This window comes from Aulonocara stuartgranti (assembly GCF_965226115.1).
Source record: "Aulonocara stuartgranti genome assembly, chromosome: 6".
Classification (NCBI taxonomy): domain Eukaryota; kingdom Metazoa; phylum Chordata; class Actinopteri; order Cichliformes; family Cichlidae; genus Aulonocara; species Aulonocara stuartgranti.
Window position 1 is genome coordinate 24,519,638 of NC_138944.1, and position 72,089 is coordinate 24,591,726.

The following is a 72,089-nucleotide window of genomic DNA, read 5'->3' on the forward strand; positions in this document are numbered from 1 at the left end:
TTTAACTGAAGACTGTTAAATCCGATAACTGTGCAATTTTTACATCTGGAAACTTGTTACTCAACTGAAGTTTTTGTTCTTCTTTAAAGGCTCAGATACTCCAAGATTATATTTTCACAGCAGCACTGCTAGCACTACTACTTTAATATACAGTACTGTTCAAAAGTCTTGTGTCTCATTTCTTTATATTTAGCTTCCAAGAATCTTCTAGCTTGTTTGTTTGTTTGTTTTAAGTGCTCTTGAACAATAGTTCAGGCTTTCTGAAGGTCTTTCAAAGTTTTTCTTTGAACATTGGTTGCGTTTTCAGCCATTTTTGATCCAATCTTTGTACTTGGTCCAATCTTTGTTTGTTAATTGACTTAACACTGACTATTGAGTCATTCAACCATAAATGGCATCTTAAGTCAAGAGAGGTCCCTGTTATAGTTGGCAAATTACCAATTTAAAATACTATTTTTAGGGACTTAAAGCATCTTTTTGTGCTGTTATCAGCAGCTTGCTGGAAAAACACATAATTTGTTACCATTATTTTTAGTCAGATCTACACACACACACAAAAAAAAGGACAAAGTTTGACAAACAAGAAATTGAATTTTTGCACTAACAAGGTGATTTCTTAGCCAGAGAGCTGTTAGCCAAAAACCTGGCATATCACAGCATGGTGTGCAGTGTGTCCTTCAAGGATTTGAGGAAGAACAGAAGAAGTGGCAGGCAGGCAGGCAGGCATGCAGGCATGCGTGCATGCAGGCAGGCAGGCAGGCAGGCATGCATGCAGGCAGGCAGGCATGCATGCCTGCATGCATACATACATACATAAATAAAAAACTAGAGCAGATGAACGTCTACTTCCTTAAGAAACAGTTACTGTTACTGTTCACTGAACCCTCTTTAGAAATGGTCTCAGTGGAAGAGCAGCTATTAGGGGAAATGGGAATAAAAGGCTGAGGTGTGCCACATTATAAGGTCAGGAAAAAGGAACAGTTCAGCCAGTACTGAAGTATAAAGATGGCCATGCCACATATGGACTTTCAAGCTTGTTAGAACTGTACAAACTCTGTTTAATTTATGTACTACATTTCCATGTTTCTTTGCACAACTTTCAGTAAGTCTCTAGACCTCTTTCCCCATTTTCATATCACAATGCAAAGAAATTAAGGAGTTGTTCAAGACTTTTACACAGCACTGCAATTCTGCATAAATTTAGTCCCAATATTGTTGCTTGTCAGCTTCTTTAAGCCTTTTAATAAGTTTCCTCCAACGCAAAAGCAAAGCGATGTCATGTTTTATCCGTGTCACACCACCGAGTGTCACTGCTGCCTGCGAGTGCTAAAACTGCACGCTCCAATGACGACACACAGAATGTTACATCTGGCACATCTAGCTCTGGTCTTTCCACCACACAAGTGATCAAATGAGCCAATGGTGCCTTTTTATTGTTTTTCTTTAAAAAAACAAAACAAAAAAAAAACAAAACATGTTGAAACGGTTCAAATATGACCACTTGGGAAGCAAAGAAAAAAAATGCTATACCAAGATGACAGTGACCTAAAACATGAGACTTTAGAAAAAAAAAGGAATTAATCAAGTAATACTAAAAATAGAGCATTAAAATCAAGATGTTACAGAGATGTTTGCATGGAATAAACAACATGGCTAAAGACCACACTATTAGCTACCAGAGAGAAAAGACAAAAAGGTCCATTGCAATAAAAGACAGACTGTCAAGTGCTGGGGTAAATATATATTTCTGCTTCATATGTCATGTTTTAGAACAATAAAATATAGGCCTCTGAGCTGTCACTCTCGCCTTTGTCCTAATGTTGCCTGCAAAAATACCAAGAAAATTGACATAATCCTGACAGTTTAAAAAGTACACATACTGAGCATTATTTTACATCTGAGCAAGACTCGAGGTCACTATTTGTTACAAATAGTTATCAAAAGAAGCCTTAAGTTTCAATTTTCTGCAAGACGCTTCAACAAGAAAAATGGCTTTCCTGTGTCCAAAGCTTATTTTCATATATACCACTATATATATAAAAAACAAAAAACAAAAACCATATTAAACAAAGGGGAAAAATAATCACAGAAATATACACCAAGAAACTGAACAAGGGTTCAGGATACAAATAAAAGGCATTCAAAAATTATATTCAGTCTAAAATGAAAAGCAAATCCAAAATGTTGATCCTTTTTTTGCACCAACTGGTCGTCAGCAACGAACTAGAAATCTTGAGGGCGTTTCTTGGACAAGATGAGATCCCTCCATCTTCCTTAGTGCAGTCTAGAAAGAGGTGTTTGGTCAGTCAGGGATGGAGGGGTGGGGGGTGGTGGCAAACCCCCAAAATGGTCTCTCAAAAAAAAAAAAAAAAAAAAACAACAACAACAACAACAACAACAAAAAAAAAACCCAGTGAGAGAAACACAAGGGGCGGGGAAGTAAATTACAGCCTAATGAACTACACAAAGGGGAAAAAGAGGTGGCAAAATAACTTAGAATAACTTAGTAGCAGGTGTTTTGACTGTTACGGGCAGTGCAGAGTGGGGGAGGGGGGCATTTGTGCACACATCACAATTGCTGCTATTTTTCAGTGCAGTGCCACAGATTTGCAGTAAAGCCAACATTGAAAAGGAAAACTGACGAAACAAAAATAAAAAATATATATATTAAAATGAAAATAACCACACAGATGTTAACTCGATGCTTTCAGAGTGAGACGGCACGGTTACGTGAGGGTGCTCCTACTATAATCATGATTGTCTCGGTCAGTTCGGTTCAGTGTCTCTACAGCAGGCGCCTTTAGGGAGGAAGTAGAGTCAAACAGTGATTCTGGTGACGGCGGTGGCATGTGATGGTGGCAAAGGAAAGCGGGTAGGGTTAGGCAGGGTATCGACGGGGGGGTTGTGGGGTGCTGTGGGGGTTTCTCTGAGAACTGGAGGCTTCGGTTTTGGAGATTTAAGGGTCTTCATGGGATCTAACAGGCCTCCATCTCTAGCAGAGGGCCTGAAGCTGCTGCCTTTGCTTTGCATGTGGAGAAACTGTTGCGTTTTCCTCCTAGAAGAAAAGGGAATAAAAGAAATGACTCCATCTGTACACGAAAAAAAAAAAAAACCCAAAACTGCTGCATTGTGAACACCACATGCCAAAACATGAGTTATATTCACACTGTTCATCAAAAAGCAGACAAGACAAATAGAGATGACTCAGGGTGACTCCCATGTGTCTCACCATGCAAGCATGCTCCCCTTAGTTCAAGGGGGTGGGAACAAATTATCTGTCATCAGCATCTACATAATCAATCATTTGCTTTCAGTTCGTGGTGTCAAAGCTGGTTGAATGAAACTCTTTGCAGCAGTGTGGAGCCTCTGAGCTACAGAGGCCTTATAGGTCAGTGGCAGGATGTGGGCTGGTCTAGCTTTGATCTCATGTAACGTGGGGGTTGCCTTGACCCAGCTGGCAGTGCTGCGCTCTTCTTTGCTCATTCCTCCTCTCATGCTCCCTCTCTTTCTCTCTCTCTCTCTCTCTCACGCTGGGGTTGAGCGCCCAATTGTGTTTCTTCTGGTTGACATTTATGCTGCCATTGCAGGTGGGCGACGGGAAAACAAGAAAAAGGAAATTCTGGGTCTGTCTGAACACCCACGCTTCTGGTCTTGGGACAACATAAGAGCGCATTCATGGTTCTATAGGTGGTAGACAACCGTATCCCACATTAGAAAAATGCCAGCAGGTACTATTATTTGATCCCACGCTTGCAGCATATTTGTAATAGCTTCAAAGTGGCATTTATAAGCAAGTGTAGCCTATGACTGACCCCGGTCTACTGTGCCACATCAATCTGTTTTTGACAATAGACGAGGAATCACAGGTTTATGCAGAATACAGTACTTAATACATTACAAGATATCTGTGACTGCAGAAGGATTAGTGTATTATATGGATCACTATTAACTTTTAATGTGTTGCTTCATCTAATTAGCTTCCACCACTGCAAGTCCTTTTGCTACAGTGTGTTTCTTCTACTTTACAGACAGTTAACAGACTCAGAAAGTAGTACCTCCAGTCGCTCAGCTTAAAGAGTGTACTGTGAAGCAAGATTACCAAGTTAGCCAGATACACTGAGCCTAAAGACAGAAGCGGCTCTCTTTAAACCTGGATAAATCACCAAGCTAACTTATGCTAAACACATTACCTGGTCATGAGCAGATCTGAAAATCAGTTGCATCATGTTATTACTGGTTCTTTTATTAACAGCATGTTTTAAGAGTGATGTAGATTCTCTGCTGAGAGAATGTGTTTCATTGTGCGTGCAATTTGTTTAGCCATAACTTACGTAGAAAACACCAAATGATGTCCCAGCTGTAAAGTTACTGGAATTTGCCCGCATAAATGTTAGTTAGTTTCAGATTTGGTTTTTAATTTGGTGCCAGCGCATAAAGTTGCAGAGCTCCAAAAACGAACAGCTGTGATAAAATACATTAACTCGAGTAAATTTGGTTATTTTGGTTGCTCTGTGTGCTATCATCATAATCATCTGATAACATCTCCAATCTGAGTAGGGGACACTCATAGGGATCATTTTGTGGGGGGGGAAAAAAAAAAGCATTGCATGGCATGTGGAACGCCCCCTTTTTTATGTGAGCGAGTATAGAGCCCGAAGCAAAGAACTGGGCTTAACAAAGAAAGCTGATAACCACTGCCCTAAAGCCCATCACCTCTTACTGTGGATTTAGGCTTTGTCAAGCCAGCTAATGCAAAGAAAGCCTGACTGTGTTGAATTTTCTTTCAGTATACCCCTCTGTTAGGACAACCTATTAAGAGCACTTGTGTACTTTTAAAGACTATACATATTTAGTGCCCGTGTATTGCTAAAGCTGATATTAATCGACCGACCAGATGACAGTGAAGCTGATGACAGCTTGAATATTTATATTTGTGTCCAATCAAAGTTATAGCAGAACTTTATCACATAATAACAGTAGTCTTATCTTCTCAATGTGAATAATCTTGAACATGTGACTTTGGGGAAAATGTGTTCCATCTTTAACTGGAGTGTTAGAGAAAAAGCTTTGCCAAAACATAATATCCCCCTCACATCTCCAGTGTGGTGTGTTATTTACTAGTACTAGTAAAAACCAGTCATGTACAATATTTATAATTTCAAAAGCGACAGGATGTACTTATCACCCCAGCTGTGTCCCTATGAGCTCGGGTAAACCTCCACAGGGTCTGCAGTCTTAAGAGGCACGTGAGAACTGTGTCTATCATGTAAACTATGTCGCACAACAGGCACCTGACTCACAGACGCACTATCCTGCACAGGAGACTGCCATAGTTCATGTAGCTATGTTGTTAATTACCCAAACCTGCGTGGTTCAGGCAGAGGTCGACACGAGGGTGTAAAAATGTTGCGCGACTCCACTTCACAAGACCTTCATGAAATCGGCCCCGGTTCCCTGACGAGGGAAAATTGTTTGTCAAGCTGCAAAAGTGTTCTTTTCCCCTCTCGTGATCCAAGCTTGGGCTAACATAACAAAGTTAGCTTCAGTTATTGACAAGCCAAGGAAAGTTATTTTAGACCCAAGCAGCATCAAATAGAATCAGTGATCAAAGTGGAGAGGCATAGACAGAGGTGGATGGATGTCTCCTGTGACTAAAAAGATGGATGTTTTGTGAAGACGGTAGAGAAACGAAAGAGAAACAGTATTAGTTTGCTTCTCCCTCGTGGCAAAGCCGAGAGTGAAGTCAGGCGAGTGCTACTGCTGTTCGCTACATCTTAACACTTAAAACTGTCTTAAGCACACACAAACACACAAACACACAAACACGCGTCACCACGCTGACTGCTTCACCACATGTGGATAAAAGAGAATGGGACAGAGGCCACCTTTCCCAAAGAGAGCTGACCCGCGAGCGGCACAGGACAGAAACTGAAAGGAACACATGCCTCAGAGAAAAAGAGAGAGCTCCTGTTGCTTTTATTTACCTCCGCCGCCCTCCCTCTTTTCATCCTAGGATCTCAAAGCGGACCCGCACGCCCGGCCCTGCACCCAGTTTCCTGGGGAGCATTTTTCCTTCCCCCCACCGCAGACATGAAAAGCGCTGGCCTTCCTGCCTGGGGAAGAGTCCTGAGGGGTGGCGGGTGAGAAGTGTGTGTCTGCGTGTGTGTGAGTTTTTCAAAAAGAGCTAGTGCTAACAGCAGGGGTGTGTGCTTGCGTGGTGGTGGTTGGTTATAGGGGGCACCAGGCCAGTGTTTCACAAGGTCCAGCCGACACAAACACTTGGATTCAGGAGCAACTTGACCCCTCCTCTCTTCTCGCTTCCCTCCGTCTCCTCCTCCGCCTCCGTCCACATTAGTGCTCAGGAATGTTGGCCGGTCTTTTTTGCAGGAAATGAAACGATCCTCTGTTCAGAGGGTGAGTGAAGGTTTAGTCTCCCCCCTTTCTCTCTCTCTCACTCTCCCCCAATTCCTTTGCCTCTATGTGAGGGAGGGAGGGAGGGAGGGAGGAAGGAGTGGGACGAGCCCTTGCCCGGCTTTTGAAGTGTGGGAGGTTAAGATAACTGGCACGGCCTCGCGCCTCAATCGCCGCTTTCACCTCTCAGGCCGAATCAAAGCACCCGCAGCTGGGACCCACACGCCTTATAGCCCCCTGACCTCCATCCCGTCACCCCACCCACCCCTATTCCCTTCAGCTCCCCTCAATCCCAGCACAAAAGCGCTGGGGTTTCTTTTCAGTACTATTAAGGAGGAAAACATTGCTGAATTGCTAAATTACTCTAAAAATAAGTCAAGTGGAGAGTGCAGACTCTACCATGAGAGGAAAGACCCTGTGGTTGGGAGATGTGTCCACTGATGCTACTGAGCAGGAATCACCTTTTTAGACTTTCCTTGTATTGCTCTCTGACAGGGCAAGAAACAAGTACAGTTGGATGATTTTAGGCTGTAAACAAGCCAGCAGTGCAGGCAGATTACCTAAGCTGCTTTGTTTCTCAGGCCCAGACTTGAGCCTGGTGTTCTGGAGTGTCTCGGCTATGACCTTGGCCTTGTATCGCACAACCAGCTTTGGTGGCAGCTTTTCAAAGAAGCCACAGCTCTATAAAAAGTGTTACAGTGATGCTCTTAACAGCAAAAAAAAATGTTGGAAGAAAGGGGAAAAACAGTAATAGACGGCCCATTAGAAGAAACACCTGGAAGAGATGGCAATGAAAGGAAATATTCATTAAAAAAAAGGGGGGGGTGAAAACATTGGTTTGTATTGGTTCCACAAGCATTATCAGAAACGAACAGCTTAAAAAGAAATATGAGAAGCGAAAAACGTGCCTGTATAAAATATTGGAGCGTGAGGAAGGGTGGGGTCTGGCTGTGGTCAAATGGGGGAATAGGAAGAGGGGGAGTCACCCAAAAGCCCAAACCTCAGGCATGTGTGGGTGAGACTAGGGGGGAGCACAGGAGGGTGTGGGGAGGAGTGGTGAGGTGTTGCCCACATCTGAGGAGGCATTGCTGGGGGTGAAGTCTGGCCGTGTGCCCCCGCACAGCTCAGTCTGAGCCATTGCAAACCGGGGGATGTCAGGGAGGAGGGTGGTGGTGCGGCACATTCAAAGGGCCTGCACAATGACTGTTCCCTCTGCTGTGGTCTCGCTTCAAAGGGCCTCCACCGCCACTTATATTCAGCATCAGGACAGAGGAGTGGAGCAGGAAGAGGTGGAGTAGGGCGAAACGAGGCAGCGAAAACGAGTGGAAGAAGAGCTGGGATAGTCGTTTAGCCTCCTTTAATAATAAACACGACTTCCTTTTGACGCTCCGTCCTTTGCCTGCCTGCGCCGTGTTACCTGGGGCGCTTTCATTCTGATAACTCACAGATAAGCATCTCACAAGGGGAGGGTTTTATGGAGGTCACATGTTTTTTGCCTCTTCCGAGAGGCTGCAATGCCTCGAGGAGCCCCCGGAGGGGGGATGATGGAGGGGGGGTGGAGGAGAGGAAGAGAGGAAGTAGAGAAGTCATCACAAAAAAGCCATGAGACTGGACCCTCATGCTGTTACCGCAGCTGGCCAAACCACGACACAATAGGCCCGTGACTCAATCAAAACAAATTCCAGGCCCCAGTCTAAACAACAGGAGAACTACAGCTTCATTTATTCCCATGTGGAGCCTTCTACTCCGTCCCCTATCCCACCCCACCCGACCCCCCCAAGAGAAAAGAAAAAGGTGTGAAATAAGGCTGCCAAGCCAGGATAAGACAACTATGTCAGTGTGAAAGATTTTTTACTTCTGAGCGAAAACCACACACTCAACTGAGGCTTCACATGCTAAGTGCTGAGAGAGTAGTTTTACTTCACAGTGTATGCTTTGTGGAGGGGGGGGGGGGACATTTCCTACCTAAAGTAACATTAGCTGGGGCGTCACTCTGATTTAAAATCTCTCCTCCACCTCCTACCCATAACTATCCCCCCACCATTTTTTTTTTTTTTTTGGTACAGTTTTAAAAACATCCTCTGATCTCCCGCGTGCTGCTCAGAGCGAGACCCACAGTCAGTTTCGCAATCCGGATTCCTTCCCCAATTATCCCAGGTCACTAATAAGGCTGGGTGTGGAGGCACTGGGCTGTGCCGCAGTAGCCTAGAGGCTCGCTGCCAAATTGAAATGACTCTGGAAATGGAGGCAGACGCTGAATCTTGCCTAATTGCAGCCTGAGTGTGTGGCTGGCTGCTCAGATTTTGTGCAATGTGTTGAGAGTGATGAGGGTCTGAGAGAGGGAGAAGATGAGAGGCAACAAATAAAGACAGAGGGGAGGGGGGGCAGAAAATGAGGAACGGAGACTGAAGGATGAGTGGCGGTTGACTGAGATTGGGTAAACTCCGAACTCTGGAGAATGGGGTCTGCTGGGGGATTTTCTTCTGGGCCTTTTCTAGCCCTCGCTCTCCCCTAACGCGCTCGCTCCCTCCTCGCTCATCAAAGTCTTTTGACAGCTGACTTCTGGCTGCAGACATCAGAGGGAGCAGAGCTGGGGCACGACCGAGACAGACAAGAGGAGATGAGCGAGAGTGGCCACCAAAGCTTCTGCTTGAACAACACTTTCTTTTATGCTTCTGGAGCAGGGCGTGTGGTTCCAAATGACCTTTGATACACTCTGCAGATGTTCATAATGCATATCCAGGACCACCTGATTTACAAAATAAAAATATACCACCTCGTGCCTAGTTTGTGGCAACTCCCAAACAAACAAAAACTGTGAACTTGTATGCAGCTTCACGGCAACTCTGGGGGCCCTTGTTAGCCAGATTAAAAAGCCACCTTTGTTAGGAGTGTCTCCCCCATGTGAAAAAAATGTGCAGTGGCTGAAACGGGAGAAAGCCTTGGGGGCATGTAGGGGTCTCAGCCAGATAACTATCTCAAAGGCTGTGAATCAGAGGGCTTAGTCAGACAAAAGGCTAACAGCACGAGAGGAAGCAAGATGGACAGAACCAAAATAAAGAGGTGCAGAAACAGCGAAGGGGAGTTTAAAAAAAGTGCAAAAAGAGTAATTTCCACTTAGTGTAAAGAAAGGGGTGTGAGGGAAGGAGCGGCGAGAGAGACAGGCAGAAACTCTAATTTCACAATGTCAGACTAATGACTTCTCTAAGAGCCGCTGTACTGTGGTGAGAGCCAGCTGTGTGGTGGACCCACTGTTTGACATGCTAAAGATAACAAAGGGAACCGACATCACGCCATAAAATGCTGCTCTGAGGCTCAACTCCTGGCTTGCCAGGCCTTTAAAAAAGGCCATTTAATATGAAAATGCATAAAGTCAGTGCAGCACGTCACCAGAATATTCTTCATCACAACCGTCCAAATGTTGAACCTCCGTACAATAGAGGTGTTCACAACAGAGTCCCCAAAATTAACTCGTTATCAGATTTCTTTGCAGATTCTGCATAACGGGGGAGAGACAGATGGGTTAGAGGCGCGGACAGATGAAAAGGAATAGACAAACGAGTTCATTTAAAGATGCTTTTTGGCGTCTACAGCAAGCTAACCTCAATCCAGCTCTTTGGGATCTGCATAAATTGAGGGCTTGGGGAGTTGTGGCAGTATCCTTGGTATTATGCATATTAGTTTAAGGCTGTCACTGAGAATCAGCAAGGGTGTCCATCCCGCTGCGGCTAGGCACTGCTAATTATTGGATCAGAGATAAAGTGCTTTTTAGCGCTTGCGCTCTCTGTTCCTTGAAAACTGGCTGTGGTCACCAAAAAAGGAAAGAGACAGAGAAAGAAAAGAAAAGCCCAATTTTGGGTTCGCAGAGCCACTGGGTCAGGAATCGATCAAGTGGAAAACCTTTGTGTGGTTAGGGGTGATTTTGACGTAAGACCAGATTTGTCACATCTGCCCGGCTTTTTCTGCTGCCAAAAGGAAGCGGAATAACAGGATGCTACCAGACTCTCAGGGAGGGAGAGAAGCGACTCAAGGAGAGTCAGGAAGATCGAGAGGGGGGAATAGAGTTGCCTTTACCACATACTGGGACTAGTAATCCTCCTCTTAAGAAAAAGAAAAAAAGAAGAAAAAAGGACAGGTGACAATTCAGTGAGGCCTTTCTTGACATTTGGTGTGGATCGATATCTCTCTACGTATTGATAACGTGTTGAAAAAGCAAGGGAGCGAGAGACTACATTGTGCCTTTGTTATGAGAGCATTATAGACACCCTGAAAGCCCAGATACCATGAAATCTTATTAAAGGTATAGCATCTCATTAAGTTCCTGCCAGACAAGCTGCTGGATCCTGCCCTGCTTCACAAAGACGCAGAGAAAGACAACACATGTAGCCCATATGGGGCTGAGCTGATATCCTAGCCTCCACCAGAGCAAAAAAAAAAAAAAGTTTCAGATGTATTATTTATGCCATGTTTAGAAAACACTGAGTTCATGAGCTGCATGATTTATTAAGCAATATTTTTAGTTTATTTGGACACTTTTACCCCCGAATAGCATACGAGTTCTCATCCAACCAGCTCACAAAGACACTGAACTGACCAGTACATGCATACGCTTGCATGCAGAAAATTTAATGTATATTGTGTTGAGGCCATTGAGCAAACCACACACACGCACACACAAACCACAATCCCTCTTCAGGCCTTAACACAGCTGACACAATGACTATGGCAAGGTTAGGGTGGACCTTTTTAGGATTAGTCTGTGAGCACATACTCTCTCAAAGTCAGTGTTTAGCAGTTTTTTTTAAAGAACAAAATGAAGGATAAAGAAAAAGCTTGACATATATCAAACTGGACCAGACAGGGAGGGCATAGAGGTGGGGGGGTTGTCTTACCATATTCTCAGATGTACGCCGTTTTCATTCTCTGGCCTGTACCTGCAGAAAATTGCATCTTTAAAAAAAAAAAAAAAAAGGGTATCCGGACGGCAAAAGATCATAACCGTCCATCTGGCCTATACAGTTGTACAGACCAAAAGGAAGTACTGACATTTTACTTAAGAAGTAATTCTCAGTGGATTACAGTTGCAGTGCTAAGGAAGAGGCTCAGAAGCGCAGCTAAACAAGGTCAGCAGAAAGACACACTGTAGAGCAGCAGGCAAACAAATAATGCAAAGCCCAGAAATCCGTAAGCAGTCGTATAGAATGGACAGACTAATCCCAAAGTAGGTGTAATATGAGAAGACAGGGATAGAGACATATAAATGAAGGGGTGTACACAAGTCAAGTTTGAGGCTAGACTGAGCATAGTGAGTGGGTTAGTTTGGTTAGTCTGATTCTACTAGCTGTCAGTCAATGAGAGGTTAGTGGTTTGTTTCACAGGGCGAACATTACTGCAAATGCGACAATTTGCTGTAAAACACGACCCCACAGAAAGATGGTGGAAGTGATTCCCAACTGCACAATGAAACCAACAAACAACGGCGTTTCCCAAATGAGCGAGGAGGCAGGAGTTGGAAGCGTCTCTTACCTGTGGCCGATTCCTGCATCTTTTCCCTCTTCCGCTTCTTCTTCTTTCCCTAAAAAATATACAGAGGAACGCATAAAGTGTGGCTCCAGCACTCACGCTCACTAGACCACTCTTGATATCCTGCTGCTGACTGCCATGTTCACTCATCCCCTGCTGGGCATCCAACCAGCATCAACCCAGACTCTGGACTCCACCACAAACTGCGACACTGAGGGACGGGCCGATGGAGAGCCGGATCTCGTATCAAGTGTGCTCTACCTCCTCTCGACCGCTTTTCCATAGTCTTCAGGCCTGTTGAAGTGTGGCCATTCCCGGCCGAGTGCAAGTTCTGCTGTTTTGACAGCTCTGTGTCTAGCTTTGAAGTCCCCCCCCCCCCCTTGTATTTTTTAAATGACAAACATTAACATGAAGTGCAATTAAAAACGCTCACTGCAATTAGGCTGTGAAGAGTAGCACTCGTTTTTCCAGTGAGGTGGTGGGAGTGCGTAAGGATTTTTTAGCTTATGCTAAATCCCCAGGGGGGAGACTATAGGTATAGATAGCAGTGTAGAGTCGTTTTAGTCAAATATGAGCAGCACTTTGGTTTCCTGCTGCAAAGTCTGCTAATCCACTTATTCATGAGCTAATCTGCCTTCTACTGCCGCGGCAGACAGGGAAGAAGAGAAGCTGAGTGAGTGTGGGTGAGAGAAAGGGTGGGGAGAGATAGGAGGGGGTGCACGGCAAAACTATGAATGATACGCGATTTTTCCACGCCAGTGTGTTGCCTATTTTGGGTGTTTCCAGGCACGATGCTCTGTCTGTAATACTGTGATTGTGGGAGCGGTCACAGAATAACTAATTCCAGAAGGATACACCATCTACTTTGCACTACCCATTATCGTTACCTTCGTCGTGTGCCACATAGAAAGCCATTCCTCTAACCCCCTTCTAAACATCGAAACTACTGAGAAAACAGGAAATTCAACAGGATCCGGCCCAAATGTCACCAATGCAGTGATGATGCGCATCTTTAACTCTGCTGTGCTTCACTGGGAGCAGAGCTATGAACAATCCCCCGCCCCACACACACACACCCCACCTCAGCGAGGCATTTTGGCAGTGGAGCCGTGGAGGCAGAAGGAGGAGGGATGCTGTCGGTGTCCGAGGGGAGGCAGATAAACACCACAAAGCACTTTGGTGGTGGAGTGAATGTGAGTGCTGGAGCCACACTTTTAAATAAAGGCTGGTGCTCTCTCTCTCTCCCAAACACACACACTCACAAAGATTCATACACGTCACACGTCACTCAATAACACATTTAGACTCTCATCCAGCAGCACGTAAGTACACATAAATGCTGTAACAATAAACACAGGCTTCATCCTAAAAATCCAGCTGAACCGCCCAGATTCACAAACAAAAAAACAAAAACAAAAAAACGGGCAGCTGGGGGAGCAGAGGTTGCTACTGCTGAACGCCGCATGTATAATCCAGCCTCCTCGACTCAGTCTAACAGTTGCTTTCTACATCCGAAGCCGATATGGAACATCAAAGAGCGCCGTAACCATTACCAGGCAATTTTCACTCACAATGGCAATATTAGTGTCCGTGGTACTGCAATCCATTTTAGTGTGGATGGCACTATAACAGTGAATCACAGTGTTATGAATTACACATTAGGCTGAAACAAAGGGTCTACAAATGGACCCCATTAGCATGGAGGAGGACTGGTGCAAATTAGTGTGTTGGTGTGTGTGTGTGTCATTCCTGTGTGGCATTTTAAGAGCAAGTCATGCAACGCTGACATAAAGAAACATGAATCAACACAAACACATTCGCACATGCACGCACACGCACCTCTGTCAGTCTGTTCTGTTGATACTCACATAGTTGTCTCGAGCGGACCAGCCTGGGTAGAGCTGCATGTGGAGCTGCCGTTCCTTGCGGGCTAACTCGTAATACTTAGCTTGCTCTTCTCGAGATAAAGCATGCCACTGTTTCAGTACAAAGGAGATTAAGGGGGAGGAAAAAAAAATAGCATACAGTCAATTACTGGCATGCACTTGCATGTTCTCTGCGTAGAGGCGTGCGCTGGTGTTTTGGTATAGAAGGGGGAAAAAACTTTTCAACTTCCACATGTGTATAAAAGGAAAAAAAGCGGGGGGGATGAAAGACACAAAGAAGAAGGGGGGGGGGGGGGGGACATGATGAAGAGATTAACATGCGCAAGAGTGAGAGAAAGAGAGAAAAAAGTAGGGGAGAGGGGGGTGGAGACAAGAAGGGGGGGGGACTTTGATTTCTTATGAAAACACTGCTTCCAATTTAGCAGTGCTTTTTATTCAAACTATGTCAGCAAGCAATTACCCTACGCAGGCCACAAACTAGGCTTTGCTGTGGCTGGCTGCCTCAACCGCCAGGCCTATTCGTTAAGGCTTTTAACATGGCTCTGTGGTTCCATTCTTTTCCCAATCCTCAAAAGGAACAAATTTTGTCATTTCCAACCGTGCCATTATACAGGCATATTTTATTAAAGCCAATCTGATTAAATGTTAGTTAGACAGGCAGCCCATGTCTGTGCTGTTGAAAGACAGAGAGAGGTGGGTGTGGGGCTTTAGGGGGAAAGTGGAAGTAATTGGCTTGAGTATCATCAGGGCAATAATCACAACCAGTTTATAAAGACTGCTAATAAAGGGGAGAAATCATTGCACTTTTTCAGCTAATCGAGCAGCCTCCTCAGAGAACATGACATAAACTATGATCTCACCGCGATTCAGCAAAGATAAACTCGGGGGAAAAAAAGAAAGAAAGCTAGAGATCGGCGTATAGGTATACTGCGCGACCCACCCTTCGTCCCAGGATCTGATTGATGGCGGCGCTCTCCTTCAGCGTGCACTCGGCAACCACGTTCGCACGCATCTCTTTCATGTAGAGCATGAAGGCGTTTAGCGGCTTTTTGATGTGCGGTCTTTTGGGCTCCTGCTCCTTTCTCTGTTCGTGCTGCGGCTTCCTGTAGAGAAACGGAATACGACAACAAAGTGGAGGAGGTGAGAAAGAGAAAACACTAAAAAAGTTAGAAAATAAGCAAAATAAATTCAAGTCCAAAGCAACGGGAGAAGGAAATTATGTTGCCGCCGTGGCGACAAAAGCAGCCAGGGTCTGGCTGCACTCAACCAATGGCGAGGCAGCGTGAGAGGGGCTGCCACGCCATGGGCCCCGGCCTCTTTAATCATGTGCAGTTGTATAGTTGCAGCCCTTCATGCAGAGAGATTACTTCACCAGTAATGGCAACCAAACTTTCTTGTCCGCAGCACACTGGTGAATACTTAAAACCAAATGCTCTCGCGCTAAAAGAAAACACTGCTCGACTTACTTTCTAACAACCTTTTTGATACCAGTACAGTCTTGGTAGGAGGATGTCCATGAATAATGGAAATATCAGTGATAACCACTTCAGGGCTCTTACAGCACTTCCCACTGCACACGCTGGGGATGTGAATTCTTAGCACTAATCTAGGACCTGTATCTGTTGTCAGCTAAGAGTGTTGTGATCCCAGAGGCCAAATGAAGCATAGGCCTGTTATCAGCAGAGCGTGGGCCCTCGCCATTTATCTGCTCACATCAAGAGAAAGAGAACAAGGCATTGGGAGAGGGTTTGCTGAGCATCGCCCTCCTGTAGCGAGTGGAGGAGAACACAAATACCTGGAAGTTTGTTGTGTCAAAAAATGCTGATAGAGGAGTGACAGCACAAGCTTTAAGGTAATATTTTTTGTGTTTGCAGGACTCACATGTGCATGATGTCACCGTCATGAGGCGGCTCCTGTTTGACCTGTGGGTTGACAATGGCCGGGTGAGGGATTCCTGTGGCGTGAGGACCTGGGGGACCTGGCACCATGTGGTGCGGGAACCTGCAATAACAGGACATTTTGATTATTAAAGACTAAGAAGAGGATCAGAGGAGTGGAAAATATCTTCCAAATGGCATTAAAGTGAGAAAAAAAGACTGGGAACTGTTTTATATGACTTTAGAAATTGTCACACACGCCATACGCATGACTGCATATGGCGTGTGTGACAATTGCATGACTATAGCCAATGATTGGTTACGCCTCAAGAACAAGCGTCTCTTTCACCGTGTTTTTACGCTTGTCACATTTCAGAATTTGTGGTTAGATCTCACTTTTTAACTTTTCTATCAATAGTTTATAATATTGTTAGATTTTAACAACATGGTTATAGCTTCTCTTTAATGAATGAATAAAAAAATTAAAGTGAAGTGTCAAACAACATGGTTCTAAAGTGCAAATGCACCACTCCCTCAGTCTAACAGCCTTGTTGCTAGGTATAGACTCTGCCTAGGAAACCAAAAATCAGTGGGTGTAGAAAAACAGGGATTTGTTTTTAAATAAAACAGCCGCCTGTCCTTAGCCTAACTCCTTAAATCAAAAGTGAGTTAGTCAGATTTACAAGGGCATGAGGAGGAAAGGTGGTGGAGACTTCTGGTCATGTGTGATCAAGTGTCCTGCTCGTGGACGTTACATCTGTCTTCACTCAGTGTTTGCCCTAAAGCCAGCAGAGTAAGAGATAGTGAGGAAAGTGAGAGAGATATGTTTGGGGGATAGGGAAAAAAAGCACAGGAAGTAACAAGGATGCAGTGGAACAGGACTAAAGAAAAGCACTTGAAGTAAGTCTCAGAAAGAAAGAAAGAGAGAGAAGCGCTTCCAGAAAGCTTTGATAATGGTTAAGCAGCCATATGGCTATGCAGGGGCACGAATGCGGTGATGTATTTGACATGTGCTGGGCACACAGTCGAGTGGTGTGGCTGTGGCCACAGCAGCGCAGCACAAACCACCGGAGGCGGACCTCCCAGAGGAAGCTGCTGTTCCAGGCCAGTACTTCTCTATTCAGTACACAAAGCCGGTACAGTGTCACTGTCCATAAGATGTAAAAACGCTGCATAGTTTCTGGTCCCTTTTTGCATGAATCAGTCGTGCAGGCTTTTGCTTTAATCTGCCTGTGACTCACCATCCCAGCTGTGATGTGAGCTGCCCCACTCCTCCAGGAGACAAGGAGTAGAAGTTGGGCATGTCTGGTCCGGGGTGATGCCTGGGCATTCCTGGTCAAAGAAAAGAAGAAAAAAAAAGCAACACACAACTATTAGATAGGCAGAATGCAGATAAGGAGGAAACAGCGCAAGCAGCAGGTTAGCAAAAAAAAAAAAAAAAAAAAAAATCCCTTACAGACATATTTTAGCGATTATTCAAGAAGTGTGTGTGTGTGTGTGTGTGTGTGTGTGTATAAAGTTGGGATTATCATCGGGTTTGCATATTCCTCAGTCATACATTCTGGTTAAAGTCATGAACTGCCAGTTTCGGAACAGGGCACACACCGGGGCATCAGCATGGCTTCTTGACCTCACATTATCAACCCGTGAAAGGGGCGGATAATATTTTCCCCGCTTAAGCTCGACTCCTTCCAGTGTGTTTCAGCATCTTTAAGCTGGATAATTGAGGCTTCATCTTTATGACAGAGGCTGTGGCTCTCCCTGTAGACACAGGATTGACACAGACTAGCTGTCTGTGGATCTCCAGGACTAAGCTCCTCTATCTCCAGCTCGCCTGCTCTTGTTGGGCTTCAAGGTCAAGGGGTATCTTTCTGTGAGAAGACTTAGTGAGAAATGGGCTGCGGGGCGACGAACGTTTAACATCTGTAAGGTCTCATGGTTTTTTGTCTTAACACACATTTTTCCCCCCTTCTTATTTCACAGTTGTGCAAGTAACAATAAAAGTCGGAAGATATCAGCAAATACTGTTTATACACAGGCAACTGGAATGTGCCTACATGTGTGCTCACGCAGACACACACACAAAGAAAAGAGGGCAAATGCCTCCAGATTAACACCATTTTCTAATCCCTGCTGGAGCCAGCCTTTTCTCCCTGCCTCTATCTTTTCTCTTCCTCCTTCTCTCTCTCTCCAGGCTGGGGTCTGAAGGGGGCCTCCCTCCTCAGAGAGGCTGGCCGAGTGGGAGGCTTATATCTCCAAAGCCAGTGTAGCAACGCTGGATTCATAGCACGGATAGCGCTACTCCCCTGCCTACTAATCCACCACCTAACACTCCTTTAGGGCTCTCCTGAGTGCAGAAGAGAAGCAGGCGATGGCTGAAGCAGCAGGGGAAGAAGAGAGCGCCCCGGCGTGTTAACCTTGTCACTCACACCCCTAAGGTGCCTAATTACTCACTCCCCCCTTTTCAGTTCCCGTTGACATCCCGACAAAGCTTCACGCTCCCGTTTCCACTCTGAACATGTGACACCGATGTGACTGTCACCATAAAAAACAAACAAACAAACAAACAAAAAAGAGGATTAAAAAAAAGTATTCACTAATCAAATTCATGCTATATGTCTTTACCCCCCCACCCCACCCCAGACAAACCTCCCACTACCCTCCCCTCCGCTCGACCTTCCATCCCTCATTGCAGGCCTTGTGCATATTAGGGCTCATAATGAGAAAATCCATGATTGTTTTTCATAATTAACGAGCAGATCAAAGTCTGAGCCCACTAAGGAGTTCAGAGCGGCAAATGGTCGATATGTGTGAGAGAGAGAGGAAGAGACAGAGAGAGAGAGGAAGAAAAAAAGAGAATAAGAGAGATTTCGTTTTAAGCATTTTGGCTTAGCTCTTCTGATATCCACACACATGAATATGCCTAGGGAAATCATTTGCTGCTAATTCTGCAACCAGATCGCTTGGACATGGATTTCTGTTGGGCTGCGGGTGCAAAAAGATCAAATAGCACGAAAAAAAAAAAAGAAGGAGAAGAAGGACCTCCAGGGCTCCTTTCAGCTCTTGATTGTCAGAGACCCAACGTGAACAGTGAAACGGGTGTGAAGCGTTTTTCCTCAGACTGTACAACGTGACAACACAACTGTTAAATCTTCCGTGCCTTCGTTATTTCCTTCTGCTACCTGTTTATCCTCTCCTGCCTCGACAAAACATGTCAGACGTGTGATTTTTCTGACATATGTGGAGCACTGTTTCGTTAAATGTCCCCGCTCCCTTCATCTCTGCTACTCTGTGTACTCCTGTGCTCATTTCCACATTGTTATTTATAGCTGGTCCCTCAGAACCTCCGAGCCTCAACATCATCATCGTCATCATCATCATCGCCCACATCTTGTCTGATCCCTCCTCCTCTTTTTTTTTCCAACTGCCAGCCGCAGGAGAAGAAAGCAGAGAAAAGAGACAAGGTGTGGGACAAAACTGCGGATGGGCCACGTCTTTTTTTGTTTCCTTTCTTCCTTGCGTTAGCGAGAAGCTGCCAAAGTCTCCAGCTGTGCAGGGCTGAGGAGCTCGCTCCCAAACGGCTCAGGAGCTCCTCCGCAGCTGTCAGAGCTGCAGCTTGATGTTATAACTGAGAGGCAAAGAGTGCAGAGGGAGAGGGCAGCAGAGCTCAGCGTGCCATCCCACAGGCTGCTTCAAATGAGCTCACACTTTGAGATGATAGGAAGGATGACTGTACTGCGACACTTTTTCCCCCCTCTCTCTCCTGATTCCCGTCTATCCAGACATTTATGCAAAAAAAACCTAAATGCAGTCAGGGTTCATCGATGCCTCCATATCAAGCTGCCATGTAAGCGAATACGGTGCAAAAATCCATTTCAATGTCACATTTTATTGCATTAAGAAGTACTGGTGACCTATAATGTGTCTGTGACGACTTTCTTTATTGTATCCTTCTACAGTTTTCACTCTTTCAGTCAGTAAAAACTTGCTGACAACAAAGTGTTCAGTGCCACAGCAAACCCCGTTTTTTGTGTTCCCCTTTACATAGATATATATAAAGAAACGACCCCTTTTAGTTCCACATAGTGTGATAAAAGGATTTCAAATGTGGGATAAGAACAGCAAATACTGCTGTGGCATTTCTTTAGTGTCTTACCTTGTTTGTTGTTGGCATCCTGGGGGTGATGGCCAGAATGGGACACTGGAGCGAAGTGTTCGTCACTGTACGTGATCAGGGGGGTGAGCGGGTGGACTGCATGAGACGGCTGCACCACGGGGACTTTGTTGGACTGTGGAGAAAAATGCAAGAAGATACTTTTTTATTTTTTAAATGCTGTGAAAAGCTGATGCCTTTTGTGTTATTCCATCTGAAAAAGGGGCCCTGATCCCTCACACATGATTCATAGAGTACAGGTGGTCTTGCTCTGCAGCAGCACAATGCCTTCTTGACTTTCATTGTATGGTCAAGAAGTTACTATACATATATATTTTTAAAAAACATTTCTTGAATTTCTTCTCTCTTTACTAGGCTGGGCACAGCAGTTCAAAACTTTGTTTAGCCTAGGTCAGCAGGTTTGAAAATCCCCACATCCCCCGAAGGAGGAAAAAAAAAGAAGAAGAAACAAGTCAAAAGAGGTGCGCGAGCATGTCTGAGACAGAAAAGGGGAGAAAGATGCAAACAGAGGTGGAGCGAATAGAAGCGGGCAAGCGATAGAGCAAAGGGAAGGGAGAGAAAAGAGAGACTTGCAGGGTAGAGTCAGAGCAGAGGTCTTAGGCGGGAGATCAAAGGCAGTCATTAGCTGGTGAATAAGGGGAGTTCATTACAGACCAAGAGCCGGGGGAAGAAGAGATGAGGGATGGAGGAGGAGGAGAAAGGTGGGTGGGGTGGGAGTTCTGGCTATGGGGAGAGAGCGTGAGTGAGACAGATGTCTGCAGCGGTACTTAATGCAGGGGTAATCACGTCAACAGTGGCCTGGCCACAGACCCCTCATCCCAGGCTGACTCAGAGAGACGGAGAGCGAGAGAAAGAGAGAGAGCTTCCTCTGGAAAACTAAAATAGATCGAACCAGGCCCGAAAACCCCCCAACCACCAGCCAACAGTGCTTACATGCTTCAGCTGCACTGAACACATGGTAATGCTTAGCCATGCTAAATCTACTATTTACAGTCTGAGCCCAGAGCTGAGCTGAAGTCAAAATATCACCTCCACAGGATATATGGCTAATCGGGAGAGACGGCGGTGCACCGATGGGTGAGACGCCACTTACATCGGGCGGCTGCCAATGAGCTCTCCCGAGTTTTTAGGAAACTCTAATCGATTTTATTCCCAGAAACAGTCACATGATTAGCAGCGTTGTTAAAGATACCCATCTAAATTTAGGATAAGAATCAAATTATGACAGGATGATAATAATAAATGGACTGTTCTTTATTAGCCCTCGCTTTGTTGTCTATGACATGTGTGCCAAGGTGACATTCCTGCAGTGCTAAGTGGTGACTGGTGCCCCGCCTCACCCACTTACGCACACACAGAAAAACTCCTCGGACACAGGGGTGGCTGGAATGTCTGAGTTTTTCTGAACCTCTCGCAGACTGGCACCAGCTTCAACTTAAGAACCCCCTCCGTCCTCCCCCCATCTCACCACCTTCTGGGAATGTCCTCAAAGAGCAGTACGTGTGGTATGTGTGTGCACGTGTCCAGCTGCATGAACCATCATTCTCATCAGGGTCCCAAATCATGCCGGGAATCTCATCTCCTCAGGCCAATTCAGTTCCCGGTTTGGAGACGGGGTGTTACGGCACCATAAAGCACAGGTTGCACTGCACATTTGGTAAAGTTTGTTCTCACACAAGAGAAGCCCTGCCTGAAAACTAAGCCAAGGATGTAGAGGTGTAATTTTCTCACACCAGCCCAGGTGTGTTGCATTCCCTGGTCAACAAAGAGCCAAAGGTTAGTGTCCAGCCTCATCTTTAAGAAGGTTAGGCTTATTAGCAAGGCTGCTAAGCCTAAAAAGAGGGGACTAACTAGGCCTACAGTGGCTGAGACATGCCTCCACCAGGGGCTAAATGACAGCATTCTCACACATATTATTTTACGCCTCTCCACTCCCATTTGTTACGGTGTGGGAATGAGATAAGAACCTGGAATGCTATCGTTAAAACCTGCTATGCTCCCCAATATTGAAAGAAAAGCCAGCTGGAAACAAAAAAAAAGTTCTCATGTTTGTGTGTACACATAGAACTACAATAAAAACAAACAAACATTTAAAACAATATTTTAAAGCAGGGCGACTAACTTCTTAGTACCTAAGAAAGCTTGAGTTTTACTGCCACAGTGGAGAAGCCCTCTTTTGTGCTCTTCCCAGTTACAGCTGTCAAATCCCATTTTTCTCAACTTCTTAATAAACTGCTTCCATTGTGGGGAAGAAAAAAAAGATCCACCAGGGAAAAACCTGCAGGCCTTTCTGACCAATAGCAAATTTATGCCCGTTTAGGGTGCACACTTACGCAAATTGCATGGCCTAACTGTAGCTTACTTTAGAAAAGGAAAGGAAATAAATTGTCCGTCAGGCTTCCAACAGCTTCATTATACTCTAGATATACATAAAATTTGATTGTGCAAACCGTATCAGGGTCAAGCCAAATCCTGGTTTAGATGGTTTTTTTATTTGATTACATGCAAAGAGGTATTGCTGGGGCAACATTTTACCACCATAAATTAAAAAAGAAAAAAGAAAAAACAACATTAAAAACTGACACCAGTAACAATTTACTGAAAAAAGGAGCTGGAGACACCCAACTCCTGACAACAGCCATGAGAGTCATGCCATGTCCTAATCTGATTCCTTCTCATACCCTACATACCCGGCCCTACTGGCTGCAGCAGTAGCGACACTGTTGCAATGGGGGCATCCATATTGGAGGTCCCTTTTATTGTACAGGAGAAATAATAGGCTTAAGATCTTTCTATTCATATTTTTCAGGCAGAGTGAAAGAAGAGAGGCGGCGAGGATTGAAAAGAAAAACGTTCCATTTGGAATTTCATATCCAGGCTTGGCCGGCCCTTTAAAAAAAAAAAAAAACCCTTCAGATGTGGTTTTAAGAGAAATTCATTGTGCGGAACTGGAGCTGGCAGGAAGCCCTCCATGGAGGAGACACTCCAGTGTGTTTCAGCAAGGGGAGCCAGTGACTTGGCGTGCCATCTGAAATTGGGGGTGGGGAAGAAAAAATGGGACGTTTCACTTTTGTTTTGTTTTTGTTGGGGTTGTTTTTTTTGTCCCCAACCCTCCTGCCTTGATTTTTCTGACGACACGCCGACGTCTGTGATCTTGTATTCTGTCATATTCCACCAACATCGTGTCACGGTCGGTAAAACAAGAATTTGCACATTTATACATGTGTCTACGTGGTGTACGGAACAGCCATCCCTGCAATATTGCCTTTTTAAAGCATCTCTCTCCCCTCACAGCACAGCTTTTGTACTCCACTCAATTATACCACTTCTGCAGAGTGGAGTGGAAAAAAGGGAAAGCGGGAATTTTATAATAATCACTTCCCACTTCTGTAATTTATATGCAATGAGGACTCTCTGCGCCTGCAGCTACAATCAAGTGTGTAGAAACCGTGTGAGGTGTTTCACAAACAGCTGGGGAGATGTCAGCTCAAACGGCGGCTATGGATTCTCATGCTGCTAAGTCTATTCGCTGAGAAGCCCTCCTCACCACAAAACCCAACCTCACCTCGCAGGATTTTCTGCACTCTGGAGGGAAAGGGTTTACAGGTGAGGGCCGAGGATGTGAATGAAACAAAGAGAGAAAATGCAACATGGACTGGCCTGTAATTATAAGACCCATCAACAAAGATTTGCAGGAAAATCTTCACTTAAAAAGTTTTTAAAAGAAGAACATATGATTCTCAGCATAAGTGAATCACAGGTCCTCCACACCCTCCTTTGACTGTTTAAGTACATCTTTAGCTACTGTTTCCATTGATAATGGGCTCAAAGAAGAAGACGAGATTACAGACACAAAGGCTCTGTAAATGTCAGTAGTTGGGAGTATGAAGCGAGGGTGTGTCCACTACTGAAATCCTACAGAGTCGCCCTCATAACCAGGTGTTCACTCTCAGGTGTGTTTGTGCGCAAGCTGTGCAACCTTTACCCAACAAAAGTGAGCAAACATTCTCCTGTAGTAGCTTTACAGCATGGGAATGAAAAGGCACTGTACCTCCCCCTTGTACCAAAAAAAGGAAAGAAAAAAAAAAAATCAGCAGAGACCAACCTGAGGAAGCTTAAGTAAATAACCAATTACCATTCGCAGAGCAGGTTGAACCCCACCAGCTTTGAGAGGAGCGCTAAAAATGGGATGTTTTATTGGCAGGATGGCCCCTTGGCCAAGGGGCTTAATGTAACGAAACCCAATTAATGGAGAAGAAAGCCGGGCCGGCGGCAAGTGAAGGAGCGCCACGTGCCGAGGGTAATGAGACGAACAAGCGAAGCTAACCACAGGGACAGCAGCAGAGGAGGCTACGAATAATAAGAAAAGCATACCCCAGAGAGAAGTATACATCTGCGATGCCCTCCCAAATGTCTCCTTGCCCTCTCCTCATTATTCCAATCAAAAAATTCAGGTATTCTCTCTTAGCGCTATTGAGGGTTCCTGTAGTTGAAGACATGCAGTGAGACTGAAGGCAGTAGCCAGTTACTAAAAATAAAGAGGAGGTATATAAAGAGCAACCCAAACTTGCAGCTGAGTGGAGTTTAGTGCAAAAATAGCCACGCTCCATATGTTCAATTTCATGGCTTTAGTGGCCAAGCTTCAGCGTAAATTATCAGGCAAGGAAACTTGTCATGCTGCCCTCTAAATACCGACACTGCACCCACAGACATGACAGCTATAGCTGATGTCAAACACTTTAAGTAACCCCACCTACACACACACACACACACACACACACACACACACACACACACACACACACGCGCCCGTGCGCACACATGCACCAACGACGTGCGTTAAAATATTTCAAGCTACATGAAGGTTGTGTTAACCACACATTTAATAACTTAAATACACAAACGCTGCACGTGAACACAAAACAGCTGTTAACAGCCAAGTGTCTCTTTCCTCACCGCGTCAGAATAGGACGAGATGGATTACCCATCATCCCTCAGCTGGCATGAAGAGCGTGCGCTCCGAGCAAACCAATCGCGGCTGGCTCTCGCGCTGACATTCTCAACGAGCAAAGATGATAATTTGTGTGAAATGTGCCTGCCTTACATGAAAAGACTTTATCCGCTTTTTAAAGTGTTCAACTCTTAATTTCTATATGTCGCGGTGCCATTTAAAAAACAAAAACAAAAAAAACCAAAACAGAGTGGAAAAGGAACAGAACATTAGAAACGATCCAGGTGCCATTTTCCTCCTTACACGTTAAGCCACAAAAGGTAGAAGGAGGGAAGTGATGTGACGACAGGGAATCTGTTTTTAAAGAGCTCTGGCTCTAAAAAGGTGCACACAGGAGGTGAAGAGGGTTTGAATAGGGCCATGTAATCTATTCCATGTTGTGAAACTATGTTTTACTAAATAAGTGTTACGGTACCTGTAGTCCAAATTCCTTCCTGTAACTGAAGCAAAATCAGGGTTTTGTTTTATAGGGTTTTAACAGATAAATAAAGAATGAGACTCTTTGTATTGCATTTTTTCTCTGAACAACAACAAGCAATGTGCTAAAACCTTTTCAGACATGACATATGTAACATCAATCATGTTCTTCACAGGTTCATTCAGACGTGACTGCGATGCAAGATATTCCAGAATAGGTATCAAGCCTTGGGTAAGTACATCACGCAGCTTGTAGTCGATGAGGTCAGAGCTGTATTGCTACAACAATGGCAGGCAAATGACGAAAGCGTTCTCTTATTTATGCTGTGTAGAGCAATCTTTTATTTAAAGAAGCTCACAAAGGCACAAAGCCACTACCCACTACTGTGACTTCTGTCATATTTAAAGCGATACATCAGGTGTGTGTAGATCTGATCTGGTCAGATTGCTGTGGTGAAAGAAGAATAAAAAAAGCACACTGAGACATGTCATGCTTGAGATGAGAGGTAAAGATGGCAACTCTGTTTAAGACTATCAGCCCGAATTCCCACTGGGAACAAATTTGAACTATGAAGGCCTCAGTTACACCTCTACCTCTTGGAACCCATTTAATGCAACAAGATAGCATTGGGTGTACTCGATAAAGTATAACGTCCATATTCGCTTGATTACCAACTGGTATGTGTTTTTAACAAATATTGGACAACAATGGAAAAATGAAGCGCAGAGGAACAGCTTATATAGACCATTGTTAGCAGCAGGCATCGACTGTCCAGGGACCACAATCAGCCAATGTGATATATGTCTGATTACGAACTGGCTCTCACCATGTATGCAGAACACACACACAGTGGTATCGGCACAGCTCACTCACAGGCACGTGCCATGCGCAGTCACATGTCGTAAGCGAGTGGATATGGTCATTTGAGAGTTTTTCAGTGTGAGTGAAAAGGACCGTGAAAACGTATGTAACAGCAAACTTAAACATTTAACTCACCCTCACTCATTTAAGATTGACATTTTCAAGAAGCTAACAGAGGGAAAGCAGCTAAAGCTAAAGCTATCCAGAGCTCAGAGCCTCGGTATGAGCAACAGATCAAAGCAAATAAAGGAGAAAAAAAACTGCAGACAGTAAAAAGTAAAAAAAAGAAAAAAAAGAAAAAAAGAAACGAAAACAAATGTAACTGTGTGGAAGCTGAGCAGAGATCGGCTTCTCCATTCTTCTGTGCCTCTGTGTGTGTGGTGGTGGTGCGGTGTGGTGGTGGTGGGGGGTTGGGCTGCTGCTCTGGCAGAGCCCTGGGCGAACTGCAGGATGTTCACCTTGCGGCGGGGCACAGGGCTCATTATCACAGCGGGACCTGGTCACATCAAAGGACTAAGGAAAGGGCAAACATTCTGCTGAAGTGCCACTGTCAGCAGGCCTGCAAGCGCACTTGCAAACACATACACAAAAAGACAGCCCGCACACACACTCGAGCACACACTAGGCATCTATCCCCTCACAAAGAACATGGCAGCTTTTCTAAAACCATCACTTGCTTCGAAACTCTAGAGATGCGCTACCTTAAAATCCAATCAGCTAGTATAGCAATGGATTTGTGTAATGAATGTGGAGAAAAAAAAGTGTTGATGATGCATCTACCTGATCAGCTGTGCACTTAAAAACCACACATGGTGAACGAAGATCTTGGAGCCCTGTGTTTGAATACAACAAAAATGTTTGGAGTCCTCCCCCCACACCCCTCTGAATCAATCAGCATCCCTCCCTCTGCAACTATTTATAGAAACCCCACTGCTGCATTAACACACTGCATGATTTATCATTAGAAACAGGCTCTGGTCTGCTGAGTAGCTACATTCATGCCAGGCAATGCGTTGGTGCCAACATCCACATTCAACAACAACACTCGAAGGCCCCAAGACATGTACACAAATAAAATCGCAGCACAAGCTAACTCTGTGCGGCTAGTGGGCTAAAACCTTAGCCTCCGTACAATACGACAGTAGGCGAGAAAGGGAGGAGAGAAAACGAGGTGCAGAATGGGAGGAAAAGTGCTGATGAGTTGCCTTATGCAGGAGGCTTCATAGATCCGTTGAACAAGAGCGGATTTGCCTGCTACACCTAGATAGTGTTTCCCCCCTCAGCTTTCGCCCAGGTATTCTGGGCATGAATGGCTGTCAGTTTGGATTTGGGAGCTCAGCGTTGAGGGGGGAAAATAGAGTCTGGTGGGGGTCTTTGTGTGTATCTACTTGTGGAGACGGGCGCGAGAGACAGTGCTCTTCTCGCTAAGCCCCAGCTAGCAGAGAAGAGCACAGGAAGGAGCGGCGATGCAGGATTTCACATTGCAGACAGGAGGAGGTTAACATTAGCCTTGCGAACTAGCCAAAGAGAGATGGGCGAAGTCAGGCGGTGGCCGGGCGTAGAGGCGCTGCTGTGTTTTTGCTGGGAAGGTTTTCAGTGGCACACACACCAGGAAAAATGTGGATGGGGAGGCGATTTGAATGTGAGCTGCTTCTGCCTGAGCTGAACAGAGTACTGACCTAGTTTTCCTTCTGTATTTCACTCAGACTGATGCACACCCACCCACATGGTGCGTAAGAAAAGAAAGAATAAAAATATTGATGGCTTAGTGAGTAACACTGATGACTTAATGGAACAAAGAAGAAAATTAACAGGAAAAAAGAGGTATGGATTCAGTTTCTAGTAAGAGGGTTCAGTGAGGTTATGTAATCTTTAAAGAGCAGACCACAAGAAACCCTTTTTGCCTCGGGTGCCACGACACCTGTGATCAGGCATCGATTTGAACTTCTGACCCCGCCACCACATCATCATCACTACCTTTTTCACCTTAGTGCACCTTTGCTCCTGAAGACGTGCGCGATCCAACTATTTCCCATCCTGTTTTTCATTATGTCACAACCTGTGCGACTCTTGTGGAACAGGGTATAAGGGGTTCGTGCCGCAGAGCTAGGGGGAGCATTCACGGCTGTGGATCCCATTGCAAACCTTTCCTCTCATTCGCATTATGGGCCGTGCAACAATACCAGCAGCCCACTGTTTGGGTGTGATTCCACGTTTTAAGGGATTAACTGGTAAAGACTACCAAAAACTGCCTTTCAGGGTGGAATTAGTCATTAATCAAAACCACACATTTTAGGGTTTTTTTTCCTCCTAGCTGGGTGCACACGCCCCTGCTAAGATCTGAATGGCAAGCACAAAGCTATTCAAATCTGATCCCCTCCGAACAAATGGCTTTTCTCCATCCCCACAGAAGCCGGGAACACTTAAAGAACCTCTCCAAGGATCTGAACGGTCACAAGAAAACTCCACCCCATCAATTAGCTTTGTGGCAGGGTTTAGTGGGCTTTAATACAAACAAAACAATGACCATGTACAACATGGCAATGGACAACATCTGCTTATCCCTTGATATGCCTAAAGAAATGGTAATAGGGAATTTCTGAGGCACAAAAGGGACTTCTTAGGCTCAGGGCATATGGTTACAGCGACATAGAGCATGCTCGTGCACCTGATGCCTCAAATCTGGATGATTAGTCATATAATGAGCACAACAAGGTTGTAATTCAGCTCTTAGCTGGATTTATTAATACTGGGCTTCTCACATGCTTAATATAATCTCATTTGTCTCATTAGAATGAGCTGCAACTTTGTTTTTATTTGATCAACAAACTATAAAAGATGAATAACTAGCAAGAGTGACTTCATGTTTTCATTTACTTAACAGACAACTTTTGCACTGTAATGGGTTTAAAGAAGAGTCTTTTTATTTGTTTTAGACTGACAAATAAATAAATGAAACTAACCAAAGTGTAGCAAGTGCTAAAAGGTTTCAAACACAGGTAAAAGTGAATTGATGCAATTTAAATAAGCTGTTCTCACTCATTGTTAACAAACAAAGCAATGCAAGGACAAATTTGGATAACTGCTGTTAAACTAACTCAAATAAAAGTCAAATGCCACTTTTCCACTGCACTGTTGCCTCTGCGTGGAAGTGCCACGGCTTACGAAAGGAGTGGAAATGCAGAATTGACGTGCGGGGGTGGGGTGTGCTCTTGTACCCCCACCGAACCCCCCATCCCCATCTTTCATCTTGAGACAGGGGTACAGTGGGGGTGGATTGATTTGATGTTTTGATGCATTGTTTGATGACGGGCAGCTCAAAGTGGAGGATGCCTCTGTGATGTCTGTCCATTGGAGGACATGAAAAGCGTCACCTGGCCCCTGAGCTGAGGGTTATGGCTGATAGTGGATTTAAGGGCTCCCGCCGAGCTGGACGGTGGCTCCGTTCTTGCCACATAATCCACTCAGCGTGACCTTTTATATTTTTAGAGTCAGTACCACTTCCCCGTCAGCCGGCCTGGTTGAAACGATCGCAGCCATTAGGGTCCTGAACAACTACATTGTGTAACTGTACGTGTAATTTATTTAATGCGCGCATCCCATGAGGAAAATAAGAGCTTTCCATCACTGCCGAGCTGCCGATGATCAAAAGAAACACGGAGCACAAGGCGAGCTCATCAGATGAACAAACACATTCTTGCTAGATATCTTTGTGGGTTTCATCATCCTGCATCAAGTGACTGCTGGGGAAAAAAACAAAGCCTTGTTCTCATCCCTGTGACATCAGCGCTTACAGACAGAGTGCAAAGGAGGATTCAAAGCAAGGGCGATCATATATTTCCAATTAACCGCCCCCACCTCCAAAAAAAGTGAATCTGCAATTTTTCCTTCTGCCCTCCACCCAGCATCTAATTAATGGTTTCTAAAACCTCACAGGTTATTAAGGGAAATAGGAACATCTTAATGCAGGTTAGGCAGTACTAGTCGCAAGGTTGGAACTCGGAGCCCGCCCTAGATTTGACTAAACTAGGAGCAAGCATAATTGGTAGAAATCTCCTCGCTGAGCCAAATGAAAAAGCAGAAAGGCGTAAATTGTTACACCGCTGTGTGTTAAGACACTGAAACTGTTGCAGAGATCAGACGAATTGCAGCAGCAGGAAAAGAACAGCATTCATTGCTTCGCTGTTTTCCTCTGTGACTTGGGGCCACTGAGTTTTTCTCCAGCCATAGTAAATTGGGCGCCTGGGGCAGGAGCCTTGGCCGAGCTTGCATTTCGGCGGAGCTCACTGTGGAGGGCATGAGGGATAGAGATATGGCACTGAAGCGGGGGGTGGTGTAGGGCGGGGGAGGACTCCAAAGCATAGCAGAGGTGACATCACGCACATGTTTTAACACAAAAAGGGACCTGGCTCGTTAGCGCACTAACTAGCGAGCTCCATGGCAATCAGCGCTCCTCATTCTCTCCGTTCCCCTGTGTCCACGTCGTCATAAATACGGCTACATCTGCAAGTGTAATCACTCCATTGTGCTCTGATTTTCTGCTCTGCTGGGCAGCAGCATGGCAGCCTGATTTTCAGCACCCACCCCCCCTACTCGGTCCCCTCCTCTCTCCCCTCAAGTGCCCTCGCCTGTTCCTGGCTACTCCTTTGCCGGTGAGGCCGGTGTGTCTCACAGATTACAGAGCTCTGGTCGCTCAGGTAACAAGAGTCACTAATCTGGCTGGGGTTGAATTACACATAATTGCCTCGGCACCGTGATTGATTTCAGCCCTGGAAAGGAAAAGACGACCCCCCCCCCTACCCCCCCGCATCCCCCATCCCCAGCCAAACACCCCCCACCTCCACCACCTCCCTGCCTGCCTGCCTGCCTCTCTCCAGTGCTCACGAGCGGCAGCCAAGACTCTCCATCTAGTAGGAGGCAGGAGGCTTTGAAGAGATCAAAGCCAAGGCCGGGAGCAGTTGCGCGCCCTGGGAATACGGGAGAGAGGCTTTCTGCTCCTCAGCCCTATTTTCTAGCGTCATGTTGGATTGCAGCTGTATTGCATTTCGCCAGTTTTCTTAATGCTCTTGGTTTTGACTTTGACATCAGTGATCCCCCCTCGGTTTCTTCAAAAACAAGGGGGGAGGAGAGAGGGAAAGAAAAAAATAAGAACCTGAACAAGAGACGGGGGGGGGGGGGGGGGGGGAGAGAGGAAAGAAAGGGGGGTAAAGAGATCTACAGACTGATTTTTATTTTCACAACTCCATAATTGGCTAGTTCAAAGGAGATGGGGGGAGACTGTAGCATTTGTTTTCAATTCCACTGCCGATATGAAAGGAGCGACAAACTTTTATGGGTTTCCCAAAAATTAAAGACAGGCTCTTTTTTTCCCCCCTCCTCTGTTTCACAGTCAAAGAGCAGGGTGTTTTTTATGACCAAGACCACACAAAATGAACTGATAGCAAAGCCCTCCTCTTTGTCCTCCCACAGAAAACTCAATAGTTCACGTGTGTGTGTGTGTGTGTGTGTGTGTGTGTGTGTGTGTGTGTGTGTGTGTGTGTGTGTGTGTGTGTGTGTGTGTGTCGTCTGACAGCACTTTAGTGTGCGTCAGAAACAGTTAAGACGAAATGAAAGTGGTTTGATGTCTAGCTCGGAAAACACAAAAGGAGGCACGAAGAAAAAGAGCGCAAGCTATATCCATCTATTCATTTAATAGCTCGGCTAATAAAGCCTGGTGGCAAGAAGGCACCCTTTGTACTGTAACTATGTCGGCCCTATACCAATCTCCTACACTGGGGACCATTAATATTTCAGCGCTGTCAGATACACATTGCATGTGTGAGCCTCTTTAGCACTCACACCCACAGCAGAAAGAAATAATGAGCTTCTGAAAAATATGAAACAGCAAAAAAAAAAAAAAAGGGAGGGGAGAGGAGGGCGAGAGCACGCCCGGGACTGACCAACTTCATACAACAGAGCAGCTATTGATCATAGCTCTGTTTCTTAGCTGGACAAAGTGAGGGCTGTTTGAGCTTCTCTGAAGTCTGGACGCAGCCGGCAGGATTTGTAGCCATGTTTCACTCCTGTGATCCTATTGTTCCCCTTCCTGCAGTTTACTAGTTGGAACACTGTTCGCCTACACCAACTAGACCCTACAAGCTGTCGGGATGAAGTCAATAAAGCTATTCATGTGTGTGTTTTTTAACTCATTTTTTATGGCTATATCAGGCAACAGTGAGGTACTGTGATCAGTTTTTTTAAAGGAACTTCTGCCAAGCTTCAATCAGTGCTTTAAAGACTCAACTTGTGCCGTAGGGTTTTATAAATCGCACTTTTTTATGTAACAAACAAGCAGCTCTAAAGTTGGTTTTGGTGACTGATTCGAAAATGTTATTTCATTTCAAGCTCATTCAGGCCGACACTGAGTTCCAAAAACCGTTCCCAGAGACTTCTCCCACTAACCCCTTTTAACTATGCAGTCATAACCAAAAGTGACAACAGTTGCAAAACAACTTGACGAGAAAAAGAAGAAAGAAAGAAAAAACCTCTTGCACACATGCACACACACTGCCCTCTAGTCTACATTTCTGATCCACCCTTACAGGAAATCCACACCCAGACCATTCAAACAGAACTGGGCATGAGGGACAACCTTGGCGAGGCCCTCCATTGACCCCAGGAGATCAGAGGCAGACTGCTAGTGAAGAGTGAAGCCCTCTGAGCAGGTGCTGAGGGCTTGAGCTGCAGTCTGGCTAAGGAAGCCTGGCTGGTTGGCTCCAGGCGGGACTGCCTGATTGGTTAAGCTTCATCCGATTCAGCGGGACGAACGGGAGCGAAGAAAGTGTCATCTTCTATGAGTGCTTTGCTTTGAGCAAGAACACGTGCCCAAAATAAACATAAACAGGGTGTGTCAAGAGCGTGCCTGCATGTGACGCTCACGACCTTGACGCTCCCAGATTGCCTCTCTTGACACAGACGCTTTTTCAGGGTTCTGAAGAGTTAACAATTTCACCTTTGTCATTGGTGGGCTTTTTCCAAATAGAAACAGAACGAAGTCACATGTTTGCTATTATATCTACTGATCGCTCAGCCCACTCTTTTTTTTTCTTCAAATTAAACAGATGCAGTGCTGATCTTTTCTAGACATTAACAAACGGGGGTTAATGTGAGAAGGCAAATGCCCAGCACAGCCACATGGGTCATTGTACGCTTTCGTAACCCGTCAGCTCCCCAGCACTAAATCTGTGTGATGTGTGTGATTGTGCGATTGATTGTGCCAGTGTGAGAGTAGTGCAGGTAAACACTGTGTAGTGGTGATCCTGTACCCTGCCTCCTGCGTGCTAGTCAGGCAGCATAAAACATGTTTATTTTGATTGTCAAGTCCTTAAAAAAAAGCAACCCACAGCTTTATTTGAGAATTTAAACAAACAGAAACAGGAGACTTAACAAATCAACCAGCAGGCTGCTGCGTTACCAAGAAATATAAATCATCCAGAAACTTCAACCTTGATTGTCTTCTTTTTGGTTTTCATCTTGAAAAAAAGAAGGCCATATCTCTTGGTACAACAGACGATTGCGCTGCTGCGCTTCATTTAACATGATGAAAACATAGATAAGGTGATTGCAACCACATGGCATCATTAGCGCCGTGCATATGGAACGAATGTGTCAACCACCATCGCCATATGAGCTGAGAACAGGAAGACACCTTGGCAATTAAATGGCACAGTTTATAAAAACACTATGACACTACGGAGAAAAAAAAAAGCGCTTTTTCTGTGTGAGGTCCCTGCTGTGGTTCTTGATGTGTTCACACATATTTCACTGCGTGATGGATCTGCACAGCAGATGACATCAATGTCAGCGTGGGTCTGATGCATGCGCTGCCAGATTGGTGCTAAAAAGAAATCTGTCTTCTGACAGTTGTTGTGTTTTCTATACTTTCACACTAAATATGCAACCATGCACAGCATCACACTAAAGCCAGTGTACTGAAAATTAGTTGAGCTGACAGTGAGATAATCATATGGAGGTCAGCTGCTTAAAAGGCAAAAATGCAACATTGAGCTCTAGTAAATTTCACAAAGCATGACCAGTCTGTTGTGAGACTTAAAGAAAACTACTCAAGGTGCCATAAGCTGCCAACTAGAACATTATTTGTGGACATGGAAGGCTGCTGGTAAATGTAGTGTTCTCTTTAACAGGGATCTTCCACGGTAGTGCTGAGGGCATGAGCTTAGGACACACATGGCACTGAGGGATACCAGAGCGGTCCTACCAAATCCCGTTAGGTAAGCCTGGGTTAGTGATTCCACGCTGCGAGACACTGGCTAGCAGATCCGTCACGTTCCCACTACATCAAAGGAAAGTGCAGCGCTGCACTCCCTTCGCCCCCTCTTTCTCGCCACGAGGATCTTGCAGTTGAGGGTCCAAAGGGAAAAAGGAGTGAACGGCAATAGAGAGGGAGATCTCTAAACCCCCCCCCCCCCCCCTTAACCGCAGCAACAAAACCCAGTGATTCTATCCAGTTCTCTCTTCAAACTGATGCCCAAGACTCACGAGACTGCTCTCACAGTTGGAGATCGCAAACACATCTTGAAACTAAAAGGTGGAAAAACCTGGTACTCTACGTCTGCACTATCAACATGTTAAAACTAAGAGCATGCAGCAGCATTTTTATCTTGTCAAGCACGCATTAATACGTTTATTAAAAAGGGAATATGGCAGAATGCCGTGGGCTCACTGGTTCTAGGGATTTGTTTAAACTTAAAAAAGAAAAAAAGAAAAAGAAAAGAGCGTGTAGAACAGGATTTTTTGCAAATGGGAGGGTGTTTATGTGACAACAGCAGCATGCTTTGAGAAATTTTGGGTCATTTAAAAATATGCGCTGCCCATCACATGCACTGCGATCTTTTTTTAGAAGCTGTCGTTTCTAAATCTCAGCTTTGGTTTGTGAGACTAAAGAAGAACAGATTCAATGATAAGCAAGCGCCGAGTGCGTCGTCTTTCACACATCAAACCTGGCGCGATGACATCCGTGCTGCTTTGAAGATCAGACTTTATATTATGATCATTCTGACCAAAACTGCAAAAAAAAAAATCTTATTTGTCAAGGTACAGATGCAGACACTGAGCAAATGAAGGTCCTTACTGCTCTTGACAGTCCTTCTAGTTTTTACACAGCAAAGGTTTAAAATAGCACAAATACAAATTATTCCAGGCAGAAAAACACTTTTCGCCTTATCAGATGATTCTGTAAGTGCTCAGGAAGACTGTTCACGGGAGGAAAAAAAAAGAATCCTGATGTGGGCAACAGCAAATAAAAATGTGTGTGAGCTTCTCTCTCCTTAAGTCAAGGCTTCTCAGAGTGGAGACATTGGGTAACTAGTGAGCTGGTTATCCCTAGGCAAAAGGATACAAAAAAATATTGTGCTACAAGTTAAACAGTTGTACTGTAAATTAAAAAAATAAATACATTCAGATCAGGGGTATAAAGCAAGCATACTGTGTGATTTACTCCCATCCACATCATCCTTGGGTCAGCAGAAACTGATAAGATTGTATCCTCTAGACTTGCGACATGTCACAAGTCAAGCGTTAGAATGATGAGCCTCTTTAAAAAAGACCTCACATGCAGTATATTCCTTTAAAACATGTCCACTTGTTCATATCAAAGAGTGCACTGAGCTTAAAAAGTCAATAAAAAGCTGTAAATCAGCCAAATTTGTCGACAAAAAAGCTTGCCACCACCCCACTAACCTGGTTTTCTGTATGCCTATAATCACAGCCAAGGTAATGAGCAACAGTCCAATATGGACAAATGTGATAATCGCTTTAAAATACACACTTCAAATTAGACAGCAGTTCCCACTAGCATTTACCAGAAACTCCAGTTTCTGTTGCTTTATGATCACCAAGGTGTAGATTACAGTCCTTACACTTTTACGCATTGAACTGTAGACTGTAAATCTTCAAAAGCTGCAAGTTCACTTAACAAATAAATGACTCCTTAAGTTGGCTAGCTTTGTTTTAAACCCACACGTATGAGGAACTGGCATCATCACACATCAAATTCTAAGCTCTTGTGCAGGAGTCAGCTTATCAAGCTGGAAGTCCTAAAATCTGCTGACAATCAGCAACTCCCAACAGCTCCGTCGTGACTGGACGGCATGTGCAGGAATGTCATGGTCAATGGAAATCAATCTAAACTACTGGGATTGGGGGCGGTGATGGGGCTGGGGATGGAAGAGAATGAAAGAGAGAATGTGCCTTTGATCTCAGTGAAAACCGATCCCAGGCCTGCAGATACTGTGGCTGCGGTGGCCAGCAGCAGAGGCAGCAAGCTGACATCAGTGAGAAAGCCAGAGGACTCATGTTCCGTGAGCCCTCCACCAAGCCTTGGCTCTTTTTATTGGATAAGTGAGAGAAACGTATATAAAATGACTACCGTTTTATTGAAGACAGGGAAGGAGGAAAATTGAAAAAAAAAAAAGCAGCCATGGTAAATGAAATGAAAGCGTGGCTTTAGAAGTTTTGGCAGCAAGTATACTGCCTAACTGCCTGGCCTAATTCATCTGCAGTGAAGGGTAATTTCCTCTCACACAGTCAGCTGGTCTCCATACAGACTTCTATGAGTTTTTCTTTTAACTTTGTGCTATACAATAAAATAATAGCTAAAATCTACCAGAAAACAAGCCAAAAAATAGAATTTGGAAGGTAACATACCCCGCTTGTGCACTATGCTGCTTGTAAACTGAAAAAAATCCCCCCAATCCACAATGTCATATACTTTCACCTTCTGCAACTTTGGCAGGGAGGAAGCATTGCAATTTTAACATCATTCTATGATAGAGTTGCGTGTGAATGAAGATCCTTTACACACAGCATGTGGCATCTGCCCCCGACAATCACATCTGCTTCCAAAAACTGATTCTTACAACAACACAGAGCTCACATTTCACAACTTTACCCTGATGAAACCGACTCGCACGCACTGCAAAAGCACAACAACCGAGCGTTTCCCGTATAGAGACGCCACACCGTAGACAAGACTGAAGCTGGCTGCAGAGACGTGAGCAGAGCAGGGCCAGACCGGACAGCTGCTCGTGCGCCCTGTGTTTTATGTCTGTCTTGAGGAGAAATTTGCAAACGGGACAGACACAGGAAGCCGCCAGTCAGAGACCTGCAGCTGGCCTGAAATTAATACCGTCACAGGGGCGATATCTGCAACACACGCCACCCCTAACATGGTACTATAGCCCCAGAGACATGATGTTGGCTCCCTCAGTTCTGCTGGGCTAATTAAAGGGTTTACTTGAGTCATGTAGGCATGCATCACTTCAGATTTTAACAAGATGAGAAATAGTGTACATCTCACAGAGACCGTTCACAAAGTATGGCTGGCGTTTGGTTTTCAGTGGTCACGTATAGCTGTCAAGAGGGCGGATATCAGCACAACACAACGGCGAGACAAATATCAAACATCACAAACACTGAAAGAGAATATTTTCGTGGTGTTATCCTGATGATGAAATAAGGTTTATGCCTCTAACGAGAAAGCCGAGAAATCTGATTTTTTTTCCTTAAATCCTCTTAATCGACTCTTGGAAGTATTCTGTGCTGAGCTGAATTTTTTAGCAGGAATTATTTTCTCACAACTAAATGGTTTGAATTTTATTTTAAAAGCCACCAATTAGATCACTCTGTAAAATGATTTACCTGCTGATATCCAACTCTGAGTCAATTTTACCCAAAAGCTTAAAGATGGAAATCTCTGTAATAAATCTTTCAATGCTCCATGAGAGACACCACAAAAAACATCCCACATTGGCAAAGGACCTTTTATTTAGAGCAGCAAATATCTTTTTAGTTGTCTTGATACATCTCCTAAATTTAACACACACGCACACACACACACAAGCGCACACACACACACACAAATACCAAATGCAAGCTATTGGTTTTGAAAGCGAAAACTCAAAAACCACAGATTTCACTTAATCGACAATATGAAGTTCTCAATTTGCAGTGGTTAAAAACAGAAACCAGCAGTCACAGCTACAAAAACATCAATGAGGTTATTTTTAGCTGATACATCATAAATGGTAAATACTAAAAAAAAAAAAGGTCCTGAAAACTCTAATCTTGTTGTAAGCTGACACTTTTGGTTAAGTCTTGCACTCCTCTACAAGCGTCTGATACATACATTTGATTTATTTCTGGGATCACTGTGAAAATGTCATGAGTAAAAAAAATAAAAAACAGCTACAACAACAACAAAATACCATCCTGTCCTGCTGCCTGTTGGCAACCCTTTGACAGTCTGCGGGTAGGTAAAGCAATAGCTCCTTCAGTCTGACCACACTCTTTGTTACATTAGCAGGATACGTGACATTACTGTAACTTAATTTAGGATCAGTTTTGCTTTTTAGTTTCTCTTGTCAGGAGAAATTTTGTCCTGAGCCTGGACTAAATCTGAGCAGGTGTAAAGTTGGCAGTTAAATCTCTGCTGGTGTTTTAAAGTTACCCATCATGTTTGTTTTTACCTTCCTTCCCACTAGCACTAATTAATTAAACAGAAGTTCCAAACTATTACTAACATCTACTATCATTTAACAGTATTAAAAAAACTAAATTAAAAAAAAAGCTTTAACCCATCCAAAAAAACGAATTTCTCTCTAAAAATGCACTGCTTTTGTATTCATTTCATCACTCAGGACTGTCAATTATTTACTTTTCTCATAACTAAATAATTTTTTATATTCTTACGACGTAAAATTTGAAAATTCCTCTTTGTCTCACAGGCAAATGATATGCTGACTAACACACGTCAAGCTTAAGTTTGCATTTCACATCATGAAATAACACAAGTTAAACTGCAATAAAAACTGGAAAAAAAAAAGAGCTGGTACTGACCGTTCTGGGCATGGGCGGCGAGAGGGAGCCATTGTTCATGTAGGAATCAGTGTTCATGTTGCTCATCATGATGTAACCTGGGTAGCCCGGGTACGGATGGCCTTTACTGTACATGTCTTGATGCTTTCCTAATAAAAACATTTTTTAAAAAACAAAAAACAAACAAAGTAAACGCGTGTTGGTCGCTGTGTTTTTGCACAGAGAGCACAAACACCAGTAAAAGATTAATTAGCCAGAGATTCAATAGCTTTAATTACAGTCATATCTTCGAAATGGCTGATTTTAATCAACAAACTCGATAAGCAGCAACAACAAAGCCGAGCACAAAGTTGGCTTGGCTGTTTTGATGTAGTAATGATATCGCTGTCGATTGATTTAACCCCTGCCCTATTTTGCCACGGCCTTTTGTTTGTGCCTTTTCTTTCCGCCTCACAGAGGCGGGTCATATTATGCAGCGGAACAATGGAGCCCCTCTGTGCCAATTAGCACCAATTAGAAGAACATACAGACTGTGTCAAAACAGGAGACGCCCCAACTGTTCCTCTATGCCTTTGACCTGAGAGGGGGGGGAGCTTTGCACAAGAGGCTTCAATACAGCATCACTCGCCACTCGAATGTGCGCGGCGTAATAAGGCCTGGAGGGGCTGGGGCTGGGGCTGTTTCTGGTATACAATGTGACGGCAACATAGATCTTGTTGTGAAGAAAGCCAGTGTTTGATTTGAAGGGGATCCCATTCAGGAGTGAAAGGGGAACAAAGAGGAGGCATACTCCTCTTCAAAGCCCTAATAATGACCTGCAGCAGCGGGGTCAGACTACAATAGCCAGAGAGCAACAAGCCCCAAGAGGACGCAACATGTTGCATGCGACAATGCAACCGGAGAGCTGAGGGATACGACAGGAATATTTGAGGAAACACGACACGAAACAGCCAGACAAAAGTTTTGCTTTTGGGTTGTGCTCAACTGCTGCCATAAGTGCATATTTTTGCTCCTTCTTCTTTTATGTCCATTTGTGCAGGTACCCTCATCTACCAGGGAGGTAACAGGTAGCTGTGTTTATGAAAGTACAGCATGCCCTGACTAGACTTAGGATGAGCAGGAACAGGGGCTCTGATAAGAGAAGTACCAATAGTTTCATCACTTCTGCGTGGTGAAAACGAGGGGCCACTACTTCCACCTTATCTTCTAAAGCAAAAGCAAACCACATTTAAAAAGGAAAAAGGAAAAAAAAAGGACTTTTATTGCAAATAAATGTAGTGCTGATTGTCCTATAACACATGCTGATTTAACAAGCTCCAGATTGTGTCTCTTACCATCTTCCGGATGGTCTCTGTGTTTTTCATGATATGAATCTTGCGGTATTTGGGACTGTCTAGCTGCCTGTAAAAAAAGAAAGAAATAAAATTAAAAGACAGAGAGAGGGAGGGAGAGGGAGGGGGGAGGGGGGGGGGGAAGAGAGGAAGAATCAATTAGAAAGGCATTCAAACACAGTTACACACATGCTGATGTGGTCAGACAGCCACAAACATTGCTGGGACAAACATCGTCCCTTTGCCTGTCACCAAAGGAGAGAAAGCTTATAGACACACACACACACACACACGCGCACACGCACTATCTATAGAAGAGTGATGGAGCAGCCTGCATCAAAGCTTCAGAAGAACCACTTAATTAAGCTTCATGTCTTTAAGGAGCTTACAAATTAGCTTGTTTTCAGTACCATAGGTCCACTCTCATTTTCATCTTCCAGTCTGAGCCTCCTTCTCAATTCAAATAGTGTGTTTGTGTCATAAATGAAATAGCTGTGTGCAAAGGGAAATAAAATCGCTCCATAAAAAAAGAAAAGAAAAGGGAAACAGTACCGACTATTTTCTGCTTATGAAAAAAAAAGAAAAAAATCCTCTGCACTTTGAACACCCATTTCCTTTCTCTTTTCGAATCCGAATTGGGAAGGGGACCTCTTTTTTAGAGTTCAGACCCCTCAGGATGGCTTCAAGCTGAGCGAGGGAACTTCACTGGATTCCTAATTAACATTCAGCCTCTGTCTCGTGTGTCCCTAGGACATTCGGCAGGGAATGCGTACAGTTTCGTTCAGGATGTAGCCATGTAGAATTTTTTTTTTTTTAAATCAGAAAAGAAAGAAAGAAAATGGATTAACACCACGGTTAATAGCAAAACAGCCAACTTAAATGATGGGGATGCTGCAGCCTGCATCCTAAGGCTTGATGGATGCAGGGGAAAAGAAGAAATCACTGATGGTTCACGCTCTGTCACTTCTCCCCTGCTTAGAAAAAAAAATGCCATCTTGCAAGTGCGATATATAAAGCACGACTGCAATAATTTTTCATCATTAAAAATTAATCTAGAAGAATTTTTCCACTGAGATTTTCAATCCATTTAACATTCACCACAAATTCAGCACATCCACACATGCAACCCTAACCCATGCACCCATCTGGCCTCTCAGCATCCTTTCAGTTTAATCAAATGGAACAAAGCAAATGCAGAAAAATGTTTATTATACAACCCCCCCTCCAATTCCAACCTTAAAAACTGAAAAGAATAATTTATAGGCACAGTTTTAAAAGGGGCAATAAAATTAATAAGCAGAATGAGCCGGAGTGTGTGAAGATCACATCTTGAAAACGAAATAAAAGACTGCATCCTTTCATCCAGGCAGAATTTTAAAAATTGTGAATATTAAGGAAATTCACAATATTGCTGGCAAACAGGTTTTAAGCCATGTGTGCTAAATGGATTCATGTGCTGGTGTTTAAGCTGCTGTGGGTGTACCACTGCCAGCACAGCCACCGAGCCCTGCTTGTCACAGGCAGCTTCGCAAGGCCCTAGTTCTCACATCTCATACAATATCTTTTGCATTTAGCTCAATCTGCAATTTCATTCATTTAAAGAAAAACATAACAGTAACAGAACATTACAATTTAGGCCTGCATTTGTTACAGTTAATAGACTGCTGAGTGTTTGCCTGTGACATCTTTGTTTTTTTCTAGTTTAAGGAATCAGAGCCATATCAGTGGCACAGCTCAAGTTACATTTTCAATTAAAAGGAAAATAAAATGGAAATTGTGAATTAATAATGATAATAAACAATAAAGCTCTAATAATGATTTGTCTATAAAACTAAGCAAAGGGAGAGGAGGCGTTTTTGCTCACAAGACATTCAGGTAAACTAAAGCTGAGTAAAAAACTAGATTATTAATTAGAGGGGATCAACTTTTGTTTTAAAGGCTCCTGCGGGCTTTTTAGTTGTATTTTTATTAACCTTCCCTCTATGCTGGGGAGCTCTCAGAGGATGCCCACCACCACATCAGTGAACCCACAGCAGTTACTCACGTCGTGGCTGTTGGGGCTGCTTTCCGACTCGTTGACCAGAGATGACTTGATGTCTGCCAGGTCCCCTTCCTCTTCCGAGTGGCTCAGCTCGGCGAAGATCTGCTCCTTCTGCGGGTCCCCCTCGTCTTTGAACGGGATCATTTCATCTGTGGCGCAAAGCTCCGGGTCTCCGCCGCCTGATAACTGGGGCATTTTTTCACAAAGTGTTTCGCTTCCCCGAGAAAACCGAAGACAACAACGCGTGCCACCACTGCCCCGAAACTACACAGAAATAGAGAGGGGGAAAGATGAAAAAGGAAAAATAAAAAAAACTCCCACCGAAACGGAGTGGGGACCGTTGCCTTCCCCCCCTCCACCTCCTCCCCTGTGTCACACCGGAGAGTCACCCGGAGAGGAAGCGGCGTGCGAGCACACTGCCGGTGTGTTTTTACTGAAGCAACAGGAGGCGCGAGGCTGCTGCCGGCGTCCTTTTGTTGTTGTTTTTTCACTTCTTTTCTGTTCTTTTTCCGTCGCGAGAGTTTAACTAAGCTTGAAACTCACACACTAAAAAAAAGTGAGATGCAAAGCGGTCGGAATGAGAAGTCCAGTGCACGCCTCAATGTCATGAGGAAAACATAAAAAGGGGGAACAAACCACGAGTTAAAATCTCATCACCATCTTTTTTCTCCCCTCTCGCTTTCTTTCTTTTTTTCTGTTTGAAGTCAGCACGCGACGACCGCCGCGTTCCCGTAAAAACGACTCAACGTGAAAAAGTACATTTAGAAAAGTGAGAGAAGATATTTCCTCGGTGGTCCCGGAGACGAAGCTGCGAGCGTCCTTCAGTGTGCGTGTGGAGAGGTTGGAGGGAGGGGGGAAGTAAGACGAGGAAAAGGGAAAAGAAATTAAGTGATGGATGTGTAAATGGAAGAAAACGCAGTTGTTGTTGGGGTTTTTTAAAACAAGCAAATACTTGGGCGACAAGCAACGCAGCGAGACGCCGTGATGCTTAAAAATACATCCTCGAAGCTGCTCGTCGGAGGAGGGATAAAAGCAAAAAGAAGAAGAAAATCACAGAAAACAATCAAAAAAAGAAGGCAAGAGTGGAAAAACGCGTGGACCCGACTTCCCACTGCTCCCGCACCGCTTCCACAGCGTAATGTAACCAGTGTGTGTATGTGTGTGTTGGTAATGTAGCCGTGCTCCCTCCTCCTCCTCCTTTTTCTCTCTCTTCAGTCACTGGGAGGAAAGAGAGATGAAAGGGAAGCCGAGGCTCTGATTGACACCGCACCGATTGACACTCCTCCTGAGAGAGAGATTTATACACAGCTCACAACAAATGGGCAGACAGGAGGGGAGGAAAAGGAGAATGAGCGGAGAGGCTGGAACTTGCTGTGGATGTGATGGGTTAAAATAATGAGGAGACATAAAAAATGATAATTGAAATATAGAGGGAAAAATATTGGACAAGCTTAAGCCCGTTTTGTTGGTGCTGCATGTGATTTAATCAATCTGCAAGAAGTGGCAATGGCCTGTTTTGGAAACAGAAACAAAAAAAATGATAAGCTGAAGGAAGTTTAGAAGAAGAAAAACACACAACATATTCTCCAAGTGTTGGAAAAAATATTACACACACATACACATACACACACGTATGTATGTATCAGGTGTATGTCTATACGGGGACATAGGCCTGTTATTTATTCAGCTTCCTTTAAACTACCTTGCGGTATATCGTGGGCATATTTGTGGCTACATGGTGCTTTCCATGTTTTCTACTTACATCAAACAAATAAGAACGTATTCAGAAGGTGTCTTCGCTCCCCAAAATGGACAGATTAAAAGAAAATGTGATATTGTACTCACAGGTTACCTGCCTATATTTAAAGTCCCTTTTTCATATTAATTCATTATTAGCACATGAGCAATGAAATTAACAAAAATATAGAAAACAGTTTAAAGGCCAGCCATTGGTCTGTTTGCTACTTTTACCACTGAAAAAACCCGTGAATATCAAGCCGCAGACGAGCGGATAAATATTTATAAGAAAAAAAAGAGTACTTTAATGCCGATGTATTTAATGAGAAAATACAGTTGTTGCTTTGTTGTTTTAAGAAAAAAGAAAGTAAACAAAACAGGCAGTGGAAGTGGCTGAGTTTCTGCATCTGTCTGAGCACTAAGAGATTGCGTGAGAATCAAAGTTGGGATGGGGAGGCAGATCTTTATAAAGCGCGGAGGTGGGGTTAGCGGGGCGGAGCCGCGGCTGCCTTTGATCTTGCGGCGGCTGGCTCTTTCATCCCCGACTCCCCCCCACACCGCGCTTCCACCGCCACCTCCCTCCCTCTCTCCCTTCCTCCCTCTTCCACCCCTCCCCTCCTCCCCCTCCTGCACTCCCTCGCCTTTGTATGACTAAATTTGGTCTGAGTGTGGAGTCGGGCCAACATTTCCACGTGTGCGTTCATCCCAGCTGAGAGAGAGAGAGAGCGAGGGGGTTCTCTTCCGGGTAAGGAGACAGCGAGGGAAAAAAAAAAGATCAAAGGCTTTTGGGTTTTGGAAGCCGAGTGTGGATTCAAAAGAGCCGAGACTGGCTGCATTCCAGAGTATAGCGGAAAGCGCGCTGCTGCTGCTGTCGCCGCACGCGCGCCGCGCGTACGCACACACATTCACGCACAAGTCGGCTACGCACGACCGCAGCAGACGCACACTAACACGCGCACAAAAACACAGCAGTGAAAAAGAGAGTTAATTAGAAAGATTTCACACAGGCAGACAAGAACAAGCAAAGCTTTCATTTAAAAGACCCTTTAACAGTATTTTTTCTTGTTTCCAGCCAAAAACTGTGATAGCCTACAAGGTAGGGAAAAAAAAGAAATCTTCTCCTCTCGGTAGGAACTGTCGGTTCTACTTCATTACATTGTTAATTTAATTATCCGGCACTATTTTTTTTCCTGGCGCGATCTCAAATGATGCTACAGCACCACCACCACCCTAAAGCCATGCTAACAGAAGCAACCTAACCGTTTTTACACTTGTATAAATATATTTTTCTTTTTTTCTCTCCTGCATGTGTTCTGCATTTACCTTGGATATGGTTTTAAATGATAAAATTGGTTGCATTAAGGCCTATTAAGATACTAAAAAAGAGAGTACAGGCCTGCAGGGCCTCTGAAGTGGAAAGATCCCACAGTGCTAAAAAAAAAGAAAAAGAAAAAGGAAACAGATTAAATATAACTCACAAGCATAAATGACTCATGTTTATTCTTTGGTTTTTGGTTTATTGGCATTCAAATACGTGGTAAAATGCAACATATAAACCTTAATCCTAATGCTCTGTTTTCAGCATCAGTGAGACACAGTAGGCCCCAGTTTAACGGTCTAAAAACACACTCAACAGATTCATACTTTATGTTTCCCATTTGATTACAATTATATACAAACATGATTTAAACTGATTGCAGTGTGGATTTAATGCACACTTTGGTGCCAGTGCCAGATGAAAGACTGGCAGGGAGACAGTTCTTCACAGCAAAACTCTTCCCAAAGAATAAATGAATTTTTGTATATTAATATGTGATTATACCCTATGCAATGTATAAAATGCATAAAACAAACAATTATATAAAACCATAACAATGCTTTATTTTTTTTAAATCAAAAGGTGGCTTGCAAAGGGTAATTTTGACCTTCTTAAACTAAATATGCAAATAAACAGAGACAATCAGCAATAGATCAAAGATTTTTACAGAGATAATTTCTTAACTTTTATTTCTAAAATGATTTTTGCATATACAGCACAGCATCTGTGGAACCCTTATCAGCAAGCAGATAAATCAGCAACAAAGCAGTCCAGACCAAGAAGATATTTACTATGATTGAAGATAAATTAACACTAATAAGAAAAACTAATAATATCTGCACAATTGAATCACAAAAATAAAACAGATTTTTCCATCATGACAGATTGAAATTTTTTTTCAATAAAATTATGAAACATAGTGGATCAGTGACAGAAGTAGTTATGGAAACATAAAAACATTTATCAGTAAAACAATTGAATGCCAACTATCAAATACCTGTGTATACTTTTATGTTATATTGTTATTGCAAATGTTTCATATTTCATAATGCTACATATTAGCTTGGTTTGGCCTCAGCTGAATTGTGTTTCCAGCTGGGTTTGGGTTTTTATTGTTTATTGTAATTTAATATTCTGGTCTTGGAAAGAAAGCTAGTTTGTGAGAACCATGAGTGAGGGAGAGATCCATTATTAAATACCCACTGTTACATGATGAGAGACCACTACAGGAAGTCCATCTTCCTGATTAGCAACCCTGAGAGGTGAGGTTATTTGTTCACTAGGTGACACACACACACACACACACACACACACACACACACACACACAACAAACACATAACATACAGCTTTTGTTTGCTGTGTAATAATTCTAGTTTGGGACTTGATGACAAGGCAACCAGCGACAGCCTCTCTAATGAACTGCTGTCAGAACCACCTAACACACCTTCCCTTGACATGAAACTGCATTATATATTCCAGCTTGGCTCTATGCATCACGGCCCTCGTTGTTAAAACAAGCAGGACAGTTGAAGTGGGAAGAAAAGAGAGAGAGAGAAGGAAGAAGGGGAGGAAAAAACAGAGCTACATTAGCATTTCTCTCCTAATGAGTTCATAAGAGTGACCCCTCTGGATCTCACATGAAAAGGAAGATTTCCTGCTGCGTTGTGACCTGAATTCAGTTGTCTCTCACTTTAGATACTCCATTTTGCATGTTATATAAAAGGAGAAATATATCTATACACACGGCATAATTCATCACCAGCGGATTCTGATTTCTTTTCTCCCTCCTTTAAGACTGGTAGTCTATCTCAAGGAAGAAATAAATATTTTAATGGTCTGCACATTGTGGTAAGACCCAAAGTGTTGATGAATTTAATAATGCATATTTAGCTTATTTTGTTTTATATGATGTTTTTCCTCCTCTTGTAAAGTTGGGACAGGATCTTGGTTTCGCATACAGTATGAATTGTGTCAAACAAAATGCTCTTTGTTGGAACAACATTCAGTCAAGGTCCTCTTTAGATCTATTATTGTCTCATCTTTTATCTGTTCTATTTTCATTGCGATGCATAACACTTCAAACAAAAATTACCCTAATTATCTCTTGTTCCCACACTGTGCTGTGTATGTGTGCTGCGTCTGTGTGTGTGAAATCAGCCTAGTCGGTGTTATCATTTGTCCTTATCAGTTACTTAAATGACTTGCCGGGTGATTTCAATGCTGAAATCATTACTCTGCCTTCTATTCCACCTGCTAGTCATACATAACAACTTCCTTCATGTAAAAAAAAATTACAGCCCTTACACTCGCAGCCACCTTCAAGAAAACGACAGGAAACAAACATTAAATTATGATGAAAAGGCTTGCAATTAAAGCCGAGAAAAGACACCATTTATCAAACGTGCAAATCAAACCTGGGGGAGGTCCGGGTTGAGTGATTATTGGTTCAGCCCTTTGATTGGTGGAAGATGAGTCAACTTCTTGAAGGGAAGGAAAGTGTCTTGGGGGTAAGGTGAAGGAAGCGAGAGGCAGGCCTGTGATCTGTTGATTTATGGCAATGTTGTCAGAAGTTTGTCTCAGACAAACTGTCATTAAAATGAAATTATCTCCTTGATGGAAAGGAAGGGGAATTTGTCAGGTTATGTAGATGTATTTAGTTTTGAAGCTTCAATTTTAGAACTGTGGCTGTTGCCGTCTTAGTTGTTTGTTTTGAGGTTTTTTGTTTGTTTTGTTTGATCGGGGGGCCAGCAGGGTGTTAGGTTTATTTCTATGGCCACAAAAAGATTTACGGTTGTGTTTTTTTTCCCTTTTTTCTGTGAGAAAAAGCATATTTGAGCATATTTGGATATGTGTTATTAGCTATATACTGTGTGGATTCATTGCAAAGACACAAGTACTGGCTACATTTTACTTTAAAAAAATAAAAGTGAAATTGTAGACTTGCTAAAACACAAAATTCTTAGGTAGGGTTTCAATGAATGAAATAACTGAGGTGAAGCCGAGCAGAGAGCTTGTCATGAGTAGGGAAGCTCACACACTTCCGGGGAAGTCTCAAGTGGCAATTTGAGGAACTGCCGGCTTCTTATTTTTAGCCCTGAAAGATGCGGCTTAAAGTGTCCAAAATGTTCGCATGCTAACATTTGTTACTCTAAGTGCTATAGCCGAAACATAACACTGACGTGATAAAGGCTAAAAATGATACAATGCATTATTTCTGCCTTTACTGCCTCTTACTAATTACCAATGCACAGACTTTCCTATTGTCTTACTGGCAGAGATAAAAACTGATTCACACCAACTGGCATGTGACTCCACCCTCCCATACTTACCAGTCAGTGATGCTGACAGAAGCACTGAGCACAACTTCTCAGAGAAAGGAACAGTTTAGGGATCACCTTTCCTCTGGGACTTGACTCACATTCTCCGAGCTTCAAAAAAGCAGAGAGCTTGCGTGCCGCCATGAATCACTGGACAACACTGAACAAACACGCACATGCACAGACAGAATCTCTATTTTGTCTCTGGCAGTCCTCACTGACGCAGCACACGGCATGTGCACATAATGCAGCGAGACTCAAAGGTGCTACCTCACTGCAGCCAAGAGAGTAATCCTCTGGGGCATATAACATAACAGGCAGTCTTTCTTCTCTCTGTGTGCACATGCAGCCCTGTTGCGCTATCGCACCCGAGGGCTAATTTACAGGTTAACATTTGGCTGACCCATGTGTCTTGAAGAAAACCGTTGGGTGAGGGTTTTTACCTGCACACTTCACCCAGCTGGGAATGCCACCTTCTCTCCAATGAACTCTGTTTGCAGGAATCTTTAGAAATCTGCTTAGCTTGCCTGTTGGCACCCGCAGCTTTTGTTTAACTTGGTATGTGCAGAATGAATCAGATATGCCACTATACGATTTTGGATCTTTTTATAAGAAAATCAGCTTTTTTTCTAAGTGAAGGTTTCCTTCAGTTACACTCTGTGAAAGGGAAAGGTCTAGACTGCTGTAATTGATCAGGTTGTAGAGGCATGAGAAAATCCCCCCTTTTTTTCTGCATGTCCAGAGGTTGGTCGAGCATCACCACCAGCTGTCCTGCACTATGTGCTGCTGTGTTGTGCTGCATTCTTTGTGTCCAAAGGGGAAGTGGTCCACTCCTCAGCACACACAGATACTCCCTTCACCCCGCCGTGTGTTATTGGAGAAAGCAATGAGCATTGCTTCAAGGCCTGCTGTGTCTGGGTCAAGGGTCAGAGCTGACCTGCTAAGAGGTCACAGGGCCCCTATCCAGTCTGTAATCAAGCACGCAGCACACCTCGCTGACCCCACGCCTCGGTGTGTGTCCATCGCCCAGCCTCAGAGCATCTCGGCTGCCTGAGATCAAACAGAGCAGCAGTACCTCTGGCCCTGTGTTATCAGCCTGGGTGTCTCATCACATCAACACGCAGGGCTAAACAGTAAACACTGTCTCTCTGGTTTGCCTCACTGTGTGTGTGTGTGTGTTTGTGTGTGTGTGTCCAAGCTGGTGTACATGTTAGTATAGAAGCTCGACCACATGTGATGGTTATCTAAAGCAGCAGGTTTGGTTAAGCTTAAGATTTTTTTTTTTAACTAATTCTGGCTTACATTTTAAACTTAAAAAAAAAAAAGATTTGGATCTTTCTCATTTCATTCAAATACTCAGAGAAACCTAAACGTGTTAAAACAAAAACAGCAGTAAAAGCATGCAATGATTGATTTTTGCCACTTGGGGCACTAGAACAAACTTTACAAGCTAGAGGTAAAAGGGTTTCCCTTATCAAGTAAATACAGGGCCAGTATTGCAGATACAAATACAGATATCAATACTTATGTGGGGGGCTGTGTGCAGGCAGGAATGGTGACCCAAAATGCAGACTCACGGAAACAAAACGTGAAGTCAAAAGTGTAACAAAACTAGGACTACAAAATAAGCTTCCACAGACAGCCCACACAGCAAGACGAGGGTAGATCACAACACAGACACAGAGAAACACAGGACTTAAATACACAGAGGGAACAATCAGGGAATGGGTTACAGGAGGGAAACACAGCTGGGGCAAATCAGGCCTAACGAGACAAAGGAAGCAAAACCAGACGCATTTACATGAGACACGGACTTTCAAAGTAAAACAGGAAACATAACACAGACTGAACTTACAGACACAGACTCACAGACAGACACTACAACAGAGGGAACAGAGACGTGGGACCAGGGCAGACACTGACCGGACACGGGGATATAGCAGACAGGGGAGACAGCAACAAAGGATTACAGACAGAAAACAGAAAGCACAAATCTGACAAAGAAACCAAAAGACTAGAAATGATAAATAAAGGCAAAAATCAAAAAATCAAATCAGGCACCCCAACAGTGGACCGGCAAGAGTGTGGGGTCCCAGCAAACACTTTGGTGTTGTATAATTATCAGCTAACTGTTTTGTTTTTTTCTCACTATTTTCAGTGTCTAGTTGTGGTTGACAAATAGATAAAATGGAAGTTGAAATGAGAGATTGCTGACTGCTCTTGAGTGTTAGTTGATGATCTTTTTAGATTTTGTAGAAAGAGCAGATTTTTTTCATTTTATCGATTAAAATAAAGTGAAATAAACAAAACATTCCTAATTGAGAGAAGAACATAAAAAAACAAACTCCACAACTCAAGCTCCTAATATGCAACCCACTGTATGTATTCTGTTGATGGCTTTAGCTATATAGTTTAAATTTTATTTGCTTTTGATGTTTATGTAAAGCATTGAGTTGTCTTGTAAATTAAATGTGCTATATAAACAAACCTGTCTTGCCCGAATGTCTCATCTTCTGCTCTGGGTCCCATTTCTCATAATAAGAAAACTGGCTACAGTTATTCCGTGTGTATACATCAGATTTTGCTTTTTTTTTTTTTGCCATCGCTTGCTTTGAGATAACAAAACTGTTTCAACCATATTTTCTTGGTTTTGACCTTGTTACTTTTTCCCACTGATGAGTCAAATCCAAATGTCAGTTCAACCTACTAATTCTGCAAGCTAAAGCATTTTGACTGTACAGAATTATACTGCCGGCGAACATATGATTAACATTAAGAGCTTACAAGACATAAAGTTCAAAAACACTCCTCAGTTGTCACAAAACCTGTGTTTTTGTTAGCATTTCAGACTTTAGCTGAATATTGTGAGGCCAACCATTATCATTACCAGCTTTCATGAATTTTAGAGTCCATGTCTGTCCTAGACCTGAAAAGATAAATCTCATGTAATCGGCTCAAAAAAGCCTAAAATACTGACTTTAATTAATTTGATTACGTGTACATTTTGGCTACATCAGTACGATGTAAAACATAACATTTTATAGAATCTGGTCAAATGAAATTAACTTGACTGCCATTCAGATTATATGAAGTATATTTTCATTAATCATTATCTTTTTCAATATTTCAGTTGCATTTTATTCAAAATCATTGATTCATGTTTATGAAGGCCAAGAATCTTGTTCTTTTGAGTACATGAGCAAATCCCTTCACCGTATCCTCAGCTAGTTAATAATATTTCTGGCCGCCCTTGGTAACATTCACCAGCGTTTCAGTCCTTTTTTTCCCTTTGGTGCTCACTGATCTGGCCATAAACTGAAGCAGTGAGCTCAGAAGAAACTACAAAGCATGTATGAGTTGTGCAGTAACAGTCATCGGGTTGTGTACACATAGTTTAAGCCATTCGGTCTTGTAGTTTTTCTTGTTTGAAGGGTAAATAAAGGAAGCGTGTCACATATAGGCTATGTTTAACCTGTGTGTTATGTGTAACTTGCAGTGTACAGTGCAAGAGTTAAACAAGCATGTGGATTCACGAGCATTAGTTTACCTGTGAGGGGGGGTTTTGTCCATCATTATGGCTTTGACAGGAGACATCTCATAGCGTTATGAGATGATGTCAATCTCCTTATATTAAATCATTTTTAACACATCTTTTTAAAAGGTTCTTTATCATATAAATTCAAAACACTTTAAACTTTGGATTGTTTATGGATGCTCCAAGTAGCACATTTATGACTTATCTGGGTTGACTTCAGTTTCAGTTTACATCATCTGTGGGCAAAGGTTAGGCATTTCAGCAATCAGATGAAAGATCACAATGAGTGTAAGGGCCCACAGCTGAAGGGGGCCTGTGGAAACAAGCTATGCAAGCAATAGTTAACCAGATTGGTAGCTGATTTCCTGTGTGCAGTAGACTACACCATCAGGATATTAACTGTTAAAACCACCGGGGTGTGATACCTAGTCGTGCTGATTGATTTCTCCTTGTCTCACAAAGGAACAGTCCATAATTCCCAGGAGTTGTTACTAGAGAGGAAAACATTTCCAGACGCAGGCACATGCTGCCAATTTGACAGGTTTAGCTGGGCACCTTGGCTCTGCTCCTTTGTTGTGTTTAGAAAGCATTAGGTGAGTGAGTATGGTTTTTTTTTTCTTTCTTTTTATAAATAGGCTGTTAGACTCTTTCAGAGTGGGGAAATAACTCGTTTTCTTTTCTTTGTTTAAGGACTTCCCCCCCACACATTTCCCAACACGAAGAAATTATTGCAAATGAGTCATTTCTTCTTGGCAGGCCTCAGGCTAGGAGGGGAAAAAAAGAATAGCTGTAATCTTGAGAAGACAAATGTGATTTACTTAGCCTGTCACCACTTTTAATTACCTTTGATAAAAAGCGGTGATTATAGATTTTGGAATCTAAAAAGTACATTTTTGGAAATTGTATTGTCTTCTACGAGGCACAGAAGCTATTTTCTTCACTTGCATGTAGAAAAGTTCTGTGTGGAAATTGCACACGCGTCGGAAAAGATTTTGGAAAATGTGCATTGAGGTTTATGTTTATGTCCATGCATGACTTCATGTGTTGGTAAATGAGTGTGTTATTGTTCTTGCCAGTCTGTGAGGGAAGATCAAAGGCAGGCCTTGTCTCTCAGTAACTGGCCTTCGTTTGTGCACTGACTCTAAACTGAAAATGTCATATTTTCCCCTCCCTGGTTCTCTGAGCCACAACATGTGGTTGCAGGTAATATTTCTGAAGTTCAATACATCCATATGCGCTTATCCTCAGATGAAGCATCTACTATTAATCTGCAGCTTGTTTTGTCTTGTTGCTAATTTTATTGCGGCTTAAATATGAGGCCAAGAGAGCGTTTGAACTCTTGGCCTCAGTCTCACCCAAATTGTGGCCCAATTTGAGCCAAGTTTGAAACAGTAAAAATCCCAAAGGATGTATAGTAAAGTGGCTGTGCCAGACTCCTTCTTGCCCTGCCATCTGCTTCATAAAGTCTAGTCACGAAAAGGCCTTTGAGAGTAAGATTTAGTGCCACCACACCTTAAAGACATTTCACAAAGTAAAGCTTAGCCAAAATGTTCTGTAAACATTTGAAAGATGTTTCCAGATTTCCTTGCATGTAATTAAAATGTATCAGGAAGGTATTTATTTCAGCAGCTCTGGCTGATTTTTTTTTCCAGTGTTTCCACCACTGCTAATGCCATTTGCCTTCTTCTGATTCCCGGCTTTGACTTGAAATGATTCTCATAAACAAGATTGTCTCTTGTGCATTTCTGTTTTCGTCTTCATCCAGTTCCACCCCCTGCCTAAATGTTTGAAAACACCGGCCCCGCTAGGGTCACCGTTTCAGATACGAAGACAAAGAGGATGAAGCATGTGAGCGAGAAAGCCCACATAATGATTTAGGAGAGATAATCCTCTGACGACGACACTCCCAATGTGTGAAAGAAATCCCTCCCATTTCACATAAAACATGTGAATGTATTTCCTCTCTCTAGACTGCCACTAGTCCAGGTTCAGACTTAAAAGGCATTCCCAACCCCTGAATTGAGCCCTTGGGCCCAATTTTTATATTGTTCCTTGCTTTATTCCAACACATTGAAAGGCAATTCTCATGTTATGAGAATTCCCCAGTTTAAAGATAAAATAATTGATATGGAAAAATCCAATTCCTCCCACTCCTACCTACAAGGAATTTTAGCCAACATAAGATGATATGATTAATTATGAAATGCTCTCATTTTTATCAGTAATGGCAAAAAAAGTCACTTCGTGTACAGTGCCGTGAAAAAATATTTTCCCTCTTCTTGATTTCTTTTTTCTTCTCTACTCTTTTAGACTTTGACTAGGCCACTCGAAAAGCTTCTTTTTTTGTTTGGGGGTTTTTTCTGAGCCATTCGGACTTGCTGGTGTGTTTCAGATCATGGTCCTGCTGCACAACTCAAGTTCTGTTGAGCTTCAGGGCATGATTTTGTGGTAGTGAACAGAATTCATGGTTCTATCAATTACAGTAAGTCGTCACTGTCCCGAAGCAGCAAAGCAGCCCAAGACCCTCACACTGCCACCACCATGTTAGATGCTGGTATGATGTTCCTTTTCTGAAACCCAGATGTACGGGACACAAACCTTACAAAACGCTTAAAGTTTGTCTCATCAGTCCACAGAGGATTTCCCCCAAAAATTAGTCTTTGTAACCTTTTACAGACTGACAGATATCAATGAGTTTGTTTCTCAGCTGTTTCTTTGGATTGCAGCCTGATGTGTTGCTCTTTGAGATCTTTTAACCTGCTTCACTTTTGCAGACAGGTTCCATTTAAATAATTACTTCAGCAGATCTGGCAGTAATCAGGCCTGAGTGTGGCTAATGAAAATGTACTCTGCTTTCTGAAAAATGCGGTTATTCACAGTTAACTAATTTCACTTATTTCGGTTGAATTAACAAGAGCCAGGTAGGTTCATTTAAAACTTTGTCTAAGAGTAAAATTTGTTTGATGATCTGAAACATGCAAGCGTGACAAATATGCAAAAAGCTAAGAAATCAGGAAGCAGGCAAATACTTTTCCTGTGTGTGCTGTCCAGGTTTGTGTAGAAACATATGTATTTTTATCCTGCCTCAGTCACATCTCCTTGAAACCAAAATGGTGCTTGTCCTGGTATTTAATGGGATACAACAGTTGATTATTTACTTTCTAGTCAAGAGTTAGATGGAAAAAATCAATAGAACTCTGAAGACTTTCCATTAGATGCAAAGCAGAGCCTCTCCAAAAGTAGCACAGCACGTAGCCCGAATAAAAAGGCATTTTGTGGGTGTGTTTGGTTGGGGTTTTTTTACACTGCTTTTTATATGCGTTAAACAAAGGAGATATAATGTAGTAAATATTTAGGTTTAGATACTACATGCAACATCCTGATATTTAGACATAGCCAGCCGACCTTAAGCGAAGGCAGACATCTCAAACATGGACCAATTGAGGGTTCAAGCCAGTCGGTTCAAAAACTGCAAAGAAGAATGGTGTCTTTTTTAAAAAACTTTTTTACTGTCCAGGAATCACTTTATAAAAGTGATTGTCTGAACCTCTAATCCCATACTGACAGATACATTACTCATGGCCTACCTTACCAACTTGAAGCAGGATCTTTAAAATAAGCAGCTGCGCCATCGTGTTTCCAAGATTTCAAACCTATCTTGAGATCGCTGACCTGAGTGTTGTTGTTGACCCTTTGAGCCTCGTCTCAATCAGAATCAGAATCAGAATCAGAATACTTTATTGATCCCTGGGGGAAATTATTTTTTGTTACAGTGCTCCATTTTAAACCAACATTAAGACAAGACAGACAATACGCTAACTAAGAATAGTACAATATATACATATATATACATACATACATACATACAAAAGCTCAGTGTGGACCTACATGACCAAACACCTAAGAGAAGTGAAACATTTTAATGAGTCCCTGAAAGAGAGAAAGCGAAAGGCTTTCATGCAACCAGCCAAACTGCATGAATGGAGACATTATTAGTTTTAGTCTGCAGCCAACACTATGTATAACTGGACAGTGCTGGCAACCCAGCATGAGTGTTGGAGCAGTGAATATGTGTTTTAGGCACCCTGAGTGCTGCTTGGCTTCGGTGAATTAGCAAATCTGGCCAGATGCTCAGCGTGATCTGTCATAGGGGATCGGGCTGGATCACAGTGGGTGAAAACGAAATGAATCTCGCTCCAGTACAACATCGCACAAGTGTTTCTTCTCAATGATTCAAGAAATGCTTAAATAAGAAGAACAAACCAAAGGAAACTATGTGTATTGCGGTTGTTTTATGATGTGAGAATGATGGGTGGGGAATCCTTTGTTCTTTCAAAATGTAATGATTTTTCTGAAAAAAAAAATTCTGCCGTCATCAAGACCAGTAGTGAAATTCTCCTGGAAAGTCCAATTAAAATATACAGTTTTGATGTATAATTAAAATTGCTTAATATATAATATAACCTTAGAGTTAAGCATTATAATTTTATGAGGCCTAAGTTTAATCCTCTAGCATTCAAAATCAAGATTTCTTTTTTAAAAGGAATGAAACACAAAGCCTTTGAATGTTTTTGATTTTGCGTGTTCATACTACGTGATCTGCTGTGATGATTTACATCATGCCGTAAACATTAAGACTGAAAAGAGATCAGATGTTTATAGGTACATCTGGTAAGAATAAACCATTTAGAAACAAAAGGGATTTATTCAGAATATAAGCAATTATGAAAAGACAAGGGAAAAAAACAAAGGCCCTCTACCTACACTTACTATTTAGAGGAGATGACACTGCTTTAGCATACATTACACATGCTTATTATCTTCCCTAATCACGCTTTTTGTGCGCCTTATTGCGGTGTTGCTTAAGACGGAGAGAGCAGGGGGCTCTTTTGTGTCAGAGCTAATGATGTCCCTTTGTGATAAGGCTGGGTGTGAGGGTTGAGGACACTGGTATAGACTCCGAAGAGTTGTTGTATGAGTCTTAGTGTGACTGGCAGCTGCAGTAATCCGCCCTTTGTGTCTTCAGCAGGGCCCCACTGAGCTCCCCTGACAGGGACCGATGTAGCCAGCTCCACCAGACAGCCCAGATGGGCTGAGTGACACAGGAGGAAAAGGAGAAGGAGGGTGGGGTGCTGAAAGCATCGAGATAGCGAGGCAGAGAGAATAAGAAAGTCCAAAAAAAGGAGAGGGAAGGAAAGGAGAGAAAGGACAAAATTAGGGTCAAAGAAAATCTAAAGCAGAGGGAGTCAGTTCCTGAGAGCTTTGTGACAGCTCTCTTCCTGCTAGGACAGGATAGGCTCAGTGGCTTTGGATCAGGGCTTGGTTTGTTTGCCCAAAATGTGTTTTTTGTTCCTTTATGGTCACCCTGAAGCATGCCAATGTAATCCTTCTGATTGGTGGAGGCATTCTGGGTAAGCACAATTAAAATCCACTGTCGCACACTATTAGAGCAATGTGCACACTCTCGGCCTCTCTTACTGTCACAGACAAGTGTTTATTTACACTCAGTGGCCTGTCATAACGTCTGACAGGGCCAAAAGTTTTTCTGTAGCTACTTGTGGTTTGTATTTGTCTCATCTCATTAGTATCAGTGATGTGCCGCATGGGTTTCCTCGATGACTGCATGACTAAATGAAGAACTGCATAGTAAGCTCCGGTAATACTTTTCACGTCTGCCGTGACCACATCCTGTCTCACAGCGTCATAAGAGATCACTGATTGAGTTTTGCTTCGCTCTTGGCATAATGGAGTGGGGTTTAAAGTTCTGAGAGTACCATCAAAATCTGCCATGATTTCACGCAAACCTGGAAATATTCACAAAGTCTGAGTATTTAAAAACAGAAACATGTAAAATGAAGAAGCAACATTTAAGTATCTCCTTAGGGAAAAATGTTACATTCAAACAAAAGGTCAGATCTTCTTGTTCAAGTCAAACAACTTGCAGCCATTGTTCTTCTGTTGTAACTCTGGCTATGCCTCAAGTTTCCAGCAGACCATTGCAGATCTATATCAGTGTGAAACATGGTGGTGGGAATATTACTTATATTATTATATTATAACTATAACTCTACCAAACTGACTGTTTCCTCACCAACATGATGTACTTCATAGATATGGCATGCCTCTGATTTGCATCTTGGTGGAGAAGAATTCATACTGCGACTTTACACAAATCTACCTGAAGACTGAGGCTATGTCCACACTAGCCCAGATAAATTTGAAAACGTTCACACTAGCGTTTTCAGTCGTTTTCACAGAGTTGTGCATCCACACTGAAACAGCCAAAAACGCTTACGTTCCAGTACCGCACATGCGTGAAACGCAAGAAGATTCGACCTGCCTCATTTCTGCCTGCCGTTTATTTACCTTCCGGCTCTCTGAAAACAAAATGTCGAGGAAAAGCACCGAGTTTTTTAAATGGACTAACAATGAGGTGCAGTTGTTGCAAAGTACAAAGTTGCAAAAGTGAGTGAGAATTAAAGAATTTGAAGAAAAGCTATCTGGAGCGTGTACAAACTGATATTAATCTTTAATAGGGCTGTCAAAATTGAGCGCAACCAAAACAATTTCTCTATAATGCCCTCCGCTATCTTGGTTTGATTGGTCACATGACTGCATCACATGACTAAAGTGTGTCATCGTTTTCGAAAAGTCTCCGGGTTCGCTGTCCAAACCGCAAATGTATCCGTTTTGGAGAGTGTTTTCAAAACGTTGCATTTTCCTTGACCGAAAACGCCGTCTCAGGCTACGTCCACACGTACACGGGTATTTTTGAAAACGAAGATTTTCCGTTTTCGTTTATAAAAAAATCCCGTCCACACATAAAAGCCAAAAACGAAGGAAAACGCTGCTAGGAACATGCCAAAGCAACAGGTGGCGCTATATACCTAACCGTGCAGAAATGTTGGCCAATCAGAAGTCTAGAAACCTGGGTGGGAAAGCGTAAACAAAGATGGCACATAGAAGCAGAACTGAGTCGTATGTGTGGAGGGATGGTAACTGTGTGTATATATGTAAGCATTTAAACACTGCAGAGAGTAAAATTAACAGTATTTTGTCTAAGTCCGCCATTGTAGAAATTCATTTCACCGAAACAATAACGTGGCGCACAGTGTGACGTCAAAAAATGCGCACACCTTTGACACTGGGTTTTCTCCGTTTTCCTCGTCCACACATAAAAGCAAAAACTGAGTTTTTGAAAATATCCACCCTGGCAGGAGTTTTTAAAAATCTCCATTTTCAGTGACCGAAAACGCTGTTTAGGTGTGGACGAAAGGCGCAAATGCATAGAAAAATCTGCGTTTTCAAAAATACCCGGGTACGTGTGGTGGAGTGTGGACGTAGCCTCAGTGTGGACGGAAGGCCAAAACGGAGAGAAAAAGATGCGTTTTCAAACGAAAGCGTATTAGTGTGGACATGGCCTGAAGACGACCAAAATCTGGTGACTGTGCAGTCATCACTTCTAATCACCCCTGTTGTGCAAGCCAGGGCTGGTATGAGTAGAACCACTAGATAAATGTGAATTAAATAGTGTAAAATATGCAGTAAAGTATTTTCCCCTTTCCTGATTTCTTTCTTTTTCAGTTTCTTTTCTTTTCTTTTTTTTTTTTTTTTTGCATATTTGGCACACTTAAATATTTCAGAGCACAAAACAAATGCTAATGTTAGAAAAAGATAGCTTGAGTAAATACAAAATGCAATTTTTAAATGATGATTTCATTTATTACGTGGAAAAAATCTATTCAAACCTACCTGGCTCTATGTGAAAATATAAATTTGAATTAACCCATTTTAGATTATGAATTAACTGTGATTAACTACATTGTTTTGGAAAGGTGAATTAGAGTGGGATGCAAACGTTTGGGAAACCTTGTTAATAGTCATTATTTTCCTGTATAAATCGTTGGTTGTTACAATAAAAAAATGACAGTTAAATATATCATATAGGAGACACATACAGTGATATTTGAGAAGTGAAATGAAGTTTATTGGATTTACAGAAACTGTGCAATAATTGTTTAAACAAAATCACGCAGGTGCATAAATTTGGGCACCACAAAAAAAGAAATAAAATCAATATCTAGTAGATCCGCCTTTTGCAGAAGTTACAGCCTCTAAACACTTCCTGTAGGGTCCAATGAGAGTCTGGATTGAGGTTGAAGGTATTTTGGGCCATTCCTCTTTACAAAACATCTCTAGTTCATTCAGGTTTGATGGCTTCTGAGCATGGACAGCTCTCTTTAACTCACACCACAGATTTTCAATAATATTCAGGTCTGGGGACTGAGATTCCAGAACATTGTACTTGTTCTTCTGCATGAATGCCTTAGTGGATTTTGAGCAGTGTTTCGGGTCGTTGTCTTGTTGAAAGATCCAGCCCCGGCGCAGCTTCAGCTTTGTCACTGATTCCTGGACATTGGTCTCCAGAATCTGCAGATACTGAGTGGAATCCATGTGTCCCTCAACTTTGACAAGATTCCCAGTCCCTGCACTGGCCACGCAGCCCCACAGCATGATGGAACCACCACCATATTTTACTGTAGGTATCTACAGTGACTCCATCTGCTGCAAGATGATGTTGTAGGTCTTTGGTGCTGGTCTGTGGGTTGACTCTGACTTTTCTCACCATTTGTCGCTTCTGTCTATCCGAGATTTTTCTTGTTCTGCCACTTCGAGCCTTAACTTGAACTGAGCCTGTGGTCTTCCATTTTCTCAATATGTTCCTAACTGTGGAAACAGACAGCTTGAATCTCTGAGACAGCTTTCTGTATCCTTCCCCTAAACCATGATGGTGAACAATCTTTGTCTTCAGGTCATTTGAGAGTTGTTTTGAGACCCCCATGTTGCTACTCTTCAGAGAAAATTAAAAGAGGAGGGAAATTTACAATTAACCCCCTTAAATACTCTTTCTCATTATTGGATTCACCTGTGTTGGTAGGTAGGTCAGGGGTCACTGAGCTTACCAAGCCAATTTGGGTTCCAATAATTAGTTCTAAAGGTTTTGGAATCAATAAAATGACAACAGTGCCCAAATGTATGCACCTGCCTGATTTTGTTTAAACAATTATTGCACACTTTCTGTAAATCCAATAAACTTCATTTCACTTCTCAAATATCACTGTGTGTGTCTCCTATATGATATATTTAACTGACATTTTTTATTGTAACAACCAACAATTTATACAGGAAAATAATGACTATTAACAAGGTTGCCCAAACTTTTGCATCCCACTGTAAGTTTCAGTCCCTCAGGCCTAATTCCAGATGTGCTGAATAAAGACATCCTTAAATAGAACCAGTCTGGCAAAGTGAAATAGGTTAAAACATCTCAAAAAACAGCACATCGTGGCAACACCATTTCTAAGGCTTTGGGACTCCAGCGAATCACGAGGAGACCACTACCCACAAATGGAGGAAACTTTGAACAGTGGTGAACCTTCTCAGAAGCGGCCGGCCTACCAAATTTACTCCAACAGTGAGCACATTGACAATGCATCCAAGAGGTCACAAAAAACCCCAGAACAACATGTAAAGAACTGCAGGCCTCACTTCAGTTAAGGTCAGCCAACGAGAATGAGAATTAACAAAGACGGCCCTGATGGGAGAGTTCCAAGAAGAAGAAAAAATCGTCTGACTAAAAAGAACAAAAAGGCTTACTACAGTTACCAAGGCTTGTGATTAATTTGGTCACTTGCAGATTTTTATCTGAATGGGTGCCAATTTGTCTGCCATCACTTGCCAACTACTTCCACGTGTTGTGAAACTTGGAAAAAGTGCAACGCACATAGGAAAGGGCGACTGTTTACCTTCAAGGTAAAAGTGGTGCCTTTTTGAAATGTGTTGGTTGCAGTCGTAGGGCACCACTTTTTCTTTGAAGGTGAACAGTCTCCATTTCTAATAAAGAAAGTGTGGAAATTGGCCAGTTTGGAAACTGGCAGAAAGTGATTGCACACAAGTCAGCGTCTTCTATGCAAACTATACAAACTATAGGTGCGTGTGGCTACCTGCTAGTGGCCAAAGCAGTCACAGGGAAGTTTTTGGTGCAACACCATCTTTACCTTTGATTTCACCCCAGTGACAGCCAGCAACCACTTTCTAAATGGTTGGTAACATATTTTTCAAGCAACCCATGGTTACCAAGGAGGTTACTGACCAATCTCTAGACACGTGTGACTGATGGGAAAGAAGCAAAAGCATTTGCAGTATAGGGATGTTCCATAAACCAAGTGAGTAATGCTGTGTTCTCAAAGTGTATTAATTATTTTAAAAGCTCATATATTTAGTTGTTTGTTACCACTGTGACAGCTACCATTGCGGGCGATCGTGGCTCAACAGTTGGCAGTTCGTCTTGTAATCAGAAGGTTGCCGGTTTGAGCCCCGGCTCCGACAGTCTCGGTCCTTGTGTCCTTGGGCAAGACACTTCACCTGTTGCTTACTGGTGGTGGTCAGAGGGCCCGGTGGCGCCAGTGTCCGGCACCTCTGTCAGTGCGCCCCAGGGCAGCTGTGGCTACAATGTAGCTTGCCATTACCAGTGTGTGAATGAATGGGTGAATGACTGAATGTAGTGCAAAGCACTTTGGGGTCCTTAGGGACTGAATAAACCGCTATACAAATACAGGCCATTTACCATATTGGTAACACAGTCTAGTTTCACCGTGTAGTATCAGTCACTTGTACTTTATATGTGCACTTGAATCAAATAGGAGTTGCTTGCAGCATCTGTCTGTTAAAATTTCCCATGAGGCTGTTTTCTAAGTGGTGTAAATATGCTGGTCAGTTAGCAACAAAGTAAAAACCAAGCCCAAATAAAGCTCCCGGTGGAAACACAATTTCCTAAAGGCTTAAGCGTCAACCCATACCCAAAGTCCTGCACCGTGATATTATCTGCTCTTACTGCAACCAAGATGACAGGTCTTTGATTTTAGCGTGAATGAGCTCTTCACTTGAGACATCAAACAGAACATAAAGCAATGGGGATTTGAGAGTGATAGAAACCCCATTGATCTTCCGCTTTCTTCTTAATTTATATTTAACCATTGGCTTGGCACCAAAAAAGATTGTGTTTATGGCCTCCTAAAATCCATCATTAATTTCTTAGTACTAAACCCAGGCCAAACAATGTCATAAATAATGTTAATCGCACATGAAACTGCATGATTTCACCGTCAACATTTCTTCAAACAGCACTGTATTTACCCCTGCTCCCGCAACAAGCTGTTGAGCCTTAAAGTCTTGCAAGTACACTGCATGTAGGAGAAGTAAGTGTCTGCATTGAATTGCATGAGCTTAAAATGGGAACTTGCTCAGATGCGTTTGGAAACTAATTGGTAGACAGAAAAACAGCAAACAGCTCTGGTGCAGGGAGCCGGGTCAAAGTAAATTCACACAACACAAACTCTGTTAAATAATATAGACTGCATATTCAGACGAGATGGTGTGTGTATGTGTGCGCGCGCACAATGGTAGTGGTAAATGAATTCATTAATTAAACAGTCTAGTCAAACAGAATTTTTCCTCAGACAGGAGGAAGAACGTGACTTTGAACTAAGTAAAGCCTCAAAAACTGTTGGCAGTATTTGGCTTTTTTTTCTCTCTGACTAAAAAAGGGTAGAACATGATTTGTTTATTTTAAAAATATATTATAATTTTCTTTAATTGAATATGCAAAGTGGCTAATAACATAGAACACAACAACAAACTTTGTTGCTCACTTTTTTAGGAGCTGGACAACTTTGAAGTACATTTCATTTTTATGAACTTGATAATATGCCCTCTCTCCCCCTGAAGTCTGGAGATCGAGCCCTCGTGGTTTCACCTGGATAAAAGTTTGTGATCACGGGTGATTGAGCCGACACGATGTCACTCTTCTCATGCTAAACTCATTTATTCTCTCACTTCTTTATATCTGTTTTGAAGCATTTCACTTTGTCAAAGCTTTTGAGGGTGTTTTGGATTTATTTATAGATTTTTTAAAAGAAATCCTATGTATTTGATGTATTTTATGATGCTGTCTTTACCTTCTCTGAAAACCACATCCTTTGGCCTTTCTTTCATGCTGCCTGTATTTTAGTTTGAACCCTATCTCGGGTGCCGACAAATGACAATTCGACATACTAACCTATTGTTTGCAGCATGAAGCAAAGAGAGGCTTATAGCTATGCTTTAGTTCTTTCTGTCTTTTAAAAATGATTTAAATACAATTATTTCTATCCCGTTTTTATGGCCTTTTAACCAAACCATTAAAAACAGCTCCAAACACTTTAAATGTGGTCAGATGGCAAGCTAGTTTATTATGAGGATGCTTCCACTTTTAGACTCTTGCCCTTGCACTCTAATGTATTTTGTGCATGTGTGTGTGTGTGTGTGTGTGTGTGTGTGTGTGTGTGTGTGTGTGTGTGTGTGTGTGTGTGTGCCTCTGTGCCTGTGCGAGATGTCAGATGTGTTAAATGAAGGGCAGCGAGTGAACCAAATCTGATGCGCCTGCTCTATAGATTTCCCAGTTTGGGAGCGGATTAGAAGTTGGAGAGCTGCACATCCACCCTTCTATCTCTGTCTAATTGGCATGTCATAATTGTAAGTCCACAAAGCCCTGTGATGTCTGGACATCGAATGTGTAAAACCAGGTGTCTTTACATCCCACTCTCTCCCAGTGATGAAATGTGCTGTTTGAGGCCTGCAATTTTAGTAGCTCTGGAAACCGAAAAACCTCAGATCAGGGTTACAATTCAACATAATCGATGACTATCATCACCCAGTAGCTCACTTTTTCCTTTTCCTTGAACTACAAGTGCTATGTACATGCAAAAAGATCTGAAGAAAAACCAACTGCAGGACTACAAACAAGCAGCAGAAGTGCAAAAAAAGTGGTATATGACTATAAAGGGTGCAACAAAACTTTCCAGGGAGTTTATGCTAGTTTCACATAAGTCATATTTTAGCTTGGTCTCAAGTGTAGCTTCATGAACATGATGAAATGGCCTTTTAAAGTACTATCAGAGGACCCAACACTTCAAGGGCTTCTTAGAACCCGCACCACTGCCTTGTATCACCCCGGGAGAGGGAGAGAAAAGAGGGCCAAAGAGAAATAGAAAGAGAGCGCAAGAGACAGCGAGCAAGGAGGGAGAATACTCTAAAACCGAAATGCAAAAGAGTCAGAGGGGCTGAGATGAGCAGAGAAATGCTCACAGAGAAAAAGAAACTCGAAATGAAAGAGCACACAGCCCAAAAAACTTTTACTCTGAGCTGATCCTCAGATCAGATGAGATAAGAGCACAGTAAGTTCACTCTCTGCTTGCAGCTGAGTTCAGGCATTTCTTTTTCCAACTAACTGAATGTAGGACTAAAAGGAGGACCAGAGGAAGAAGAAGGCAAGAGCACTATGAGCGTGCCCACTAGCTTTTAGTCAGGAAGCCTAATGAGTTCCTGTGGGATGTGGGCTGCCTGTCAATCATCCTCATTCTTCTCCCAACACTTTGCCGTGTTGTGTCCTGCACATGCAGAACCAAGGGGCATGAAATAATTAAAGATGGCCAGCCAGCCGCAGTGTGACTCGGTTGTCTGGCAGGGGAAGGAAGTCACAGCGAGACTCGCTCGGGCGTGGGGAGGACATTTGAATTAGTTGGATTAAAGGTTCGGAAAACACTGTACCCGCTTTCACGACGATGACTCTAAAATGTGACAATGAGGTAATAGTGTTTCAGCATATTGCATAATGTCGCCGTGATCCCTCACTTATTGTGAAGGTGATGAAAGAAAAAAGTGGTGAGCAATGGATTCGGCGAATGATGAAAGGGAGCCCCCGCTGATAGGGCAGCTGTGAGCCTTTTTTTAAAGACAGGATTGAAGAAAATGAGAAGGAAAGGAGGCAGAAATGGATAGTGATTTTTTTTTTCCTAAAATAGGCCGTGAATCAAATTTTATGTCCTTAATGAAATATTTATCACTCTTCATCTATACAGTAAGCAAACATGTGCAGGGAGGGGTTGATTGCAGACCATGTAGTCAGTTAACATTTCTGTACCATCTACATCTGGGTTTAACCTCCTTCTTCTTTTGGCTATAAATGGAAATAAAGAAACGCATAAATAGGAGAAGAGGGTACTGTGGGAGTGGGGAGCCAAAACAAAATGAGCCGTCCCTGAAACAAAACAAGAGGAGGATTTAGTATCATCTGCATGTGAATAGATCCTGCCTAACATAGGGAGCAGCAGTAAGGGCTTTATGTAATTGCAGATGAACAATGTCACAGAACCGGCAGATTGGGGGAGGGACAGCAGAGAGGGTTGCGTGATGTGAAACATCTTTATATTGGAAGCAGAGATGCAGCTGTATGACTCTGCAAATTTAAATTCAACTGTAATACCTTTAATATGGTCAAGGTGAAAGAAAACTGTGTGTATGGGCTGTAATAGAAAGGTTTGCAAGACTTAATTCATATTTTAATTTTTTTTTTTTGTCCATGCCCTCCAAATTAAAAGCCAGCAGTACAGCAAATTTTGTCCACATCTTACCAAAACTGTTAAAAATCAGTTTTCAAAATTAAAGCAAATATATGATCTTAAAAATCTGTCTGCTTTTGGAAAGTTAGAGCCTCTGTGTCCAAGCTTCTACTTTGCTTTCTCTGGCTCTCATCTTTTAACATGCTTCAGTCCCGTGTCATCGGAATTCATCTAAAAAAAAAAAAAACCTGATTCCACGACACCGTTATTTTAACACTTTATAAAAGATGAATCTTTGTCTCGAATACAACAATTTTTATATTTAGATGAATCTTACAATAAAGTTTCAATTCAAATTCAGTCCAGACCCTGTTATAACATATTAACTGTTAACTTCATGTCACGGATGGTGCTTGCATGTGCACTTGCAGGTGTTGACGGACTTCACTGGCTGACTCTCAAAGAGGACTTTCATTGGGTTGTGATTTAGCAGATGCCGATGCTCTCCACAAGAGTTAGTGATAGTTACAAAGAAGATATTAACCCTTAATGATACAGTTCAAGAGACCAGTTAGCAGCCCTCTGGCAACCTCCAGTTGCTAGAGGAAAAAATATGTATTCTTGGAACAGGTGGTGAGTCAGTGCTGGTTGTGTGATGGGTGGATGGGTGAAATTTGTTGCAAAGAGGTTGCTGTACCGAAAAATTCCCTTGTGAGTGCTTGGTCATTACAGATTACCTCTGTCGCTCATTGGTTGGATGGAGGCTGCCAACTTGTCTGCAAACACTGGCCAACTACTCATCTAGTGGTAATGAAATGTGAAAACGTGCAATGCAAACCGAAATGGAGAACGTTTGCCTTCAAAGTAAAAGTCGCGCTTCACTGCTGTAACCAACACATGTCAAAAGGGACAACCTTTACTCTGTAGGGGAAAGTTCTCTGTTTCAAGTTTGTGTCATTCATTTTATAGTTTCATTACAGCTCGGCGAGTGTTTTCAGAAACTCCGTATCAGACATACAAAACATGGGCAGCTGTGTTAAAGGCGCAGCGACCAAGGAAACTGCAGGACAGTTCAACATTTTCTCCTTCTTTGCAGCCAGTTACACCTTGGAATTGCCAGCAGCCTCCAGCAACCATTGAGAAACAGATATTTTTCCAGAGTAACCTGTGGTTGTTAGAGTGCTCATTGATCAGTCTTTTGGCCTCTGTCTTGGAGCTTTAGCTATTGATCTCACAGCAACTGCCATCTACCACTAGCAACCACTGCCAACGATCAAGAAACACAGATTTCTCCCAGGTGTTGCTGGGGGTTGCCAGCTGGTTTCTAGGAATGCAACTGGGACCATAGTCTTCTCAGAGATTACAAGGTAAACATTAGAAGATTAATTTTATAAAGCAATTCACTACATATATGTTATTGTGAATATAGCATCCTATCCTAAAAACTCCCTGAAAAGCCTTCAGTACTGAAAGGGACATATTTTTCTGGACTCTCTTCATTGGCTCCTTGTTAAATCCATAACTGAATTTAAAATCTTTCTCCTCACATACAAGGTATTGAATAATCAGGCCCCATCTTAAGTTATAGACCTCATAGTGCTGTATCACCCCAATAGAGCACTTCATTCTCAGACTTCAGGCTTACTTGTGATTCCCAGGGTAACTAAAAGTAGAATGGGAGCCAGAGTCTTCAGCTTTCAGGGCCCTCTTCTGTGGAACCAGCTCCCAGTTCGGGTTTGTGAGACATTCCCCCTCTCTACTTTTAAGATTAGGCTTAAAACTTTCTTTTTGATAAATAATATAGTTAGGGCTGGATCATGTGACCCTGAATACTCCCGTAGTTATGCTGCAATAGGCCCAGGCTGCTGAGGGCCTCCCATGGTGCACGTTTCCTTTTCACTTAATTCTTTTTACCCGCTGCAGCACCCTGCATTAAATCATTAGTTATTATTAATCTTTGTCTCTCTTCCACAAAGAGAGTCTGTCCTGTCTTCCTCACCCTAACTGGTCGCCGCAGATGGCTCCTCCTCCCTGAGCCTGCTTGTGCCGGAGCTTTCTTCCTGTTAAAGAGAGTTTATCCTTCCCACTGTCACTAAGTGCTTGCTTATAGAGGGTTGTCTGATTGTTGAGGTTTACAGTATTATTTTAGGGTCTGTACCTTACAATATAAAGTGCCTTGAGGCAAATGTTGTTGTGATTTGGCTATATATAAATAAAACTGAATATGTGAGTAAGGCATATGTATGTGCATTATAAAATATATATTTTTAACAGCAGTGTGAGAATATTGGGGCACCCTGAACACGTGGGAGCAATAACGGAGTTTGTAAAGGGAACAGTCAGAAACAAGCAGAGATGCTTTGTTAGTTTAAGTTAGTCTTTTGGTGCGCCACCAATCCACCCCAAACTCCTCCCTCTGTGAACTTAGTATCTCTACAACAGCATCATTCTGTTTCCTCCTTTACTTCAGAAGAATTCCTATACCCACTCGAGGGCCTTCTGAAGCAATGTGAATGTAAGCAAATTCTGAGACATTTCCTGAAAAACACGCTCTCATTTTACTGGTCCAAGGTGACATTTTCTTATTTTGTCCAAACAACAGCACAAAACAGTCACACAGGAGGGAGAATTTGAGCAACCCTTACAATCAAAGAGCAGGAATTAGTAGATGTTTGATATGTTTGCTTTACAAATAACTAAACAAGATATTTGTCCGATTGATTTTCTATCAGCGGCATAATTACTGCAGCCCAAAGTATAAACACACATAACTTTAGTCATGCTGTTTGCCTTGTAGCTTATTGTGATTAATCCACAAGCCTAGGCTTTGTGAACAGCCAGTGAGCCACCAAGGTTAATGGATGGCATTTTTTTTATTATTATTAATTTATTCCCCTTGCTAAAATTCCCAGCTGTTTGCTAACCTGCAGTTCATACCTCTTCAGGAGCCTTCACACAGAGTAAAAACACACACAATCCAAGGTTAATTGTTTGTCCATCTCTTGATAAAAACACTGTATTGTATCCTCTTTGGTTTGTGTAAAAAGCTGGCAGGGAAAGGAAGAGCTGTTTGTGCCAGGGGTGATAGGATGGGCACCGGCTCAGGGGACGGAGTGTGAGGGTGTAGAGTGCAGCCAAGGTTGACCTACGAGGCGGGGCAGGAGAATTGGCCCGGGATCTGAGGCTGTGGTGTGAGGACACTGGGGAGCCACTCTATCTGTGGGCATCGAGCCAGCTGTGATCTACTGCATTTCCCTGCCTGACAGGCCAGTGACTCTGCCGAGAGGAGAGAATATGAAGCTAACAACAACAAGTTAACAACGAGGAAAGAGGCAAAGAACAAGAGTTAGAATTTTTAAAAACCTTTTTCTGCCTTTAAAACTGAAATTTTCTGTTACTTCTATGTATCACACTTTTTCTAAATAATAATGATTCTTTAAAATGAAGAATTAAATCACTGGAATATTTTTAACCTCACTCCTTAAACATTTTAAAATCAAAATGAGCAGATTTTGGTGCTTGCAGGTTGATTGAATTGCCATATTGTACAAATATAATAGTTCACCCTCTTATAAGGTTCAGGGCAATTGATTTCTATAACCTGCTTGAAAGTAACCAGACAAACAGGTTGAAATATTGTGGAGTGAGTAGGTGGTCCGTACTTTGCCTTTGCAGGGTTTAAATCAGACTCTTTGACCATGACCTGAGGCCTAAAGACCGACTACCCAGTTTTTCCACCAACCTCTCCAAATGTTGTATGCCTTGCAAATCAGGATCAAGATAACTGCCACAGCTAGACCTTTTGTGCAGCAAATCTGCAGCAAATGTCTGTGGTTGTCCCTTCGTTCTTAAGCCACAGCTTTTTCCCTTTGTTTTCCAGTTGGTTTGTGGCGTTTTTCCTCTCCTGAATCAAAGGCATGGAGATAGTTGGGTGTTTGCGGCGTGATTTCAGCCTAAATAACTTTTCTTCATATCGCAAAAAAGAAAATGCTTTCAGTTGTTTGTTAACTAGCCTTATGCTTTTTGTGATACTGAAAGATTTGGGCTCTATTAAGTGGCATGAGGGCATAACTTGTATAAAAACTGAGAATTTGGTTTTAAAAAAATCTAAAAAAAAAAAAAAGTTTTTCTTTTCTTTTTTCTATTTTGTCCACACAAGATGAAAGAAAACTGTTTCTACGTGTTAATATTTCATCCTTTGGTCGTCATTTTTAGCTGCATGACTATAGTGATCACAGTCATCATTCTTATATCCTTTTTTCCTTTTTTTTCTATTACGAAATCAAACTGCTACTGTAAACTCTCCATCCTTATAGAGAGAGCAGCATGATGAGTTAATGCAGCATGTTGTGTCCAGGCTCCTTGAGGCCGGGACATAACAGTATCGTCTACACTTTGTCTCTGTCACCCAAAGGAGTAGCTCTTAAATGCACTCCCAGTTACTGCAGCTCACATTATCAGTTCTGCTCAACCACCATCTGCCTTCTATTTTTCCCCTCCTTTTCTCCACTTTTCTCTCACTTTCCAATTTCCCCTCTCGGCTCTTTTGCCTTCTCTTCTCCCGTCATTTCCCCCCCCCCCCCCGTTTCTCTATTTCTCTTCCCTTTCTCCTCGGCCTCTGCTGTCCCCAGGGGGTATGAGACAGGCTGGGAGATTCGCTGTATGTGCCGCTGTCATGGCCTGAGCTCCCTAGTTGAGGAGCCTTTGATGGTGTTGGGGATTATTCATCCTGCTCGTTGGGCCGTATTCGACTGTCACACAGCAGCAGCAGCAGTAGCACATGCATGTACAGACATACATATAAAAATAACTGCAGCAATACTTCCTACTCAGGAATATTTACTTTTTCCATTGGTGCACTTTGATGTTGGCACTGCTGTTGTTAGTCATATATTTATAAAGTTATGATGTTGACTCTGAGCTCATGAAGTCAGTGCAGGCATCATTTACTTGGCGTTAAAGGTTAAACGATGGAAGCAAATGATTTATTTGTTTAAATTTCCTTTTTTTAAAGTAAAAAAACCAAACATTGTAAAAAATCTGGCAAATGCAAAATTAATTAACTGAAGCGGCACACTCTCATTTTAAAAGCAGTCCTAAACTGCACATGCTGCAAAACATCGTACATGTTCGTTATTTGCAAACCAGCATCTTATCACTTTGTAAAATTCAGTCACAGAGAGCGAGCTGCCAACTGCAAATGGGAGTCAAACTGACCCTCAGGTGAGCTGGAAATTATGCAGAAATCTCAGGCTAATGAGTACAATTATGATCGTGGGAAGAAAAACAAGGTGACATACTCTTTTAAAAAACAAATAACCTGTATCCATCTGCAC

At 42.8% G+C, this 72,089-nt stretch overlaps 1 protein-coding gene across 7 annotated transcripts; it reads right to left on the minus strand.

The window, feature by feature from the left end:
• Positions 1–1,360: 1,360 nt before the first annotated feature.
• lef1 (lymphoid enhancer-binding factor 1) lies at positions 1,361–43,669 on the minus strand. 7 transcript variants are annotated; one of them, XM_082535982.1, is made up of 11 exons: positions 42,410–43,668; positions 40,369–40,435; positions 39,056–39,183; positions 19,854–19,986; positions 16,939–17,029; positions 15,702–15,821; positions 14,761–14,923; positions 13,803–13,910; positions 11,938–11,986; positions 11,304–11,361; positions 1,361–3,055 (listed from the first exon to the last, which is right to left on the minus strand). In XM_082535982.1, exons 1-11 carry the CDS (start codon positions 42,599–42,601, stop codon positions 2,818–2,820), a joined length of 1,347 nt encoding a protein of 448 aa, XP_082392108.1. In that variant the 5' UTR covers positions 42,602–43,668; the 3' UTR covers positions 1,361–2,817. The 7 variants fall into 7 exon arrangements, with proteins under 7 accessions (XP_082392108.1, XP_082392104.1, XP_082392103.1 ...); XM_082535981.1 differs by having other exon boundaries at positions 2,942–3,055; positions 11,304–11,345; positions 11,938–11,977; positions 42,410–43,667; XM_082535980.1 differs by having other exon boundaries at positions 2,942–3,055; positions 11,304–11,345; positions 11,938–11,980; positions 42,410–43,667.
• Positions 43,670–72,089: the final 28,420 nt, after the last annotated feature.

Coding starts and splice junctions, on each gene's coding strand:
- lef1 (XM_082535982.1), bottom strand. CDS start 42,601: ATGCCCCAGTTATCAGGCGGCGGAGACCCGGAGCTTTGCGCCACAGAT. Junction 40,436..42,409: donor GCAGCCCCAACAGCCACGAC/GTGAGTAACTGC, acceptor CTTTTTTTACAG/GCAGCTAGACAGTCCCAAAT. Junction 14,924..15,701: donor GACGGTGACATCATGCACAT/GTGAGTCCTGCA, acceptor GTTTCTCTACAG/GAAGCCGCAGCACGAACAGA.